Source organism: Caloenas nicobarica, chromosome 5 (assembly GCF_036013445.1).
Source record: "Caloenas nicobarica isolate bCalNic1 chromosome 5, bCalNic1.hap1, whole genome shotgun sequence".
NCBI lineage: Eukaryota > Metazoa > Chordata > Aves > Columbiformes > Columbidae > Caloenas > Caloenas nicobarica.
Genome location: NC_088249.1, coordinates 5,410,647 through 5,473,164, shown reverse-complemented (window position 1 = coordinate 5,473,164; position 62,518 = coordinate 5,410,647). Strand labels below are relative to the sequence as shown.

At 42.4% G+C, this 62,518-nt stretch overlaps 2 protein-coding genes across 4 annotated transcripts; one reads left to right on the top strand and one right to left on the bottom strand.

Moving 5' to 3' along the window:
* The first annotated feature begins 18,177 nt into the window (after positions 1-18,177).
* Positions 18,178-38,003, top strand: DHRS7 (dehydrogenase/reductase 7). Its single transcript, XM_065636600.1, has 7 exons — positions 18,178-18,528; positions 23,372-23,524; positions 29,853-29,959; positions 30,911-31,150; positions 35,307-35,429; positions 36,868-37,083; positions 37,787-38,003. Exons 1-7 carry the CDS (start codon positions 18,402-18,404, stop codon positions 37,820-37,822), a joined length of 1,002 nt encoding a protein of 333 aa, XP_065492672.1. The 5' UTR covers positions 18,178-18,401; the 3' UTR covers positions 37,823-38,003.
* A 2,541-nt stretch (positions 38,004-40,544) lies between these two features.
* Positions 40,545-57,366, bottom strand: PCNX4 (pecanex 4). Of its 3 annotated transcripts, none has more exons than XM_065636611.1 (12): positions 57,139-57,366; positions 54,237-54,286; positions 52,825-53,551; positions 51,025-51,204; positions 50,419-50,933; positions 49,482-49,582; positions 49,211-49,333; positions 48,590-48,953; positions 45,297-45,400; positions 43,800-44,836; positions 43,053-43,239; positions 40,545-42,673 (listed from the first exon to the last, which is right to left on the bottom strand). In XM_065636611.1, the coding sequence occupies exons 3-12, from the start codon at positions 53,511-53,513 to the stop codon at positions 42,422-42,424; spliced, it is 3,552 nt and encodes a 1,183-aa protein (XP_065492683.1). In that variant the 5' UTR covers positions 53,514-53,551; positions 54,237-54,286; positions 57,139-57,366; the 3' UTR covers positions 40,545-42,421. The 3 variants fall into 3 exon arrangements, with proteins under 3 accessions (XP_065492683.1, XP_065492684.1, XP_065492685.1); XM_065636612.1 differs by lacking the exon at positions 57,139-57,366 and adding an exon at positions 56,455-56,491; XM_065636613.1 differs by lacking the exon at positions 54,237-54,286.
* Between the last annotated feature and the right edge of the window lie 5,152 nt (positions 57,367-62,518).

Below are 62,518 nucleotides of genomic sequence, written 5' to 3'. Positions count from 1 at the left end.
AAAAAAGCACAACACAGAACGGCGCTTTTTAGGACAAAAACCCGCCTCTGGCGTAACGGGCAAGGTACCCGGATGCTGGGGTGGGAGAGCTGTAAAGGCGGGAGGGGGGAGGCCCGGCGCGAGGCCGTTACAGGTATTACATCATCCTCCGTCCTGCCGTCACCCCCCCCCCCCCCCCTTTGCCGGGCCGCACTGAGCATGCGCTGAGCGCGTGGGAGAGGCACGAGCTCGGGCACGGAGCGAAGACGTCATCGGCCCCGCCCCGTCCGCTGAGGGGAGAAGCGGGGGCGGGCGCTGGGAGCTGTCCCCTCACAGGGGGATCAGCCACGGTGGCCAGTCCCGTGTCCCTGCGGAGGCGACCGCTGCGGGGACAGGCTGACGAGGAGCCGCCCCGCTCGCGGCCCGTCCCCAAAGCGGCGGGCAGGGCCCGAGGGACGCGCTGGGATTTCCTCCGCCCCGCCTCAGCCAGAGCCCCGCGGGCTTCCCTGCTGAAAGCACAACTGCTGGCAAAATCCGCCGCGGGTTGCCAGCAATGAGCGCATAATAGGGTCAGTAATCCCGTGATTTTTCAGCTGCCCTTTGATGAAGGCTGGTCTGTCGACAAAAGGGATGGGAGTGACACACCCCCCCCCCCAAGTCTTCAGGGAACAAATTTAGGGGACAAGCTCTATTTGCCCAGAGAGGTGGTGGATGAACCATCCCTGGAGACATCCCAGGCCAGGCTGGCCGGGGCTCTGAGCAACCTGAGCTGGTGCAGATGTCCCTGCTCATGGCAGGGGGGGCACTGGATGAGCTTTGGAGGTCCCTTCCAACCCAAACTGTCCTGTGATTCTAACAAGATGCTGCAGGAGGCTGTGGTGGGAGCGGGGCCTGGCTGGGAGAAGGTGACTTGGGGCTGGGAGGGTGGACGCACCGTGCGGCTGATTCCAGCAAACCAGGGTTAAATCAGTGGGGCTTGGGGATTTTTGAAGATGGAGTGGATGCAATAAGGAGTGCTTTTAGAGAGAGGCTTGGCATGCATAGTAGTTGAGAGCCTGTGAAGACGGAATTCATAGAACCATAGAATGCCCTGAGTTGGAAGGGACCCATAAGGATCATCGAGTCCAACTCCTGTCCCTGCACAGGACAACCCCACAGCTCACACCATGTGTCTGAGGGCCTTGTCCAGTCTCTTCTTGAACACTGTCAGGCTTGGGGCTGTGACACCTCCCTGGGGGGCCTGTTCCAGTGTCCAGCACCCTCTGGGTGAAGAATTGACCACGGAGGGCTGGGGAAAGGTGGAGTGGGTACTTAGCTAAAGAATTGGGAAGGTTGCCGACTTTAGACAGTTTCCATCTTGAACAGCAATCACAGCAAGCAGCCATATATTAAGGTTTCCCTAAAGTGAATGTTCATGAAGCCCTCAAATTGCTGCTTGTGTTCACCCAGCCATTGCAGATAACAATCCCAGCCCCAACCCGAGGGTGCCAACGACCCAGGGCACTTAACTGAGGGCTCTTGCACAGATAAGACCTACAAAACCAGCAAAGCCCTACCCGGAGATAGCTAAAAAAGCTGTAACAAATATAACAAACCCCTTGTTGTCGGGCTTTCCCGTGATAGATAAACTCACTGTGTTTCACTGTGATTACAAAATCTCCAGTTTCAGTCGCTGACTGTGTTTGAATGGTATGTTTGGAGCCGATCTCACTGTGTTCACCCTAATCGTGTTTGTTAGCATGACACTGAACACCATCAGTGGTGCTGGGTGTTGTGTTAACTGTTTCAGGCCTTTGAACTGTACTTAGATGCAGCCAAATCTGTTAGTGGAAATAAACCTTTAGGGGATTTAAATGCAAAATGTTCAGAAAATATGTTGTGGGGCGGGGAGGGGAGCAGAATATATGATTTGACTTGATGATCTAGAGGGTCTCTTCCAACCAAAATGATTCTATATGCAATGTGTTCCACAATGTAAGGGAGGTTTTGGAAGGTCATGGAGTAATTCCCATAATCTTCCTCAATACAATTTTGAATTTCCTCTTGGTATCCAAAGACAATTAGTTCCAATTTTAATGCAGTTCAGATTTTTAAAACTGCATTTTTTTTTCCTCCAAAAGAGTTTCTACAATGTACAGGCAAGGTAGAGATTACACAGAATTGTTCCTGCATGTGCCGTGCTGCTATAACCTCTACACTTACACATAAATTTAATTTTTCACCCTCCTTTTCCACTTCAATAAATCTCTCCCTAATACATACATATACAATATATACAATTGTAGATTTCATTTAGATTCTATGTCACCTACAGCTGTAGTTTTGTGTGTGTTTTGTTTTTAATAAATGTGAATGAAAACATGGCCCAGCTTTTTTTTTTTTTTTTTTTTTTCTGTGATGCCCTAGTTTTAAGCTGCGGGAATGTAATGACAGCAGAGAGTTTGCTGCTGTCATTTTCTATTTATATGTTTTTCTTGGGAGATTGGATGGAGTCAAATTACCACAGTGTTTTCTTAAAGTGTAACTTTTAGTTAGTTTGCTAGTTTTGCCTGGCCTGTTGTGCTGACAATGGTGATAAATATTTATAAGAAATTCAAACATCACATTTAATTAGGATGAAACAGCTGTGTGGAACATATGTCTCTGCTATGCATATTTGTAGCTGATGAGACTACATCTCCCGGCATACAACTCTTTGTTTTTCCTTTAGCTGTAGATCAACATGGGGTATAGTTGATGGGGACAGTCAAGGAGGCACAAACAAGAACCATTGCAAAACTCTTTCAACACTGCGTCATAAACCATAACTGAATTATTGAGAAGAATCATCTTTCACTGTTTGGAACAAAAAATTCCTATTAGCATAATAAAGCATATTTAGAATGATGTGCTGTTCTACAGGATATTTTTAGAGAATATTATTTTTAGGGGATTTTTTTTTCTGCTTCCTGTTACGGCTTTTTTAAAAATAAGTCTTTAGATAGATGGTATTTGCCAAGAGTATTTATAAAAAAATCTATGTATCTAAATAGATATTTACCACCTATGCATGCTTGGTTATTGCAGGCAGGAGGATGATTTTGTCCAATGTATTCATTGAAACTGTCAATTTAGAAAATTCCACACTTTGTCCAATGTTCCAAATGACATAATTTCCCATAAAAAGAGTTGCTACAGGGATCACATGGCAATTTAACTGTACTTTGGAAGCAGTTTCCATTGTAAGTGCCATATTCTGTGTGAATCTGCTATAATCTCTGTGTGTTCTTATTGCCTGATGCTCCTTTTAACTCTTTCCATTTTAAGACCAGGTGGTTAAACTTCTTTTATTACCAGGCATATCATGAAGCAAGGGAATTTTGTTTGTGTATTCTTTAAAGAGACAAATATCAACTGTTGTGTTGCATGATTTGGATTTCTTGATCCTCAAGTGAAAAAGCCATCCTGCTTTAAGTGTCTCCCATGTGGTTTATTCAAAAGGTCAGGAAAAGCAGATCCTTTTGTTTTCAGCTTCCCTTACTTACCGTCCCCGTTTCTCTTACTGTCTACCACAAATATTTGATCTCGGTGGGAAATAACGTATTGGGAGTTTCTCTGCAGCCTAAAAAGCTGGCAGACTATGAGGTTTTGTTTTGTTTGGAATAGGATTTGTATCACCTGATAATACTCATTTAAATGTTTGATGTATAATCGAGCTCTGTCCAGGCTGTCTCAGTTCAGTGGAGAGGGACCGGCACCTTCAGATGATGGTTACTCCCATGCTCACGTTGGTGTCCCAAGCAGGTTGGGTGACATGCCATCTGAAGGTGACGTCTTCCCTCCTGTAGTTTCTGTGGCTATAGAAGAAGCCCAGATGACCACCTAGACTAGACCCTTAATTTTAGCATGGCTAAAATTAATTAATTTCCTGTGGTGCTTAGAGGTTACCTAGTAGAAATCTTCAGATTAGTCACACTTGTGGCTTGTAATAGTGTGATCTTGAACTTGCCAAGGGCTTTATCTGTAGCTTGTGAAGTGCTGATGCCCTGCCCTGTCTCCCCCAGTGGGCTGTGCCTATTTTTGGAATCTAAAAGCTAGCTGGATGAGTATGCTGCAGGCTTCACGTCTTCTTGGTCCTATTCCTGCAACACCCCGGTGCGATGACGTCTGTGGGGATCTGCTCAGGCAGCTGTGCCATCGGGAACTCCACAAAATGCCAGGACTGTAGCTGTGATTAATAATCACATGATGTTTAAATCATCGAAAGCGCACACCTAGGGTGGATCCTGTCTCCAAACCGAATTTATCTGAAAGATGTCACAAAGACTCTGGACTTTTGAAGAACATGTTATGCCAATGTCCCTTATTCTGGAAATGCAGCAGCTCTGATAATATTTGCTTTCTGCTCGAGTCTTGAAAAGCACTACGCAAACTGCCACAGTTTGGCTCCTCTGAGATGAGATTTATTCTCTCCTGATAGCTTTTTAAAACAACATTCAAACAGTTAGGACATTTATTAAAAACAAATGCTAGTAATTTTCAATCTACAAAATTATTAGGGCATCACAATGTGGTTTTCTTATTATAGCTGTAAGAAACAGCAACGTTCAGTCGCGAGTTTTATTTTTCCTGTGAGAATTTGCTGATGGAAGAAAACTGCAATTCAGGAAAATCAACAAAAGCAAAGTACAATAAAGACCTAAATATCAATAGAGGGAAACATCATTTTTATACTGGAAATCAATATAAAGCTTTATTCTAGAATATTGTTATTTTTGTCCTGCCATTTTATTTTACTTTTTTGCATGTGAAAGATGGGAAAAGCACGGCACCTCCCAATTTCTCCAAAAGTCCAAAGCTTACACAAAAGATGGCCAAAATTCAGGTGGCTGGGGAAGATAAATGCAATTTGTCAAGGTTTTCAGAGCTCACCTGCAAATCACCTTTATTTCACATGGTTCCTTCTATCTGTAGCAAAATGTCACCGAAGACCTGGTGGCCAGAAAAATTTGCTTTTTATGTGAGATGGGGACATTGAAAAATAATGTCAATACAGTCTTTAAGCATTTTAAAGAAAATTAACAGTGAGGAAAAAAAAAAGAGAACTATTTTACTATTGTTCTTCTATTTTTTCTCTTCTCTCTTTAGAATCTCAGCTGCCTCAGTGGTTGAAATGGAAAAGTCTTGCTAGAAAGACAGTGAGTCCTGAACCCGTTATATAAAAAGGGACAAACCAGCCATTTTTGGTGTCTGACGAAGTGCTGGCATGGCATGCCGGGATCTGCCAATTCTCTTCGGCCCCTGTGCTGTCCACCAGGTTCATGATGGTACCATGTAAATGGTCTCACTGGGACCACCTGCATTACTCTTCAGCACAGAAACCATGAAACAGCTTAAAGCACCATTAGTAGAAAAGGTAATTTGATTTGAAATATTCCAATGGCTGGGTTGAATTCACACAGGACAGGGCTGCAGCACCTTTCTATGGTTCTTTCCAACCCAAAGCAGATACACTTAATTATTGACTCTTTCTCTGTCAGTGGTGAATGCTTACAAAGTCTTTGTGTTCCATTGCTGAAAGTTTAATTTTCTTGACCAGATCTTTTGCTATAAGACAAGTCATGAAGTAGAAAACAACCAGAATATTTTATCAGCGAGGCTTTAGCCTATTCCGTTCATTAGATGGTTCTTGTGTTTTAAAAACGTGAGGGTATACGTAAGTTGCTTTTTCACTTGCTATTAATAGTCCATGCATGAGGGCCTGTATCTTCACTGCAGTCAGTGACAAAGCTTCCATTGACCTCAGCATTGCAGGATCAAACCCTTTGTCTTTAGCACGGTGTAAAAACAGCTGTTATCCCAGCCAGTTTTAATGGGTCTGCCTACAGTTGTCAGTTGTTTAACCTAAAAATTAGCTTAGCAATCACAGCTGAAATTACATGTCAGACTGTTGATGCATAAGAATACTTAATACTGAGTCATCAAGAGTCTTGTGATGCTCTTAGAATTTTATAATTATTAACATTCAAGCAAGAGATTCTGAAATTCAAGAAAGATTGGAATCTCCAGATGTGAAGGAGATTAGTTCTGCTGAGAGGATAAGAGTTGTATTCTGTAAACTTCGTTTTTTTGTGATCCTAGTCCTTTTCTTCTTTAAATAGCCATATCTAGTTGCCTTCTTTGTACAATCAAACACAATTTACTTTTTGCTACATTCATTCACAGAAATCTGTTCAATCAGTTGGCTCTTTTAACAAGCCTGTTGGCTGGGACACAGCTGAGGAGATAATTTTTTGTGTGTCTGTGGTGGGTTGACCCAGGATGGACACCAGGTGCCCACCAAGCCACTCTATCCCTCCCCTCCTCAGCTGGACAGGGGAGAGAAAATATTATGAAAGTCTCGTGGGTCGAGATAAGGACAGGGAGAGATCAATCAGCAATTACCATCACAGGCAAACCAGACTTGACTTGGGGAAATTAGTTTAATTTATTACCAGTCATAACAGAGTAGGGTAATGAGAAGTAAAAACTAAATGTTAAAACACCTTCCCCCCACCTCTCCCTTCTTCCCGGCTTAACTTTACTCTGGAATTCTCTAACTCCTCCCCCCTGAGTGGTGCAGGGGAATGGGGAATGGGGGTTGTGGTCAGTTCATCACATGTTGTCTCTGCTGCTCCTTCCTCCTCACAGGGAAGACTCCTCACCCTCTTCCTCTGCTTCAGCATGGGGTCCCTTCCACACGACACAGTCCTCCATGAACTTCTCCAATGTGTGTCCTTCCCACAGGCTGCAGTTCTTCATGAATGCTCCAACATGGGTCCCTTCCATGGGGTGCAGTCCTTCAGGAGCAGACTACTCCAGCTTGGGTCCCCACAAGATCACAAGTTCTGCCAGCAAACCTCTCTCCACGGAGCCACAGGTCCTGCCAGGAGCCTGTTCCAGCGTGGGCTTCCCACGGGGTCACAATCTCCTTCAGGCATCCACCTTCTCCAGCATGGGGTCTGCCCTGGGCTGCAAGTGGATCTCTGCTCCACCACAGACCTATATGGGCACAAGGGGATCTCTGCTCCACTATGGACCTCCGTGGGCACAAGGGGATCTCTGCTCCACCATGGACCTCCATGGGCACAAGGGGATCTCTGCTCCATCGTGAACCTCCCTGGGCAGCAGGTGGATCTCTGCTCCACCATGGACCTCCATGGGTGCAGGGGCACAGCTGGCTTCACCATGGGCTGCACCATGGGCTGCAGGGGAACCTCTGCTCCGGCACCTGGAACACCTCCTCTCCCTCCTTCTTCACTGGCCATGGCGTCTGCAGAGTTGTTTCTCTCACATATTCTCATTCCTCTTTTTGGCTGCAGTTGCACAGGTTTTTTTCCCCTCCCTAACTGTGCTATCGCAGAGGTGCTACCACCATCGCTGATGGGCTCATCCTTGGCCAGCGGTCTTGGAGCTGGTGGCATTGGCTCTATCAGACATATGGGAAGCTTCTAGTAGCTTCTCATAAAAGCCACCCCTGTACCCCCTCTGCCTCCAAAACCTTGCCACGCAAGCCCAAAATAGTGTCAATTAAATAGTTAAATTAAACTAAAAGCAAGATGTCACAATCGAATAGCCAAGGTGAGGAGATGTTTGAAATCTGAACATTGCTTATTATTTTGCAAAATAGGTTTTACACAGTACCAAGGATTCTGCAGAGTCCAGTCGATTTTGCCACTTACACCTTTTTTTTAGTTGACAACATAACTGAAGTTTAAATTTAGTTTCATTACATAGGTGCTGATGTGGTATGACTGTAAGAAGTAAAGACATTGCTTCATGTTTGCTGGTGCAAGGAGCATGATAAAAACAGGTATGAGATCACAAGCTATATGTGATCGTTTTCTTAGGAAAGCAAAACAAGTAGTAATTTAGGTTTTTAACATTTTCATGACAACCATTGCCCCTCCACAACAGTGCTGTGTTTCTTTGGGGGTGGTGCAGAACAAAATATGAGCAAAGCAATAATGGCCATTATGAACATAAACTGCTCGTTGTGCAGTCTAAGCTTGGAGTTTCAGGAGAAGGAACCAATCAGGGAAAGAAAATCTCACATTGCAGGTCACATTAGCATAAGATCTTTTGTAGAACATTTAAGTTAAAGTGGTGCAGCTGCATATCAGAGTATTACTCAAAATATGGATGCTGCTTGGAGACAATCTGAATCTCCACCCTAAACAGAAAGGTATTCTTCCTTCTCAGGAAATTTCAGTTAATCCAGCGGATTAAGAGTTCAACTACTTCTTGAGAGATTTGGGAATGTGATTTCTTTAAGGATTTGAAACCTGTTTTCTTGCTTGTTTTCATTCATTGTACTGTACCACTCATATTTATTAAGATAAATCTATGTTTTCTATTATATTTGTGTGTTTAATGGCATACATTATATTTTTACAAACACACTTTTTTTTTTACTTTTTAACCTTTATGGGAATAATTAAAATAATTCACTAGTTCTTGACATTTATAGTGTCGTATTCTTATTACTTCCTTGTGTTGTTTTGCCATGTTTTATGTTCAAAATAAATAATATAATCTCTTGTAAGAGACAAGATAAGGAAACTTGTCTTACAAAGATGAGAAAAACGATGAGGTGAAAAAGGGAAAGCATTGGCGATGCTAATTCACAGCAGCCTGCTGAAAACGGGATGGGAATCATTAGCTCTCTGTACAGAGGTCACAAGATTGCCATTCTATGACATAAATTTCAATTAATATAGACAGTGTCTCAACATCAAAGTAGCAGTTGACCTGAGCTGAACCCAAGTTAGAGGAGAGGCTCATTACCAGACACAGCAAATGGGAATTTTCCTGCAAGTGCAAAGTGAAAAGCAAAGTTCCATACCTTCCGAGCACTGAGCAAACACTTCATTCTGCTGCTGACTTTCTAGGTAGAACTTGTGAGTACTCAAAGATAGCAGTTGTGGAATTCTTCATTCTCATCTCGCTGCAAAAGCAACCTACTGGGAAACACACAGGAAAAACCACCACCACCTTGATGCAATTTCTAGTGCTGTTGACAAAAATGAAGTTTAGGGTCTTTTCTGAACAAGAATCCTAAAAGTGTTGAAGTTGACCTAATGCCTTTCAAATTCAACTCAAGTTTCCCACTGGGTTTAAATTGCTTATTTGCTTGGGGAAGCATTAGTACTGTCAAAATGACTTTCATCAGTTTAAGATGGATTAATGATACAGTAGTCATTTATCATAAAATCATAGAATAATTTTGGTTGGAAGGGACTTCTGGAGGCCATCTCGTTCAACCCTTGGCTCAAAGCAGGTCCAACAAGATGGGGTTGCTCAGGTCTTAGTCCACATGAGTTTTGAACATCCTTGAGGATGGAAATTTCACCTCTCTGGTCACCCATTTCAGTGTTTCCAATCAGAATTTCTTGTGTTGCGATTTGTGTCCCTCGTCTTATCAGTACATATCTCTGAAAAGAGTCTGCAGTTGAAGACAGCAATAAAATCTCCCCTTATCCTTCTCTTCTTCCAGCTTAGCGAAGATGGTTCTCTAAGCCTGTCTTCACCTTGGTGGCCCTCCACTGCACTTTCTCCAGTACGCAGAAGAATTTACACACCCAGGAAAGGAAATAAGAGGCTGCTTACAAGCTTTTAATTTAAATACCTATAGCTAGTATCTTGCTGGTTGCTGTGACACATAAAATGCTTTTTAACATCATTTAAAAACTCAGCTATGCAAATAAAATATTGCTATCTTTTGTGAGTCTCCTGAACCTCTCTGGGTTGACACCTGTGCTACCGTACACAGAAAACTGATGGATCCTCAACAAAGCACCCGGTCGTTTGCACTGACGTGTAATGTCAAGTAAAATTTGACTTCAGAAAGTGGAATAGGTGAAATTCTCACCAGATCACAGACACATCTTGGATTTGTGTTCTGGTAGATTTTAAACACAACTTCTTGCAGCATAGCATCCTGTACACTTCAGAAGAGGGAACAGGGCCAGCCTCCCGGACCCACAGCTGCCCAACACTGGGCAGCGAAGGGAACTTTTTTTAGATGTTGGTAGTAGTGAGAGCACTCTTAGAACCACTTTTTCTTGGTTTTGGTTACCAGAAAGGGACTGTTGAAGTACCAGGTGCACCAAACTTGCCCTCTCCCAACACCAGCATGTCCTGTCCTGCAGGTGACTAAGAAGGCGCTATGCTCTAATGTATTTCCCTGACATCCAGAGGGTTTTCCAGATGAATAAGGAGATCAGTTCTCTGTTGTGTTGCTGGAACAGAAGCTAATGTCTAGTCACTGTATCTCCCTATCGCTTTTTACCTCCTTAAAATATGTACTGTCTATGCAGAATGACTGCCTGTGACTTTTGTTAACCAAGATACACAGAAAAAAAAGCCCCTGTAGCGTATGCTTCTAGAGCTCCTTACATAACATCTTCATTAAAATGCCAATCACAGGGTTCTGCTAAGAGCCAGGTCAGATCGTGATCAGCTTTTTAGGCTGTGTTCACTTTTGGACTTTTTGCTTGAGAAATTCCACAGGTTCATATGCTTGATTATGCAATTATCTTCTTGGATTCATTAAAAAACTCCCCCCGTGCCCAGTTTACAGCCCCAAAGCTGATCTGCCTTGTAATTTATATTCTGATAATAAAAAGTTTAGCAACAGAATTCTGAATTTTTCCCTTAAAAATGTTAGTTGGTAATGAAAATTCTCTGATATTTTGTGTTTTGCTTTGTGAAGACCAGCAGAGGGTGCCTGAGAGTGCGAGAGCAAACCCCATCCCAGGCTTGAGCTGGAATTGCCAACAATATGAGTGTAAAAAAAAAAGAAGTATATTTTAATTTAGTTCTCTGTTAAAACCAAAAAGGAATACGTTAATGAAAATGAAGAACTAACTGCCTTAGCAAAACTGCACTATTAAGAGGATGTCAAAAAAGTAATACTAATAATTAAGAAAAAAATACAGTAATTTGGGGATTAGGAAAGGAGTTTTGGTTGTTTGATTCTGTCATTGGCTAACAGCTGCTAAAGTACTGGCTCCTCGAAGTATCTTTTCATGGGTTTTGGGAGCCATTCCCTCCATAAACTACTCCATAAACTACCTCTGTGTAAGGAGACGGAGGAAGAGAAAATCAGTGCAGGATTCAGAGCAGGTTCCTAATTTATGTTCCCTGGCCAACCCCACAATGAAGTTTGTTTCTGCTCAGTAGAGCGGGTGCTCAGGGAGATGAAGCTCTGCAGAATCAGCCTCTTGGACACCACCTTCTTTTCCACCTCCTGTCCCTCACTTAATGTTAAATGATGCAGGAGAGAAAATTTCCACCAGTTCCCTGTATCAGTAGTTTTTTCGGTACTAGTGCAATGAGAGAGCCCATGCAGAAAGAAATCTTTCTAGATTCATCACAACAGATTTAAATTGGATAAATACTGGTTTATATGTATCTATATATGTATTTGGAAAATTGCAAATGTGGAAAGGGAGCACAAATCTTTCCATTGACTTCGGTGACCTTGAAACCCAGCCCAGAATGATAGATGCGAAACAGGGATCTAAGAATAAGGATGTAAATATCAATGATGTCTTCCTCCTCTTTGCCATCAGAAGAGGTTTGTTCTATATCAAGAATGCAAGAAAGCTTTTTTTTAAAAAGAGAAATATTAAATACTTGCTTTCCCTCTCTTATCCAGATGTGATATAATCATATACCATGGTATATTCAGATATGTTCTAGACTTTCCTATGACTATTCCTCTGAGGAAAAGTCCTTCATATATTTGTATCTTGACTTCTTCTAATATTTAATTCGAATAATAATGAAGAATTGCATAGTACTAATGTCACACAAGCAAAATAGCATTATCATCAAATAGAGTTTTGTTCAATTCACCTGAACATGTTCTGTATTTCTGTTATTTCTGTAAACACAGGTGATTTAGTCACACCCCTTAATGTAAACTAAAGAAAGTATGTTATGAAAAGGAAATGGATAATACAACTTAAGGTCTCTGGGTTCCATCACTGTCCCATCATACTAAACAAATCTTATCTTCATATAAATGGCCCGTCTCCTGCAGAAAAAGTTGGAGTTTTTCTGGATTTCTCTTTTTATTATTTCACTGAGTAAAAGTGGTTTTAATGTCAATAAACAGGAAGATAAGTCAAAGCAGTGTGGTCTAGAGGAACAAGCAGAGCTCAGGCAGGCAGTCCTGAATAAAATTCACCCTTGTGTGAAGGACACGTCTGAAACACTTAAGTCACATTCAAATATCCAGTTAGGTCAGTGAGGGAGACCTGATGTGCAGGGGCTCTTTGTCTGGAGACAAACATTGTCCTTTAAAAAGTAACATGCCCCTTTTAAACAGATACGGTTCATGCAGGTGTCAGTAAAAGCACGGCAAGCACTTCACAAAAAAAAAGCAAAGCCAAGCAGTTTATAATCTAATTGAAAAGTCATGGATGTGAGGTTTGGAAGAAGAGCAGGGCCCGGTGTAGCTGCAGGTGGCTGGGATCACTGCAGGGTTTTATAGCTTTAAACACAAGCGTGACACAGGGTGGAGTGTAGAAAACGGCTCTTGCTTTTTATATTGAGCAATCCTTTTCCAGGGGACACCACAAAAAGTCATAGACCAACAACCAGGAGTCACCTACTTGTGTGTCTGAAGATGCTTCCTCTATGTGTCCTGGTTGAGTAAGGATTGTCTTGCCACTGCGTCCTTTCATATTGCTATTTTCTATTTTTCTGTGATGCTCTGTTGCTGTCATCTATTTTTCTATATATTTATTTCTGAGAGAGGAAACAGTGAGGTGTAGGGAGAAGAGAGGAGGAAAGAATTATTTACTTGCAGTTACAGCACTTTAACTTAGGGTTTGCTTAACTAAACCGTTGCCAAGACTTGAGTAACCACCTTTGCTATGTCTTTACTAGTAAGTAAAACAAACTGTGGACTTTCTAGTCCTAAGACCAATTAAAAAATATGGATGGTCACGTGCCAGTATATGACTCCATGCCTTGGCCCTGTTTGACATACTGGTATAGAAGTAGCTTACTCTGGCAAAAAAAAAGCTATTTCTCTGGTTTACCTTCTATTGCTTGGGAACAGGTTGTACTGATCCGTAATGCAGTGGCCAGGAAGGCAGTACCAAGAGTTTCATTTACTGTTTTAAAAATGGATAGAAGATACACTACTTCAACTTGTCCTAATTAGAACTAGACTCCCAAGTTTCAAAATGATGGGAGCTCACACAAAAACCTTAACTAAACAGACTGAAATGAAATGGATGCAAGAAGTAAGTACAATTAAGGAGAGAATTGACGGAAGAAAAGATGGAAGTTATTTCCTTTGAGGTTGTCTTCAAGTGACCTGCATTAGGAGGCAGACGGAAGGGGCTGTGCGTGAAAAAAACATGAAGATTGGACAACATGCTAAAAGCTGAAATGACAGGAGATTAGGGTAGCTAGGAATGCAGAGGCTTAAGTGCACAAAAACTCAGAGACTTGAAGTCAAGAAGGAAATTCTGATGCAGAATGCTTGTGCTCTTTGTAAGCAACAGGAAAAATTTCAGTGACATAGTGACAGCAGAACTGTACCTCAAATCAACATCTCATCAAAATGATTTAAGAGGCTCAAATGGATGCCCCTTACCTAGGGTGAATTTTTAACATTTCAGTAAATTTTATTATGAGAGAACATATTCTTAAATAATAATTTGCAGTTAAACCAGATATAAAATAAAAACTATAGAAAGAATGTATATACCCACTGTCTGATCAGACAGATTTAGGTAAGAAGTATTTTTGGCACTCAGTTACACTTACGTGGGACTGTCCTTGCCTGGATGTGTTTGTCTCCTCTTCTAGCAACCAACACTAAACCATGTGGCACAGGTAATATTCTGAAGCAAATATCTTGGAGTCAAAACTGGCCTTACTTCACTTGCACTAATTTTATGATGGATTCTCCTCAAAATTTTGTTTTCCTAAACAAAGCAAAGAGCTTTTATCCTCAGAAGCTGTTCTGCTTTGCTTACACTGGAAGAGGAAATACAGGAAAGGGGATATAGTGCTGCTCCTCTTATTGCTATTCATTTTAATGTCGTTGTACCTGCATAAATAATTTAGCGAAGTTACAGCATTTTTCAAATCTGTGTTTCACACAGACACTGAAATAGATATTTGCACTGGAGCTTTCTTTATCATGGTTCAAAGAAATTGCGTCACAGTACTGCGGAAAATATTCACACCCATGCTCTTGCAATGTTCCTACCAGGGCTGCCATCAAGTCATCTGAGGCCCCCTTGTGAACATTCGAAGAGGAAGTACTTCATCCATAAATCTGTGAAAATTTACTTATTTTACAGAACCATGGAATCACAGAATAGTTTGGGTTGGAAGGGATCTTCAAAGCTCACCCAGTGCCCCCCCTGCCATGAGCAGGGACATCTGCACCAGCTCAGGTTGCTCAGAGCCCCGTCCAGCCTGGCCTGGGATGTCTCCGGGGATGGGGCATCCCCAGCTTCTCCGGGCAGCCTGTTCCAATGCCTCACCACCCTCAGTGTAAAGAATTTCTTCTTCACACCCAAACTAAATCTACTCACTTTCAGTTTAAAACTGTTGCCCCTTGTCCTGTCACTACAGGCCCTGGTAGAAATCTGTCTCCATCTTTCTTATCGGCCCCTTTTAAGTACAGAAGTGCTGCACTAAGGTCTCCCTGGAGCCTTCTCCAGGCTGAACACCCCAACTCTCCCCGCCTGTCCTCACAGCAGAGCCCTTCCAGCCCTCTGATGATTTTTGTGGCCTCCTCTGGACTCTCTCCAACAGGTCTATGTCCTTCTTATGTTGGGGTCCCCAGAGCTGGACACAGCGCTGCAGGTGGGGTCTCACTTCCCTCGACCTGCTGGTCACACTTCTGTTGGTGCAGCCCAGGACACAGTTGGCTTTCTGGGCTGTGAGTGCATGTTGCTGGCTCATGTTGAGCTTCTCATCAACCACCACCCCCAAGTCCTTCTCCTCAGGGCTGCTCTCAGTCCATTCATCCCCGAGTTCCATTCTGCCATTGCACTTTTGCACAAGGTCTTCTCAATACTGCACAACTGCAGAATAAAAATAAATATCTAGAAACAGCATTCTAATAAAACATTTATTTCTCTTTTATTGCTTTTGAGACAGAAGGTAGCTTATCTTGTTTTTATTTACATTAAGTGTGTCGATATAATTTGTGTAACTCTTAAGAATAAGACATGTTATCATGTTATGTGCCCAGTTTAACTTATCTGTTATCTGCTGCCACAGAGTCAACACGGGGAACCTCAGCAAGGTTCACAGCAGGATGTGGAGCAAGACTGTGACCTCTCACACTGATAACTATTTCTCATGTTGCTTTCAGAGCCTGTACGTCAGCTTTACATTGGCTCTTGCACTTCGCAGCCGCAGTTAAGTGCTTTCATAGATATCAGAATATGTTTACTGAACTCCAAAGTGCCGTCTGCATCCATCACAGCACAAAGTTCAACGGAACTGTCATTCGTTCTGTTGATGTTTGGGTTGACTTTGGTTGACTTTCAAAAACTGTTAACAGTAGCAGCCCCTTCAGAAAGTGAAAATTATCTTCTTAGGTAGAAGCTAAGTTCAGGCATTAGAAGGAGAAATATTTTTGTTTTTTCTTGGGAATTCAGATTTTGGTCAAATCCAAGGGCTTTGTTATGATGTGATCTTTTAAGAGAGGTTTCGCTTTGATTGAGTACTTTGTGAAACATCTAAGTAGTTGCTGGCTCTGAAGCAAGAAAAAGACAATGCTTGAAGTCGTACTTCCAGCAAGCAAAGCCAGAACACTACTGGCCATCGAGGTGAGATTGGAAGCTGGCAACCCTGAACTTGCATCCATCTTTTCCAGTTGCTTTGGGGTTGAGAAGACTGAGGGGAGACCTCACCGTGGTTACAGCTTCCTCACAAGGGCAGGAGAGGGGACAGGTGCCGATTTCATCTCTTTAGCGACCAACGACAGAACCTGAGGGAACAGCAGGAAGATGTGCCAGGGAGGGTTCAGGTTGGATGTGAGGAAAAGGTTCTTCACCCAGAGGGTGCTGGACACTGGAACAGGCTCCCCAGGGAGGTATCACGGCCCTAAGACTGACAGTGTTCCAGAAGAGACTGGACAACGTCCTTAGACACACGGTGTGAGCTGTGGGGTTGTCCTGTGCAGGGACAGGAGTTGGACTCGATGATCCTTGTGGGTCCCTTCCAACTCAGGACATTCTGTGAAATTTCAGAGTCTGGCATGATTTGGGTGGTTTATGGAAACTATATGTAATAGCTGCAGCCTGTGGTAGCCTTACTGCTTTTTAGCTGGTGTGGATCTCAAAATAAATATTTTTAAGACACTCAGGTGTGTATAACTAAGATAATTCCTTAAGTATATTTATCTATCATTAAGAGAATACTAATGAGATGAGCATATTTACTTTTTATAAGTTGGAAAACAGCAAGAATGGACATCACTGTGCAGGTGCAGTGTCTGTTCCCTTCCAGCTTTATACTGCCTGTTCTGGTGTGTTATGGTGCAAAGCTCCACAATTGTTTGTGCACCATCAGCACTGAGCACAAGAGAAAACAGAGAAATACAAAGAATATCTGTAACCGTGATGTGTAACTGTGAACAGTCATAGTTCTTGTGATGGTCTTCCTTCAAAACCTCCAAAGGCCTGTTTTTATTCTGAAACACAATCACCGTTTAATTAATGATCGGTTTGGACACAGTTGAGGATAACTGCTATTTACAGAGAGTACTTTGGCAATGTGTTTTTATTTTTCTGTGACCTTTCCCTTGTATGGATTAGGTTCTGATTGATTTGCTGAAAAATCAGTCAGAACCTAGAGGTTTAAAGGTAGACCATGGCTGTGTTTTGTCTCAGAAAACTGCAATGCAAATTTTGTGGCAATTCCGGTGTTGATTCCTGAATCCTTTGGTCATCGGTGGAGCTGGGACAGACTGGGTAGGTGCGTGCAGCGAACACCGCCATCCCATGCGATGTTTTCAGATAGATCAAGGGCTTCAGCCCATGAGATTTTGGGATCAGGTTCTGTGTGCCTGCAGCCTGTCCTACATAAGCTCTGTGTGCATTTGTGTCCCCTGGCATGGAGGCAGGAATTATGATGGGTTCCTCTTTTGTACGTGCACCTCCTGTTGTTAAAGACTTTGAAACAAAAGGGTAGTAAGAACAGAATTTTGCACCTCTGCACAAATCTATGGTGAAGAGCTGTAGATAAGAGTGATTTGATGTCCAGAAATGCTGCAGTCTCTGCATTTTTGGTACCTGTGGGTATTCAGCACCACCGATTTCCGAGCTGAGAGTTTAAGCCCAAGGTCTGAAACGTTGGCCAGAGTGGGTCTAAGCAAGAACTGGGTTCATGTTGGCAGCAAGTGCAGTGGGAGGCATAGCCAAGGGTAGGATTGTCACGAGGATGGAGCCAGGCTCTTCTTGGTGACAACCAACAGTAAGACAAGGGGTAATGGGTTCAAGCTGGAACACAGGAGGTTCCACTTAAATTTGAGAAGAAACTTCTTCTCAGTGAGGGTGCCAGAGCCTGGCCCAGGCTGCCCAGGGAGGTTGTGGAGTCTTCTCTGCAGACATTCCAACCCGCCTGGACACCTTCCTGCGTAACCTCATCTGGGTGTTCCTGCTCCGGTGGGGGGATTGGGCTGGATGAGCTTTCGAGGTCCCTTCTAATCCTGACATTCTGTGATTCTGTGCTGCAGAAATACAGGTGGGGAAGGTGTCTGGGAAGCAAAAGGGATGCAGGATGCGCTGTGACAAGGTGACTGCAGCTGGGCTGGGGGCTGCCGGGCAGCTCTGGCGGGGGACAGGCATTGCCGGTGTCCCCAGGGGACAGCCGTGAGGTCCTTCTCAGGAAGGGGAGACCCGTTTTTGATCTGCAAACATCGAAGCCAAACTTCCCTGGACACTCGCCCAACGCCAAGCAGCAGCCAGCGTTGTTTATCAGGAACAGGCCGGGCAGCACTCCTCTCCTCTCCTCTCCCTCTCCTCTTTCTCTCCTCTCCTCTTCCTCTCCTCGCCCTCTTCCTCTCCTCGCCGTCTTCCTCTCCCTCTCCTCTCCTCTCCTCTCGGGGCGGGGAATAAAAGAGGTGCCCGCTGCCAGAAACCGACCTTGACCCCATGTCACAAGCGCGGCCTCTCCCCTACAAACCCAGCGCTTACCGCCGCGGTTCCCCCCAGCCCCGGCCGCCTCCGGGGGAGCGGCGCTGAGCGGCGCTGCCCGCCCCTGCCCGCCGGGGAGCAGGGGCGAAGGGGAGGCGGGACGAGGCCTGCGCCGCGCTGCCGTGAGGCCGGCGCTGGCTTCGGGCAGCGGGGGCGGCTCCCGCCGCGTCGCTGCCCCGATAAAGCGGCGGCGGGAGCGGCGGCCGGCGGGCGGCCATGGCGTGGGGCTGCGCGCTGTGGCTGGCGCTGGCGGCCGGCGCCCTCCTGTTCCTGCTGCGCCGCTGGCTGCGGGCCGAGGGCGACCTCACGGTGCTGTGCGCCGAGTGGCGGGGGAAGAAGCCAGGTAAAGCCGCCCCGTGTGGCTCGGGAGGGTTTTGGGGCGCTGGGTGAGGGGAAGGGGCTTGGCGGCGTGTGAGGGGAGAGGGGGCCCCAGGGCCGGCGCTGAAGTCGCCTCAGCGCGGCGGACCCAGCCCTTGGCACCTCCCCCGCGGGTTGTGCGATCATCCAAAATAACCCCAAAAGCCTAATTCTCCAGCCCTTAACCAGCAAGACATTTGGTGCCCCGTCACACCAGTGAAACACGCCTAAAAGCAGTTTTGCAGCGACAGCTCCAGCACGCCTGCGGGGAGGGTTTTTTTGGCCCCCAGCCAGTTGTTTTGCAGCGCGCTTGGGCAGATGTCCAGTTCTGGGACTGGCGTGCGGGGGAGTCGGGGCTGCTGGGGTGTGCGAGGGTCGGGCGGCGTCCCAGGAAAGTCAGTGAGAAAACAGGATCCTTGGTGCGTGTGGCGTGTTCGTGTTCTGCTCAGTGTCTGTTTCACTTTGTTCTGACAGCTCCAGGCAGATTTCACCGTAGTGCCGAAAGTGTTTACGGTGTAGTAAACATGAGTATTATTGTTTGGCTTAAATAGGTTTCCTCTTCCAGGAATTGTGCATAAGGGCACAAGGGAACGGCACCACCCGACTGGCTTTGCACTTTTCTGTAAGGTGCTGCTTCTGGCACTTGCGGGTAGGGTACGAAACTTCAATGAAGTGCCTTCAGATGTGGATTTTAAACTCTTGCTTGTGTTGGTCTTTCCAATCTGACTGTCATTCTGCCTACTTCTGGCCAAAGATCTTTTAAAATCATAGTTTTTATTTGCTTGTTAGAGGTTTTTTATCAGAAAATCCACAAATTTCTGAATATCCCCCCTCAGCGTAGCCAGAAGTGTGGATTTTGGGCTGCTGTGCCGGGTGCGGGTGGTTGGGTGACAGCGGGAGCTGGTGCCATCAGTGACCACCCAACAGCCTCTTCTGTCCATTTGACCCGTCGGGGGAAGAAGCTGATCTGAAAGAAAATGGGACAAGGGACGCTATAAACTGTCCCATGTGGGAGATGAAACTGGACGTTGGGTTGAGACAGGGAGGTAGGATTGTGTGGAATGAATGCGTGCCTGGGGGGAACAGTGGGGTAAGGGTTTGCGTATGAGACCACGGTTTGGTAGGGGATGATGGTGCAGGTGAAGATCAACATTAGGAAGGGCTTGAAAGAAGAGTAGGACAAACTTATTGAGACATCTTTGTCTTCTGCTTTCAGCAGAAGCTTGCTGCAAAAATGCTAGTCCGTATAATGGAGAACAGAAAAACATCCACAAGTAATAAAGCTGTAAGAAATACTAATTTAAACTCTGTGTGAGCAATCTTCTGTAGCTCTTTGGATGTGCAGCACAAAGTTTTATAGTACCTCCATCAGGTAGTTCCCTTACTATAAGAAAACTACAAAAAAGCTTTGTGTGTGGACTTCGCAAAGATCACAGAGAGACTCAGGGCAGAGAAACAAGATAAACCTTGACTAATGCAAGCAGAGTTGAAAGTTTGTCCTGGGGGATTTACATGCAACGTACATCGAGATGTAGGAGCTCCCAGGTAGACATGGTGTTATTTGAGTGTCGCCTTCAGTCTTATTGGAAGCCAGGAAACCTTTTGACTAGCCTCTCCAAGTTTCCATCTAAAGAACGCTTGTAATTTTCTGATGGAGTTGTTTCAATGTGTTAGAAGAATCAGGCAGAACTTTGTCAACATGAGCTCCTTGGCTCTGCAAAGAGGTGAGCTGGGTTCTGTTCCCTCCCTGTCTCCCGGCCTCAGTGCTTGTAATTAACTAAAATATGTAGCTGAAAAGGTAGCATTTAAGTGGCATTTTGCAGGTAGCTCAGTGATATACAGGTGGGGTGATGGTGCCACAGTGCTGATCCTAAGTTTTCAGGTAGGAAAACAGAAGGAACTTTAAAGATGTTCCCCTTTTCTTTTCCCCATATTGTGCACTTAATGTAAGGTGTGTAGGTGAGTAATGTGTGGATCCCATGGAAAAAACCCTTGATTTTTATTTAAAGCTTTTATTAGAGCTGTCACTCTTGCAGTCATTACGTTGTGTTATTGCTTCTGCAACAATATTATGGATGTCGAAGTTTTTGGAGATAAAAATACCAGAAAGCAGACTGATCTCATATGTTTCTTTCTCTTGTGCTGCAAACTATGATTATGAAGAAAGGCCTTAGTGTGAGACTGATTCCATTTCAACGATTCATTTCTATAGGGAGAACTAATTTCTGGATTTTGTCATTGGCAGGTGCTGGATTGCTTCCCATCTTCTAAACATTTGTGTGGTTGGGAAACAAAGGTTACTGGGTGCAGGATGAGTTTCCTTACGCATTGCGTTTCATGAGCTGAACAACAGTCATTCTAAACGGTGTACTTTTCACAGGTGGTATAGTATTATCACATGTGAAAGCTTATGTATCTGAAAACCCCCTCTTAAAACTGAGAAAAATGTGTGATTCTTAAGGGGAGTGGGAAGGATGTTCTGGTTTAAGCCTCCCCACCCCAAATATTTTTCACAAATGAAATGACATGGCAACCTTGTGCTATAGGAGCTATGAAATGTTGGGAAAAAACATAAACAGAGCTACAAAAGCACTTCTTGGATTACTTGCAGTACTATGTTCAACCTCTCATTTGTTATGCCTTGTCACACAGTAGTTAATGGTTAGTAATAGCATAATCTACTCTTGTTTTTTAATTTGTCATGGTTAATTTTTAAACTTATTTCCAGTAAGAACAGGACATTTATTCTAGAGCAAGCTGGTGGTTTGATACTTGTTCTGCAGCAGCATTCAAACTTGTTTTTCCACTATGTTAACTCGCAGTAGCTCAGTGCTGGGTAACTATAAGCGCTGAGGAATTAGTGGAAAACTTTCCTTATCTCAACTACTTATTCTCTCCACAGAACAAGATCCCGAGTAACGGCAGTGAAGCTGCCCAAGACAGGTTGGGAAAAGGGAAACTAGGTGGTAGGAGGAAGAGGATTTGTTTTCAGTAGCAAGAGGAGATGAGTGTGGTAAGCAGGGTTGAAAGTATGCCCATGTTTTTTTTTTGGTTCATGTAGTGTTTGTCTACACAGGTTTTCTTAAAACAAATGTAATAGGAGAGGTGAACCCGCATGTTTTTTTTGTGGTTAATTCAATGAATTGGTAACATTGGAATAAAACTGTAGGAAAATAGCGTGAATAAGCTTTACAGTCAGCAGCCATTCAGTATAATGATCAGTATAGTGGTTGTTCCTACAGCTTCAGCAACACCTCTTTCCACCTCCCAAGTTCATAACCTTAGAATACCTCTCTGCTTTGGAAAGTGTCTGTTGTTGCTGTTGTTGTTTTTGTTTTTAAAAGCAAACCAAAAAACCCAAACAACCCCAAACCACCAAAGCTTGGGTTTAGGAGGGATTTTTCTTTGACTAAAATACAGTCAGCTTAAAAAAAGACAAATAATACTCACTGCCAGTCCCTCAGACTCAAGCTGAGCTCTGATAGTCAGTCCTGAGTGCTCTCTGCTCTTCTCAGAAGGGTGGAGGGTTTTGCTGCTGAGCTTTCCATGGGATTTATGTCATTACGGCTCTGAAAGTAGAAATTTGAAACAAAATGTAGTCTGGAGAGAACCAGGAACTGAAGTAAGCAGGAACTAAAAGTAGTCATGACCACTAGCTTTAGTTAAAAAGAAGTATTTTTGCTAAACTAAATGAGTAGGTAAATTTCAGTGAGCTGAAAAATGCTATGCTGGCCTTTTTCAGAATAGAACTGGCTTTAAGTCTCAGGAACTGCACTTGGCTCTGCTATTTGAATTATACCGTGAAATCTTTCTTGGTTGGCTGGACATTGTTGGAATACTCTTCTGTACAAACTTGATAAACAAGAGTTGCTGTCAGCAGCGCTTTGGGTACTCGAATCAGACGCCTTCAAACACGAGTATTCACCGAGACTGATCTTGAAGTATTAGGCAATAATATGTTCCGGAAAGTGCTCTGATATTAGTGATCATTCATCCTTAAGTCATGTTCTAGCATTAAATGGGTAATTTTTTACCCATCTGTTGTATTTGGTGATTTTGGGTGTATGTCTGGAAAACTGAACCTCTTTCCTAGTACCCAAGTGTATCATGGAGTGGGGATGACTGCAAATAAAGGTGACAGACGTGTAAGTAGAGGAGTAAAAGGAATAAGATGCTATCATTTTTACTACAGGTTAAAAAATCATGCCTGGGCAGGAACTATGAGTAAATGAGAAATTTGGTTGTGAGCTTACACCTTGTGAATTCTTTGTACTGTACTCTGGCCAACGCAGGAATTAATCTGCATCAGATACAAACTAAAGTGGGTGAATACCAGTTTGGTTTGTTATGATGAGCTGTCTTTGCTTGGAGAATTTTCTTCTGTCTGCAATTACTCGGGAATATTTTTGAGATAGAACATTATTGGGAAAAGTTTGTGCAGGCTTTTGTTTGGGTTTGCAAAACAGTAACTGATTCCTGTCATTTCCAGTAATTCTTTTCTCCCTTTTCCTCTGAAGTTCTTTCTGATGAGGTTAGTGGAAATGCCGTGTGTGGATGGCTTGCAGAAATGCAATCAAATTTCTTCCATCAGGTAGATAATCCATGTTTATTCAGATTAGCCTTGGAACAAAGTTCAAGTGATAACAGAACAGCTATGAACGATTTCACAACTGCACGTGACCAAAAAATAAAGAACTTGGGATTTTGTAATAGCCCCCCCCAAATGATCATATTTCTTAAAACCAGTATCAAAAATTACCCCTGCAGTGACTTAGATGTTGATGCATGCATTGGCAAGGTGTGAACTGCTGTCTTGATTCTTTTGGTAGAAGATGAACTGCGTGGCAAGGTTGTCTGGGTGACAGGAGCTTCGAGTGGAATCGGAGAAGAATTGGCTTACCAGCTATCGAAGATAGGAGCCTTGCTCGCCATCTCAGCAAGAAGAGAGGATGAGCTGGAAAGAGTGAAAAAGAAATGCCTTCGTAAGTACAGTTTGCTCCTTCATGAAAACAGTTGCACTCTTGCTGTGATGGAGTTGCCACAGAAATACCAACCCGCATATCACAGGAATAAATTTCATGATGAAAGTAAACATAGCTTCACTGTACACTTGAAGCTGTTATTTTCTTTTTGTGAGTGAGAAGCCTTTGTAAAGACTTGCACTATGAGTTCCTTCATAAGCCAGTGTTACTTAAAAAAAAATCTCATTATCAATTGCAAGTTGTCTTCCAAGATACTAGATTAAGAAAAAGAATAAATACTGTGGGGAAGGGAGGAAACAGTCTGAAGGGTGTCATCCTGTTAAGAACCAAACCACGTAGCTGCGTGCTGCTGAGAAATCATCTTCCTTCAGGTTTGAGCATGTTACAGGCAGACTGACCACTGACTTTCCTCTCTCAAAAGGGAATTAATAGAAATGTTCAGAAAAAGTTGTTCTGAGCAAGTGCAAGAAAGAGGATCTCCTGGAGACCAAGAGGAACGAATGCGAAGTGGGATGTTTAACTATCCCAGTTGTCTTTCATGTGCCTTCAGAGTCAGTAGTAGCTTCATTCCTCCCGTTTCTCTTTTTCCCTCCTGTTTTCTGGTTTGCCAGCAAGAGGGATAGGCAGTTAATTCATGCTGATAAATAGAGGTTTTGAACATGATTAACGTTATGCCTCTTTCAGACTATCCTCCATAGCTCAGTACACAGTGTTTTATACTGAGTATATTATCACACTGACAGTTCATTCCTAGTAATGTTGATGGAATAGGCACAGTCTATTTAGAATGTGTGCTAGTGAATAATTAAATATTTGTCTTGGGTTAGCACCTAAACATGTCTAGAAATCTAAATGTTGCAGCAGCTACTCTGAAAATCTATCAAGGAGGTTCCAAAAATGCACAACTCTTTATTGCTCTTTTCTGGTACTTCAAAAAAGCAGCCACTTAAATAGATAACTTCAAAAAGAAGCAAGGGACATACGATGACAGTGTGCTTAAGTGGTAATCGTGACAGAATTCCAGTGCTACATGATGCAATGTTTAGCAGTCAGTAGAAGTTTGCAACCACATTTGCGTCTGTGGCCGTTTGTCGTCATTGCAAAACTGATAACACTAGATACACTGGCTGGAGCTGTAATCCTGGATATCCGTTTTCAGACAACACCTGTATGAGAGCGCAACGTGCTAAGGAATATTCAGAAATATTGTTTCAATTGATGTGAACCAAGAGTACAGGTTTATGTAGCATGATTTCTGCCTCTGACAACTTTAAGTGACCCTGTGAATGTCTTATCTGTGGTATATGCCAGCTTTAAAGTCTTACGTAGCCATGCGTTCTGCAAATACCTGCTACTGAACTTTATTTTAACTATCGGTTAGATTAGTAGGAGTGTTGAAAACCCTTCAGTGACATAGTTTTTCATATTTTCTATAGCCAACCTTTTAAGCAGTGAAAGAGAGTAATTAGGCCCACTTCTCTTATCCTTCTCAAGGCATTGTAAACCCAGCTTTCCACCCCTTTCCTTGGTGATTATGTGCGCTAGCCCCAATAACTGTCCCTATGCTATACTCTCTACCATTTATCATTATTTGTCTTGAACTAGGGGTCCAAAATTGAACACACTACTCCAGATGCAGTTTTTAGGTGCAGGCACTAAAAAAAAAATCACTTCCCTCAGTCTGCTCTTGCAGGTGCAGCCCACTAGCATTTGTAACTACTAGAGATCATTGCTGACCTAAGTTCAACTTGCTGTTGTCCTTCCATCAGGACCTCGGGTCTTGTTTGGAGAGCTGGTACCTGGCCGTTTGCATGTTGGCCTGCTGTATGGCCTAGCGTAATTCTGGCCCAGGTGTGAAATTTTGCCTTTGGCTTTGTTGAGCTTAATGAGGTTTGTCAGACCATTCCCACACCTTGTTAAGATGCCTCTGAACGGCAGTCCTACCCTCCAGCATAGCAACTGCTCCTTTAAACTTGATTTTTAACTGAAAATTTGCTGAAAACCTGTGTTTCATCCAATGATGTGGGTCATCAAGGAAGATATTAAAAGATATTGATCATGGATGGATACCAATTATAACTGGTCACCAGTTACCCTTTGAATGGTTGGTTGCTACTTGTCAGGGCTGATGATCCAGCCTGTTTTTCACTTGCATTGTAATCCACTCATCTAGACCTCTCATATTTCCCCACTATAGCTTCAAGGATGCTATGGAAAACAACATGGAAAGCTACATGGTCAAGCTGAACAACATCCACTGCTCTCCCCATGTCCCCACAGCCAGTCATCACAAAAAGCAGTTGAGTTGGTCAGGCAGTGTATGTCCATGCTGAATCTATGCTGGCTTTTCCCAGTCACCTTCTTGCCCTTCATATACTTGGAATTTGCTTCCGGGGGGAATTGCCGCATTGTTTTCCCAAGGACTGAGGTTAGGCTGTGTGACATTTGGTTTTCTGTTGTCACGGGAGTTAATCCACTTACCAAGTACCGTTCAAAGAGGAGTGATACTGGTCAGCTTTTGTAGGTCCTGGATGTATATATTGCCCCATTTTATGTGCAGTTTGTCCTTACCTTGGTCTTTCTCTGACGTTGGTAGTATTTCTTTCCACCAGAGCCTAGCCTCAGGAGTGTGGGAGACCTGAGAGATCTTGCCAGTGAAGACTTAAGGCAAAGAAGGCAATGAGTACCTCATGTTTTTCTGTGCTCTTCATCCCTCATCTCCATCTCTGTTCAGCAGTGAGCTCACTCTGGCTTTGGTCTTTTGTTTGTTGGTGCTGTACCTGTGAAGCCCTTGTTGCCTTTTACATTCCTCACCAGTTTCAACTTCATCTGAGCTTTGATCATCCTGATTCCATCTCTGCATGCTTGGGCAGTGGGTCCGTTTGCTTCTTAGGTGGCTTGTCTGTGCTCCCACCTCCTGCATGTTTTGTTTTTGCAATTGAGCTCAAGAGTATTCTGCAAGGTTTGAGTAGCATGGGATGGATTAAGGTTGAGCTGCAACATGTAACATCAACTTGAATTTGTCTGAATTATGTGGCATAATTGGAGCAATTAGGCTTTAACGTGCCAGCTGTAGATGCCATACACAGCAGCAACTTGACTACATAACTTTCTTATTAATGTCAGAAGCAAGCACATTTATCTTGTTCAAAACTCAGAGAGACACCACCCTGTAATGCATGATTATGCATTCTACACCACTTAAAAGCTGAAGGAGAGAGAGAAGGGAAGTAAAAAACCATAAAAGCTGTGGTAATGCCTGTCGAGTCCTGCATATGCCAGCTCAACACTTCTCTGCAGGAGGGAGAGAAAACAACTTGCATAACTTACATGGTTCCTGCAAATGGCTTCTGTGTTTCCCCCAACCTGTCTCTGCAATATGAGTTGAATTTTGCCAGTAGTTCTGGAGGCTGTTTTCTCTCAAAAGCCCTGAAAAAACAAAAACCAAGCCAAACAAAACCAACCAACCAAAGAAACCAAGTAGATCGTGGGTGTGTTTCTTGGTTTGACAAAGCTCAAATATGATTTAAATATAGGTAGGTCAAATGAATGACAGATAATCTATAAATTATAGAATTATACAGTAATTGAGGTTGGAGTGGACCTCAGGAGATCATGTTGTCCAGCCTCTACTGAAAGCTCATGTTCTGTTGAAGGGCATTATACCAGATAGAAATAAAAGATAGAGGAGGTGCTGAAGAGCTGGGAAATAAAGGGTCTATGCTGAGTAATAGCATTTATTGTATTACAGGGAACTGCTATCTTGGATTAAGATGTATTGAAAACAGTTGTTGATCTGAAATCCTCTAGAGGATCCCAGGGGAAGGCGGTTACTTAATGTCCTAACAAAATATTATTTTAAGTGAGCATTACTTATGCAGCTATCTTTCACAAAATAATTTGGCTTTGGGTGATCGTAACCATGTTTTAGTTAAAAAGTAACTGGAACTTAATGAACCATCAAAGAGGAGGAGGCAGCCCGGGATTGTTTGATAAGAAAGATGTCAGTCAGAAGACCTGCTGCTTGGTGGTTGGGCGGTTTGATCCCATGTTTTGTAAAGCCGCTATGTCTGGAGACTTTAAGAGACCTCGATAAAACATGCACAGCTGTGTGACGTGGCCTTTGTTCCTGGTAGGCTGAGCTTTGAGCGCTCAGTTCCAGATACGTTGCATCCGAAAGCTGGTGGCCAAGTGCAATTCACTTTGCAGCTGGAGACACTTTGCCAAAGGATGTTAACTAATATATGTTTGCGTTTGTGTAAGACAATGACCTCTAAGGTCTGCCACTTGGGAGCAAGTATTTTTCTGGGTTATCATAATTGTTCCCTTAAAAACATGGTTGGTAGCAGGCAAAAAAGGCAGTGGAGTATTAGGGGTTGTTGGCAAGAGGAATGGAGAACATGATTCTGACAGTGTATAAATTGGGACATGTACATGTTTTCAACACTGTGCACTGGTCATCTGCCAGAAGAACAAGGGGATGAGTGGACAGTAGAAGAAGTTTAGAAAAAGAGTCACAAGAATACTTGAAAGCTTGTAAAAGCTGTCTGGGTGACTAGACCAGTAAGACAAGGGGTAATGGGTTCAAGCTGGAACACAAGAGGTTCCACTTAAATGTGAGAAGAAACTTCTTCTCAGTGAGGGTGCCAGAACACTGGAACAGGCTGCCCAGGGGGGTTGTGGATTCTCCTTCTCTGGAGACATTCAAAACCCGCCTGGACGCCTTCCTGTGTAACCTCACCTAGGTGTTCCTGCTCTGGCAGGGGGATTGGACTAGATGATCTTTCGAGGTCCCTTCCAATCCCTAACATTCTGTGATTCCTCACCCTCAAAAAGAGGTAAGGAAGCTGATGGAGGTGTATGGTCTGAGTGCTTTGGGGAGTGGAAGTCAGACTGGCCTAGATTGCTCCACAAGAAAACTAGGCTTCTGGTTTGATAGTTCCTGAAGTCAAAAGTTTCTTAGTTTATCATGAAAAAGAGCACTTCCTTCCTTATCAGCAGCCTGTGTCTCTTCCTCTGCTTTTGTCTTTCCCGCCTGTGCAGCTTTCTTGGCTGGGTTGTCCATGCGGTCTTGTTAATCCACAGCAGAAACATCCTCATCCCATCAGGCTTCACCTGTGCAAATCTGCGTGAGGGAGCATGACTCAGAGGTGTGCCTCTGAGAGGGTCGTTTAAACTCCATGGGTTTTACTGCTGTGTTTCTGGAAGAAACGGGGAGGAAAATGCACATGGAGGGGATGGAGGGAGCAATAAATGGAAATACTGGTAGCCTTAAACCAGGTAAATGGGTTTATTACAACCAGTAGCCTAAATACTATTGACCTTTGAACAGTGGCAACTTAAGGATTTCAGGAACGTCTTTATTTGTACATCATTGCAAAGTTCAGTCTTACCTGTATATGCAAGAAGTAGTAATTAAAAAAATCAGAGCCTCTCTAAAGAGTGCAGCTTGTTAAAGGGAAACAGGTATACTTAGTTGTGGCTAGGAATCAGTTTAGAAACAAAAATAGCACTATCAATCAAAAATAAAGTTGAAAAATCACGTTATATGTAGTTAAAAAACCCCTGAAAATATTGACATTGAAGGTTTTATTTTTGTGAGTCATCTGCCCCGAAACCCCAGGGTAACAAATCACTGCTCAAGAAATACTTTCTATGGAAAAGGTCAGCTGCTCTGAAGAGACAGCGGTGGAAACACTCAACATGAAGGCTTGAACTTGATGACAGGTGACTTTTGTTTCAGGAGATGGATATTTTAAAAGCTGTCAGTTAAACAGAAACCTCCTTCTACCTCCTCCAATAACCCTCCCATAATTTAGCTTCTCTGAACTAGGCCTGATAGCTACTCATGGATATATGTTGTGCTTTGGGTCTAAATTGTCCTAGTCCTGTTGCCAGGAATAAACATGCTTGACCAGTTAACACACGAGCAAAGTGTCAAGGCTGCCAACAGGCTGTGCTGCTGAATGGCTCCGTGAAAAATTCCAGTATCAGACAATCCTGTTGCATGTTACTCCCAACTATGGCAATTTATCTGGGGAATTCAAATTGTCTATATTGGTGCTACACAAGCCTGTTTAATGAAGTCAAGCTTTTTACAAGCAGAAACATAATGACAAGAAAAGAAAGACTTGGTAGAGGCAGACTAAAAGTGGATTCTGTGTGGAGTTCAACATGGAAAAAAAAGCAAGCATTTTATTTCCAACTTAATGTTGTGGCTTCTTGGTGTCTTTTTAGTGAAAATGTCGTGTCTAAAAGCATATTAATTTCCCACAGTTGTTATGTTAGCAATCTAATTGGTTCCCATTCACTTTATGGTTGTTTTTAGAGATAAGCAGCTTGAGTGAAAAAGATATCCTTGTTCTGCGTCTTGACTTGACTGATAGAAGCTCCCATGAAGCTGCAACCAACAGTGTTCTTAAGCATTTTGGCAAGGTAAGGTGTGCTTCTGGCATTAAACTTTTTTCTTCTCTATCTCCTATACTGCATTTATGTTTGTATTTCACTTCTATTGTATGGTAAATTCACCAGTGTCTGCATTTTTCTTAAGTTCCAGTATTAAACTTGCCAAAAGGTACCTGAATTTTCATCCCTTTTGAGGCTTTGCGGAGATGCAGCAATGAACAAATAGCCACTGTTTATTACCAAGAACTGAAAAATCACTTGCTTGATGTCACTGAATTTCCCGACCAACTGGAGCGATCCTCAGCTGTATATTTAGGGCTTTAAATTGTATGTGAAAGTCAGAACCTTTTTGTAGTTTCGGCAATGTGTGTAGTTTGGGTTCAGAACCATGTGGAACAAAAGTGGACATGGGGCACAATTGTTTCTCGTTTGGTGCATGATTTTCTTGATTGTGAGTCCAGAGCATGGAGTTAAGACAATAGTAGTCAGATCTAATCAATATTAAGCACGACATGCAAAACTTCTAGCTAGGCCTTTAGTCCATTGATATTTTGATTTCCTGGTGAAATTATTGGTACCAGATCTGTTTTCTTCTGTTCTTTACTTTAGTTGGCTTCTGGTCTTGCACAAAATTTATTTCTCAGAGGTCACCTTGCAGGACCAGCGTGTGCAATTTGCTACAGTGCAGCAGGGTTAAAAAAATGTTGTGTGGAAAACTTTCCAGCTGCCAATATTCCTGTACTAGGAGTTAACCTTGTTTGACATCAAACTGTGTTCCTGTTTTGTTGACTCAGCTCAAAATTAGGAAAGGGAGCGTCTAGTTGGGGAGAGCAACTGCTGGAACTTTGTCAGCAGCTGATACGTCTCACTGGTGTATGGCAGAGAAGACACTGGAGAGAATAGTCACTTAACAATTGCCCAAGGAAGCACAAGTATTGAAGGAAATGTGTTATATTAATATATTGTTGTCTCTTTCCTGAGATTGATGTTTTGATCAACAATGGTGGACGCTCCCAACGCTCCTTGTTTGTGGATACGAACCTGGATGTCTACAGCGCCATCATAGAACTCAACTACCTGGGGACAATCTCGTTAACAAAACATGTCCTGAATCACATGATCCAAAGGAAAAAAGGAAAGATCGTCACTGTGAGCAGTGTCATGGGGATCATGGGAGCTCCTCTTGCCACTGGGTACTGTGCCAGCAAGCATGCTCTGCAGGTACGTTAAATTTCTGAAATTAATTAAGTCTCGTTGTGTAGGAGACCAGCATCAGTGCTGCACCAGAGGACTTCAGTCTGTGCAGAAAAACTCAAGTCACACCTGAATTGCACACAGCGTGTGTAATGTCCTCAGGTGTTCAAAGTCCTTTAGAATTAATTTGCTCGGAAATGTGAAACATGTGACAACCAATGATAAGACAAGGGGCAGGGGGCTCCAACTGGAACACAAGAGGTTTCACTTAAATTTGAGAAGAAACTTCTTCACGGTGAGGGTGCCAGAGCCTGGAACGGGCTGCCCAGGGAGGTTGTGGAGTCTCCTTCTCTGCAGACATTCCAACCCGCCTGGACACCTTCCTGTGTAACCTCATCTGGGTGTTCCTGCTCCGACGGGGGGATTGGACTGGATGAGCTTCTGAGGTCCCTTCTAATCCCTGACATTCTGTGATTCTGTGATCTCAGCTCCCAGTGTAGATTTTTCTTCCTGACTAAAATTCAAATGGCATCTTAGTTCGGCCTAACCACTGCGTAGTTAAACTGCAATGTGAAGCACAAGACTTTCAGATGGAATACCTAAATCAGAGGATTATTGTGTTTCATATAGAAGTCCCAATGTTCTCATCTTAATTCAATTAGGGAGGAGAAGTCACTGGTGAGAGTTTCAAGTCTCTTTAGGACAGTAAAGTGAGAACAGCGAGGAGTAAATCAGATTCCTCAGAGAAATGAGAATTCCTGATCCGGCTGGGAATGTCTGAACGAATCTTCCCAATGGTTCTGAATCTCGCGGTGGTGTGACAAACCTGCAGCTCATAGTGTCTTAAGAAGTTGTCTTTTGCACAGCACTTTAATTTTGTTTGGAAAGAGTTCTTGTAAGTAGTCTCGCTTGTGTAGAAAAACATAAAAGAAGAGCTTAGAAAAGTATCCGGGGAACAAAGACTGGCTGTGTCATTGAGGAATCGTTTAACTAGTAAATTTGTTTAGACATATTTGCCTTTCAGCACTGTTTGACTTCCTGCTAATGTACATTTTGATCTCAGCAAAATAAACTTCAGCTGTGCTCAGTGATGGTTTAAAAAACTGGCACCTGCTTACTCCCTGCTGGATTCAAGCACATAAACAGGGTAAATAACTTTGCTTAAGCTATTGGATCAATATCTTTTTGCCAATTTGATTAACAATAACAAAAATATAACAAGTGGCCGACACTGCAAAGCCACTAGACACTTGAAAGACTGAAGATGTAGAAGGCAGCGGCAGGTCTCTGATAATGAAAAGTTTTCAATTAGTGACAGGGAGAGATCTGCTGCTCCTCATCTGAGTGGCAGCGATGAAATTGCCCATTAAAGACCAGCTTTTGCTTTAAGTCTAGGAGGTTTAAATTGGAAGAATGCAATGAGCAGAAGCATGAACTCCCTTTATGCTGCTTTATTTATTAAGTTTTTGTTCAGTTGAATTATCTTTAGGTGTGGTGTGGTTGGCTTAAGTATGGCTAATTAGCTGCAGAGCACAAGGAATTCAGGTGTTGCTTTAAAAATTCGCAGAACTCTGAATCTCATGTTGAGAACGTGGAAAAAGCTTCAAAGAGATAGTTTACAAAAATTTCCGGATTAATTAAAAATCAGCTAATTGAACTGCTTATGTCTTTGTTGGCTTCTATTTCTGCTCAATAACCAGGCCGGACTCCAAACCTCCCTTCTTGTTTCTTTCACAGTAATTCTGCAGATACAAATCGCGGCTGTTAAAACATGGGATTTGCAATATAGATTTTGAAAAGACTCGGCCTGAGAGTCTCTTGTCAGTCTCGAGTTACGGCTAGATGTGGCGTGAAACCCCCCAAAAACCAGAAAAGCTATTATTTTTTTGAAATATCTACCTTCCCCAGTACAGCTGAGGTAAAGGAGCTTTGCAGGAACGGGAGGCTTTGCCAGGTAGCCCAGTAGCCCAGCTCTGACTGTGAACAAGAAGAAATGGCCAGAGAAGAGGGTAGGGGAGAAATCAGACAAAGCGCAAGGTGATGCTGTTCCCGTTGTGTCTTCCCAGCATGTATCAACTTGTATTCTAAGATCTTGAAATGAAGATTGCATTTCGGCCATCAGTTATTAAATATGCGAGCCTATCTGACACGAATTCATCTATTATGTTTTGGTTGTGTGTGGTGTTTGGTGGATTTCTTTGTTCGGGTTTTTTTGTTGTTTTTGTTTTTGTAAATTCGTGCCTTTGCATCTACCACAGCTGAGAAAAAGTCCCTTTTTTTTTTTTTTAAATGGCAGTTGGCAGAGGAAGGAAGGAATTCTGCTAAGAATTAAAATTTGTTCTTGAGACAATCACGCTTTGATTCATGCCAACTGGAATTCTTCATACCAACGCTCTACGGATGAAATTACCCTTTATTTCAGTTCTGGGAGTGCTGTAAGAGCATGAGTCAAGTCCAGGGGCATCTGCATCTGGCTGCAGTTTCTTTCCGAGTGTGATGATGCTCATGGAGATCATGTGCCATTCATCTAGTTGTAACTCATGTAATTGGTGTCATGTGGAGTGGATCAGAACTGGTGGCCTTCAACATGTTCCTGAACCAGGAACATGTCTCACAAGCACTTGGACTGTGCTGAGCAGCAACTGTTACTCTCTTTGTTCGGTCTCTGGTCATTAGGGGAATTTTGAAATGTTTCTGTCATAGTAGAAGTCAGTTAAGCTTTACCTTCTTCAGCATCTTATAGGATTCGGTCACTAAGTTGGCCCAGACGTGGCTTAAAGCTGTTCCTGTTCCACACACCCTGTGTCCCTATGTTGGAACTGGCATTAGTCTGGGCTTGGTGGAAACACTCAGGGCAGGAGGTGATCTAAGGGAGGGCCTGGGCTTTTAATCCCAAACAACTGGGTGGCTGGCAGGTCTGAGCTGCTTTCTGATGTGTCCCAAAGCAAACTTTGGGCACAGAAGTGTCTCTAATGTTAGAACTTAGTCCTCTAGAAGTTACACATCTCCAGGCTTTGATAACATGCTGTGAAGATCTGATACGAGATACGGGGGCCTGCAGGTACTTGTAACTTGAAATACATGGTCGGGGTTTCTACAGAACTTGGCTGCGAAGCCCGTGTGCAATCTGTAAACTGGAATTAGTCACCAGCAACTGGGAAATTAGAGCCGCACCGGTGTGCAGCTCATTGCCCAGCACATCGGGCTGATTTTAGCCCTGTGTTGCAATGTGGTTCTGAGCCCTGGGTCAGCCAGCCCTCTGCCCGAGCTGGACAGGAGTACAAATCACACATTTTTACTACTGTGGGAGAAGCTTTATCGCCTTGCGCTTGCTCTGTCGTGACAGAAAATTATGTGTTAGAATAAATACAGGGAACTTATTAACCAGGTCAAAGATAAGACACGATGTGGTGTTTGCTAAATCATAGTTCCGTAGTGCTTGGCCAGCAACTTCGGTAGGAAGACCTTCCTGAATTGGTCATGTTGCCCATAATAGTTGCTGTCTAAATGTGAATTGCCAGAGAGATTAAGAAAACTTGTATCCTGTTAGCTTAAAGAAATACTTGCAGCTTTTGTAATTATAGTTTGACTTAGATGAGCTGGTAGCATATTCCTAAACTGAAATGAGGTTTATGTCTATGTGGATGCAAATTTCAAACTCTGCAGTGAATTCAGTGGTGCAGAATTACCCCCTGAAATATCAGGGTGCACCTTTGACTTGATAGGCTGAAAAGTTTTCCTCCCTCTCTTAAATATAACCAGTGCCACTTACTGAATAGTAACAATTTGAAATCTTTAATCTCACCACAAAGAGCAATTCACCTGCAAAAGGTAATTTCCACGATATTACAGTTGCAATTGATGGCACTTCCACCACCAAAGCAATAAGGCTTGTCCTCAGTACAGGGACAGCAGGATCTGGCTGTGGTTTAGTGACATTATTGTGTATTTGAGGAGTCAAGGATAGGTGCCTCCCTGGTTTATATGTCAACGTCTGTAATTGCAGATAAAATTTTAAATTAACCATTGAATGTGAAAAGTCACAGGAAGTAGTAGGAATCGCTCTTAGTGGAATACAGTTACCTTTACAGCGTAGAATTAGTGTGAAAATAGGCAGTCAGCTAAACCTTGCTACATGCAGAAACATGGTGAAGGAAGATTACATTATAATCTTTTCTTCCAGGGTTTTTTTAACTCCCTTCGGACTGAGCTGACCGACTACCCTGAGATAAGTATTATCAACATATGCCCAGGGCCTGTGCAGTCTAATATTATACAAAATGTCTTCACGGAGAATCTCTCAAAGGTAAGGACTCAGTTCTGGTGTGATAAATCCAACTGTTGCTGCACACTCAGTGATCCTCTTGTGGATTTCTTTTATTTTTCCCCTCCTAGCAAACACCAACCTCATCTTCTTACTAAGAAGTGCTTTGATTGGTGCAGAACTACTTAGAGTCTTGCAATTTGTTGTGGTAACAAGTCTGTACCAAGTGAAAAAGAAGTTTGAGAGTTGCTGGTGACTTCTCTCTTCCAACACATCCAATCCAAGTCTAGTAAAATTTACCGTACAGCTGCAGTTTTAGGGGAAAGGCTGGGATTTTCTGGAGGCAGCTCTGCGTGCAGAGTCCCGTCCTTTCTGCACAGGTACCTTTTTGTTTGCCCCAGTCACGATGTCCCGTTGGGTTGACGCTGCTGCTGGCAAAACCACTGCCGTCAGCTGATGCGAGGCGCACATTCTTTTCCTGTTAGTGATTGTTCGAGGAGAAACAGCAAAACCTTCCAACTGCACAATTGCTCTTAATAAAGGCTGTCTAACAAAGCTGTTGGCAGAGATTGCCGCAACGATACATCAAAATGTAATCTGTCCTAAATTCAATCAGTTTGAAGCTCAGGACAACCCACCATTCTGGGGGGGAGGGATGTATCCTGCATTGTTGAATCGAGTTCTAAAGGGATTTTTGGCTTGCAAAACTTCATACTTCCGTGAAAGATGTACTTTCTGAGCAATCCGGAAAGCTTGCAAAACAAATTCCTCAGATTTCAGCATGGCAAAAGACCCAGGAGGATGACTGAACCTAGAGCAGAATTGCTTTTGCTGTGGGAAAGAGGAGATGGATAGAGCAGTCTGTTCTTGCTGGAGTGAAATGCAGGTGAATTCCCAGGGCTCTGGCCTTTGTTCACCAACCGATATGTGTGGACAGGATGTCAAATGAGACACCCCCACCCCTGATGAAGCCCGTTGCTCTTGTTTCCGATGGCTGCCCGCAGAGCAGAGCTGGCAGGAATATTGAAATTAATGGGGAATGTGGCCTCACCTACTAACTTGGTTACTGAGTAACTTGTAGCTTATAATGGAGTAGGCACCTGGGAGCAGGAAAGTGCCCATTTCTCAGAGCCCTCAGAAGGAGTGACTTGTTCTGATAGATCGAGTTCATGATAGAGGCCATGATGCAGCAGGACAGAATTTGGAGATCCATTTAAAAAAAAAATCTTTGACCTGTCAATCAAGGTATTAATTAAAAGTGTGCTTTACTTAAGCATGGGTGCTAAAGGAAGGTCCTAAGTGCTCCCACACTGCAAAGCAGGATTAGCACAGCGAGGGATGGGTTCCCCAGCCCCGATCTCTGGTGTCCTGGCTGGTTATTCCCCGTGTGCGCGGTGGAGAAGCTGGGAGGAGCTGGGCCCTTTCTCTCCCACAAAGACAAGTCCAGTTCTAATCCCACCTCACTCTCCCTCCCCTCCAGTCCATAGAGAACACAGGTGACCAGTCCCACAAGATGCCGACCGACCGCTGTGTCCGGCTCACCCTGGTGAGCACAGCCAATGACCTGAAGGAGGCCTGGGTCAGCGACCAGCCCTACCTGGCCGTGTGCTACCTCTGGCAGTACGCACCCACCTGGGCTTGGTGGCTGATGAACAGAATGGGCAAGAAGAGGATACAGAACTTCAAGAGTGGGGTGGTAAGGTTATTAGGTTATTCCTCTCTCTGCGTCCTTTTTTTTCCGCTCTGCTGACAGGCTCTTTAGCCATGGGAATGGTAGGATTGCATGTTGGATCCGGTTCCTTTTTCCCTCCTCGTGTCCCTGGCAGCTGATGCATGGCCAGACTCGGTCTCTGCGTACCTGGCAGTCTAGAATTACTGCCAAAGGTCTTGCTCTGATCTTTGTCACCCGGGCTTCAACTTCAGGACTCAGCAATAACGCAGAGCTGAGCTCAAAGTCACTAGTGTAAATTATTCAATGCAGCTCGGAATTAAGACTGTTGTTAAAACATCTCCCTTCGTTGTGTCTAGTTTTTATATCAGGCAGGTAATCCGAGCACCTCCCAGAAGTACTGAAGCAGCACTGCTGTCTGTCAGGGCTCTTACTCGCATTCACATCCCTGAAGACAGTATGCAGAGTGCTGTTCTTCCACTTCTGCTCGGTAAATGGTATTTATTCTTACCGAGTTTTTGTTGAACTTTGTACAAAAAGTGTTAAAGTACTCCAAAAGCAGGAAACACAAAAATAAGGGTGGCACATGCAGCTTAAAAACTTCCTATGTCCATGCTGTAACACTCCGCTGGCACAAGCTGTTTCAAGCAGCATAACACTGTGGGTGATGGACTTAAATACGGTAGAAAGCAGGGTGGGGAAATACTGATTTTATGTACTCTCACTCCAGGATGCTGATGTCTCTTATTCAAGAAAGAAGAAGTAAGGACGAGCATGTACAAAGCCCTGCTGTTCTTGTGCTAAGGCTGAGAAACTTTTTTCACATTGCGCAGCTGCAAACAAAAGCTTTTTTTTTTTAATCTGTTGTACGTTTGTCATCATGTAACTTGACCAATCTATCAAGCTGTATACACACTTGGCTAAATAAAAATCTCTTTCTACATGTACCTGTTTCATGTCAAACTCCATAGGCTGAATTTTTACACTTACAAGAATAGACAGAAGGGGCCAAGCAGCATTATTTTGTTTTTCTGCTGCTATGACATGGGCAAATACTTGGTGAGGAGGCTAAAAATTATTTACCCACAGCATCATGTTTCCCTCACTTTCATTCCTAAAGGACCTTAAGCAAAATAAACCCACAAATAGAAGCTTGTGATATAAAGGGTAAGGATGTATAGTCTGTGTGTGAAGTGTTCCTTTGGGAAAAGGAGATTATATTTCATCTTTGCTGCACAGGTGGACTGAGAGGAAAATGTGTATCATCATCAGGTGTCTTTAGGGCTAAATCCCTGACTTTCTGGCACAATAGAAGGTAGTAGCATTGTAACCCCTGCGCTGCTCAGCCTTGCTCTGACCCTGGCATGCGTTAAATCTATAGAGCATCAGGGAGAGAGAAGCAGGGGAGGTTCCTGGAGCAGAACAGCCTGGAGCTACAGGAGGGCACAGCGATAAGGAGCGATCCCTTTCACAGCAGATTGCTTACAGCCCAGACCCCAGCGCTCGCCTCAGAGCTGAGTTAGGGCAGACGGCATGTTACAGGCAATTTAGGCATGAAATAGATGCTGAGAGCTTGGTCAGAACCAGGCATTTCCACACAAAGCCAATCTCAACAGTATTGGTGCTCATGGACAGTAACAGCCCTGAGGAACCAAGAATTGTGTTTAAAACATTTACCATCCTATTGACACCCAATTCAACCGTTAGTTGAAAAAGTACCTCTGCAGTGGTAACATGTCTGTACTTAGGCACTTGGTGACCTTCTTGCTGTTGACAAAGTCCTCAGTAATGTTTGGATATACCTCAGGCCACATGCTATCCAGGTAAGAAAAATTCTTGCTTCTTATATCTTAGAGTGATAATAAAAGAGTAAAAACCCATTTAATATTATTGAAACTTTCCAACCATAGCAAAGAATAACTCAAGAGTGGCGTTTTTAACGTAACATTTAACAAAGTGAAAAACTACTGTCTGGCAAAAAGACTGATGAAGTGACAAGTGTCATCTCATGCTGTTCTGGAAGAAGAAGGTTCGTTTTGCTCCCTAACACACCAGTTCCTGTCCTGCGGTTTGTGATGTGCTAAAGAGGCAGCAGTGAGGCTGCGTGACAAAAATGCAGCAACGCTTAATACTACACACATGCAGCTGGTGTTCACAGGATGCTTGAGCTTCCACCCTGTCAGCCCCAGAGGATGTGGCAATATTGCACACAGCAGAAAGCTTCCTCTTAATTTACATACAGGTTCCTCTGCTTTTACTCTACCAGAACAGCACAAGGCCTTGTGCTCAGAGACAGGCGCTTCTGCTTGAGCTAAGGACAGTTGCTGCGGGACACAGACCCACCTCCACGGACTGTGCTACTGCCACCGCCAGCAGAACATGGAAGGAGCAGCAGTAGAGGTGACGGTGACCAGGTGGTGCACAAGTTCCCTCTTTCAGAGAGGAAGCCGGTGTTCAAGGAAAATGCAGGAGTCAGACTCTTTCCAAAAGGGACAAAGCATTTGCCATTTGAAAACTTAGCTGACACTTCATTCCATTAAACTGATTCCTGTTGCTCTACAGTACATGAGTGGGGCAGACAGAGGCTGCAGGACTTTTTGTTAATGCTCAAAAGGGGTGAAAATCCTCTAGGAAGCACTGAATATTTGTTAGAAAAATACTTTTGAACTGTTCTCATTGAATAAAGGTTCTCCACAACCATACTGAAGGTGTCTTACACTTACCTTTGTGTAACAAACGTCAGTCTGTGAAGCAAACAGGTGTTGATTAGAACTACAGGACAGCTGATGCACACAGCGGGTTAGAAAACAGAACAGTTAGCAGTGGTCACACAGGAAAACATCGGGGGACCCGTTGTCAGCTCAGTCCTAGATATTCAGTCCAGTACTAGCATTGAACCAAACAGCAACACGCGTTTACAATTATGTTTACAAGAGCTGCAGACAAGACCAGGCTCAAAGGTGCTCTAAATTCTTTATAAATCAAAGAAATGGTCCCAAAGAAACAGGACCCAAGTTCAAGAGCGCACAAACAAAACACCACACTTCACTGGGGCACTCAGCTGCACAAATTTGTGATATGGAACAAGGGGCTGCAACTTGTGGTTCTGCCAAGAAACAAATCTAAAGAGGGTTGCAGAAAAATCATAATGTGAAAGGGGGGTCATACTGTTGCAAAACATACCGGAATGTGCGAACCAACTGAGTATATTAATAACGGGCTGTAGGACTCGCTGCCTGCGATAGCAGGGGACAGGATGTTCCAGCTCCGCATTCCTGAGCACAAACAGGAATTCTGCCCATCACTGATTCTGCTCCTCCATCTGGTACCAACGCGGATCTCTGCTGAACACCTGGGCCGGTTCACAGCAGGCTGGGTACCACACGGAGGGAACCAGGGGAAAGCAGGAGAAAAGGATCACAGCTTTCTTCTTTTTTTTTTTTCCTCAACTAGTTTATTCAGTTTACAGAAGACAGAACGAGGGCAGAAATTACAGCCATCTTCAAATAAAAGACTGTTGCGGGAAAAAAATAAAAGGTAAATTTTCTGTGACCATACAGAAGACAAGTAGTAAGAGGCTTACAATGAGGCAGGGAGGTTTAATTAGATTTAAGAAAAAACCCCAAACTTTCCAGCTGCTGCAAGGACAGCAAAGAACTGGAGTGAACTACTCGATGAATTGGTGATACTCCTAGTAATTAAAGTTTTACATCAGAATAAACATTTGCCAGGAGTAGTCCCTTTTGAGAGGGACACAGGTGTTCTCTAAAAGCCCCGTCCAGATCAGTTTCCACAATTCTGTATTTCCAGCTACAGTTCACAGCCAAAGTGACTTTAGGTTATAAGCACTTTGTTATTTACGCTCCCGTGCAGCAACCAACCACCATCTAAAAGCTGCTTCCATTAATGTCCCGTGTGAATTTCATCCTGTATGTTGCAGTGTTATACCATGGAGTTTGACAGGTGTTTCCTTACCACTTCTGAATTCCACTACACAGTTTGTGTATTTTTTTAAAAATTATTCATGGTCATCAAACAAACAAACAAACAAACAAAACTAACAGCCAAGTACACAGTCCTGGGACAAATTTTATCTGATACAAAAAGGTCTTAAATGTGAGGAATAAAAGTAATAAACATATTCCAAATTACACAACTCTGCGTGTTCTAAACCAGTGCAGATTCAGTTATGGAGCAGATCTGATTTAAACTGATTCTACAGGTTAAAGAAGGACAATTTCCTACACCCTGCTCAGTGTCTGCAGCAGTAACAACACTGTCACTACTGCTCTACAGAGAAAATGCATTTATGTGCTAATGACTGGTGGTAATGAACAGGATAAACAAGCCACTAGAGCAATGACCCAGCCCTGTTTTCAAGGAGACCTGTAATATTACAAACCAATTGCCAAATTCTGTTCTAAGCCTTCGTAAGGTTAAAAAAAATAAATTAATTCTAGCACAGACAGCTGGATTTCTGCTCCTGCCCCCAGTCATCAAGCTCTCACTATATTTGTGGAAGACTGGTTAGTGATGTGGACGTAGGTTGCAAATGACAACGTGTGTGTGTGTGTGTATATATATATATTAAAATATATGGATATTGGAAGAAGGGACTAAAATTAGTCCATTTGGACTTAAATTCCTTTTCTCCACTAATTACACATGTTCACTTTCATCCGTGGGTCACACAGGTTATTAATGTGTCAGAACGCACAACTTTTTGTAGAAATTCTCTTTGCCCTCAAAACAAGTACTTTGGTAAAAATTGTCCCTTACAGCTTTGTTAAAGCGTAGCTGGTAACTCACTACAATGAAGGAAGATCAGCTAAAGTCATATATTATCACAAATGCTAAAACTGAACTTGGTCCAATATAAAATGGCCAGAATTAAAAAACCAATCATATAAATAGTCATCTGTACACTTTGGTTACCAACTTTGCGGTTGACGGTACTACAGTGAGCTGTAACCTGTCAGTGCAAGTCACTTGTCCAACTATTAACAAGAAAAAAAATCATATACATAAAAAAATGAGAATGCACCAAAAATAGTTAATGATCAGAATTATGCTGCTCTTCTCTAAACTGGAGAAGAGAATTTCAGCATCTCCTGGCTCGTCAGCCACACAGGCAATGGTGTCTCACGTGTTCCAGCAGCAAGAAAACAGTTTGGAACTTCCTGCCCGCTGAAGGTTCTGGCTTAGCACCATTTCCGTGCAAACTGTGGCCGCTGGCTCAGCACTGCCGTCCAACGCCACTTCGGGAGAAAATCTTATTTGTAGTGTAGAAACGTAGCATGAGCTTTTGATTCCCAACTTGCAGATGGAAAATATGAAATAATTTTAAAAACGCGCTACCCACATTCTAGAACAAAGGCAGATGAAGGAGGTCAGATGAATAAATGGGGTAGCCAAGAGGCGGATCCGCAGCTTGCACCGTCAGGTTTCGCAGCAGGACGGGGTGTGCCTGGATGCTGTAGCGTTCTTCGTCGTCGTTTGTGGCGTACAGCAGCTCCCAGGACAGATTTGCCCACTGCCCTCGGACAGCTTCGTCGTTGAGTTTTCCCACTTGTACTAACAATTCCTGAAGCGTGAGGACTCGCCCGGTGTAAATTCCCTTTAAGGACAAACATATCAAAACGTGTATCTGCTCACAGAATGTACTGAACAAGCGCTTTAGTTACAAAGCACTAACTGAAGCTTTGGGACTACATACTATAAATATCATTCCATTTCAAATGGCAATTAGTCTCCTCAGTTCAATTCTTCCATGTGTGAGGATAATCAAGAAATATTGCTGCATCTGAAGAACAATGTGGTGTGACTTTTGGCAACAGTGGTGTCAGCTCCTGTCTAGTACAAACAAACTTTGGTTGCACAGCTTTCATGTTTTGGAAAACAAATAAAAAGCAGGAAAAAAAAAAAGAAAAAAAGGCAGTGGAAAGTTAAAAACAAAAGAAAGTCCGATCTTGCTCACTAGTAATTTTTCTACTTACCATGTTTGGGTCATGCCCCAGTGCAAAAAGGTAGGGCTTTTCCTGAAGAACCGCTTGCCGCCACTCCAGATCAGATACCAGCCCAATGTACCAATCGTTCTCATATTCTTCCAGATAGTTCACCAGCTCTTTGAAGTTCTCAACTGGGCCCAGGCTTGCTTTGTCAACCATAAGTTTAAAAGTGTATCTGAAAGGTACAAAAGCTGTACAGTAAGTAGTGCAGCACAAGACGGGAGGAAAAAAGCCTCTGCAGGCTACACAAGGCAGGAAGGGACCATCAAACGTTTTCAAGCAGCAGAAACTTTGTCAGTTTTTGCTGGTCAGCTGAGTCACTGCAGTCAGTCCAGGGATGCTTTTAGCTCAGCCAGATGTAAAACACATCAGCTTAAACATCTTTATTCACCTCAAACACTGTTCCCGTTGCCTGATAATAGAAAGTGTCAAATGTCTAACTCCATCGCAATTCACTTAGATTATGGAGACAATGAAAATGGGTCTTTTTCTCCCCTCACGTAACACAGATGGCCAGTGTTGGAGGCAGCTGCTGCAGGGAAGGGAAAAGGAAGGAAGGAATCTCCATCTCTTCACTGCCTGGGGTTACAGGCAATATTTCAATAGGAAGAAGCTCCAAATCTATTTAAATGATAGGATTTTAGTATCAACTACTCTTAGTGAAGCGATACTTCCTTTCAAAGCACAGGACTCTTTTTATCATTTTTATAATCTGAGGGAATATTTTTCTTTTACCTGAACGCTTTCAGTGCAAGTTGGAACAGCTCCGGTTTGCTGGTCAGCCAGTCCAAACCAACAGACCACGGAACCCCACCGGTGTACGCTCTGAACACGTGGCTCGCGACGGGCACCGCGTTATCCAGTCCAAACAGGCCAAAACAACACGACAACACTCCGTGGATGTACAAGTCTTTCAAAGCTCTGTCTTTCAGAAGGTCTTCAAGTAAATTGGAAGGCTTTTCTTTCAGATGAAAGAAGTCCAGCTGACTCAAAACGAAGCGGTACCATTCTTCTGGAAACCTCTGCCGCATCTCGTTGACTTTGGACACAGGCACCGGGGCTGTTCTCCATTCTTCAGGGATGCTCAATAGCTCTGAGTAAGAGCAACTAAATGCAACCCGAGGTAAAACTTCTTGCTGTTTCCCTTTGTCTACAGCAGGAAGCCCAAGCGCAACAGCTCTGTATAATTTATCTTCTGGTGATGTTTCTTGTGGGATGTCTTGGCTCTGTGCTTCTACAAATCCTGGAATAGACAGGTATACTTTTGGTGTAGTTCCCAACTGCCCGGGTTCTTTTCTGTCTTTCATTCTGCCACTGGGTTCAAGATCAGAAACGTCACTGTCGTCAGTCCAGTCCTCAATTGTATCGACACTAAAGCTATCTTCTTCCCTCAGAGGACTGGCTCTTTCTATGGCACCGCTATGCTGATTTTCTGGAAATGATCCTTTTTTGCTCTTGTCAGCATTGCCCGGGCTTTCCCATGTTTTTGATTTTTTATAACAATACTGGACTAGCATCCATACAAGCACTTTAATGAAATCATCTTTCAGATGCTTTAAATTCTCATTAGAGTCAATTATTCCAGATAACACATTTCTGGCATCGGAATATAGCCGCACAGGTAAAACCGTACAAGGAGTCAAAATGTGCCCAAAATGGCGATTAGGAGAGAGAATCTTTGTGTGCTCCTGATGTTCGAAGGCCATTTCGAAAATTTCATCAACTCTGTGAGCTTCAGCAGCATGACAAGATGTTTCCTGCAATTCCAGCCCCTAGGGCGTGAATGAAAACAATTTGGTTTTATTCTTCACCAGTACATATCCTTAAACACTAGCAAGCTGTTTTCTTGCAATATTTTTTTCTGAACAAATAAAGACATGCTCCACTGTCAATATTTCTACAACTGAACCTACAAATCTAACTTGAGATAACAGTAATAGCAGAGCACTCACTATGATATTAGACACAGATCAATGTCTTAAAATAATAAAGATTTGCCTCATACAGATGATCTTATTAGCTAGTTTATTAAAGATGTATCACAAGATAGATGATAAACATTTCACATCTGCTAAGCATATCAGTTGCAAGACTAGTTAATACAGCAGTAACACTCATCTTCAAAAATTGACTGTAAGGTCAGGTAAATGAGTTACATTGTTGAAATGTTACACAGCAAAATATCAGCAAGATTTCCAAACATTACGATGTCAGTCCTCTGCATGCAGTTACCTTAATGTTAACGCCACAGTAAGTGAAGCCTTTTTCTAGCACCAATATCCACATCAGTCTGTCCTGAAAACGGCACAAGTAATGTGAGCCAGGGAGAAAGAGACCTAGAAAACAAAAAATGAACAAACAAACAACAAAAACTATGGTATTACTGCGGTGTTATACCGATGAAAATATTTTCTACAAGCCAACTGAGGAGTTCAAGTTTGGAGTTGAAAAATATTTCTGCATCAACACCAAAATCAGTTAAAATTGGCAAACTAGTACCCCATAATCTTAAAGGAACTCCCTGCAAAGCTAGATCTTGAAATCATACCGCTATCTTTGAAAAAGCTGTAGCAAACTGGGAAACCCTCACAGAACTGCAGGACTACAACATTCATAGGAGACCAGGGTTGAGCAACCTCACGTTCAGTTCCTTGGTAGACCTGACTTTCATGATTAAAGATAATTTTTGGGTGAATTTCCAAGTGCACAGTTACCCCTAATGTCGCCTGCATATCTAAAATTCTTATGACTGCTAAATACTCATGTACTAGATATAGATTCTTTAATGTATCTTAATAGCCCTATTTGCTGGGGAATATGAAGTTTATTTTTTACAGGAGAAATAAAAAAATCGAACTCAATAGGATTTGTTACCTGAACTACCAGTTCCTGAATGGACTTGTCCGTATTCTAGAATGATTAGAAAATATTCCTTAGGATGCAAAATCCAGAGTGTAAATGATTCTGATCAAGTGTGATAATATCACATCCATTTTATAGATACATAAATAAAGGCAGAGAGATTAAAATCTACATTTTCAAGAGCACCTCCTCATCTTTAAAGATTTGTGAATTAGTGTCGTACACATTGAACACTAACAGCAGATGCAGTAGAAATCACCTGTAGTCTTCCGAAAGTGTGCATGTGTAAGGAATCTGATGCCTTAAGTTTGATATCATCAAAAATTCAGCCACACAAATTAAACTGGAATTTGAAAATCAAGTCCTGAACATCTTCAGGTCACACATCAAATTCATTAGTACTCAAAAATCCCACAATCTGGCTCTCACTGTAAAAATTATATGACAGTCTTGTCCAAAAAAAAAAAAAGAAAAGGTACTTTTTCTCTCTTCTACCGTTTTCAATAAAAAGTGCAATGCCAAAGTTCCTATCGACCGGTGGTTATACTGTATTTCTTTTAAGTTACAGCCTACTGTCAACTTCTCCAGTACAATGGTGCTGCTCTTACGCACGTTTGCTGCCAGTTTGTGACCTGCTTCTGCTCCCACTCACATCCAAGTCATCACTCACTTGCACAGAGAATTCTAGTTTTAGAATGTTGTACAATGAAATCAGTGAAACCAACCATTAAGCTGTAGTTAAAATTTAAGTAACCTTTTCTATCCCGCTGAGCTAATGAAGTGCATTTTCTTGCTAACATTTTGCAAAGATTTTAATTCTTTTATTGCTGGCTGTTAAAGCTACTAAAACTCCTTTACATTGAAAAAAAGTATGGTTTTAAATTAAAATAGAGACACACAAAGTGGTACCTCTTCATTTTGAACTCGTCTGAGAACACCACATTTTTTCTTGCTTGAAGACATTAATTCACAGATATTCCCATTAAAGAAGAGTCTTTTTTCCCCCTCAAGACCAGTGTTTTAAATTATTTAATCTGAGGCATACATGCCATCGCAGTCATGATGGCAACGTGGAAATGTAATATGTATGGATAGATATAACAGATATATATCAGATAAATATATATTATGTAATATATCTATAATATATATAAAAAACATACACAGGCAGTAGACAAACTGAAGTGTCTCTCTTACTTAAAAAAATAAAAATAGGAAGCTTTTTTCCTCTAATACCTCTCTCTATACCAGTACTAAAAGTGCAGCAAACATTTCCTAGTAAAGCCCCGGCATACAGTCTTCGGAAGAGTGTGATTAAGGTTACCTTCCACTGTCTTTAAATATTAGCGCTTTTTTCTCTAGTCACAAGCCATTTTCCAAGAGGCTTATGTAAATATTTGCCTCTCGTCTAAAGGCAATGATGTTTTGATTATTTAAGTTACACAAAGACTATTTCTCAGGAAAACGAGCTTGCAATTTTAACAGTTAAATCTGTCTCCAGCTGGGAAAAAGACTCTTCACCTCTGTTTATTTAATTCTGTGAAATACCCTTCACGATGTTTTTCACACACTTTATGACCACAAGCACGGGTACAACCCTACCCTAATATGACATTAAGTCGGTTCTGTTCTCAACTGTTTACTCCTAGTTAGGCTACACCATGTATTATATTTTACAAACATCCAGTCCATGTTCACTGTACCTAATTAACACAGCCAAATTAGCCAAGTCACCTTCTGGACCCCAAGTAACGTGACCGATGCAGAGACAGACACAAACACACACAACTACAACGGGCAGTTTGATGCGTCTCCTTTTTGCACCGACTGTGCAGAGAACGCCTCAATTTATTGCCTCCAATTGGGTGGGATGAATGCACACCATCCTTTTTGTGTAAAGTATTGTCATCACTTAATGAATCCTGTCTGCAATTGCTAACCTAAAGATAATGTAAATCCTTTCAGTTTTAGGTCAGTCTGCTCATGTAACAGTAAGAGCGACTTGCAAAACACTTAATCACAAATTACCAACCCTACAGACCTTGCAGCTTCAGATCTTTTGAAGCTGCACAATTAGTTGAGTCGTGCTTTAGCAGATATCTTGGGACTGTTGGATGAAGTGTCCCTTAGCTGAACGTTGCTCATTATACGCTAAAAGGATTATGTAATGGAATATGCAAATGTGTAAGCAATTGGCTCTTTAGGGTGTGAATGTAGTGATAAGATTTTGTATATAATGCCTTTTACTTTTCTTGCTGGCTTTATTCCAGCATCCAGGCTTGCGCGACTCTGTCATAAACGCTATCTCATCTCTGTGTGCTAAATTTGGCTCATTTGTATACACACCAGGTAAAGAACCCTGGTTTTGGGACAACAGTATTAAAGTAGAAAAATATTAGGATTTATACTGTTTCATCGCTAGTTTCTCCTTAAAGACAACAAAGCAGAATTATTTTCTTACAAGAATGTAACAAGTAGAGACGTCTGAGAAGGATAAAAGTAATCACTTTTTCCTCAATTGAACAATCTCTGAATTTTCAGATTTAACCGACAACCATGACATGTGGCTTACATCAGATGCTACGATTCTCCTATCCTCCAGCAGACTCACATTCTCTAAAATATTTAGCTACGTTCCCTCACCGTGTCACCAGGATACCTACCTAGGCTACCGGCTGCGAGTGCAGACTGCAGAGCACCAGCCAGGCTGAGAACCATCTGCTGGTAGTATACCGTGTCAGAGCAAACACACGCTGTAGCACCCACAGGTCCCGGCCAGCTTCTCACAGGCCTAGGAAACCCAATCAAAAAGACCGGTAGCGTGAAGAGCGGCAGCAAAGGAGAAGAAAGGAGCGCGGAGACGGCAATGAAGGTCAGCAGGATCGGGAAGAAAACGACATTGAGTGTGATTAAGGTGGCGGTAGATTTACGACGTTGTTTTTTCTCTGTCCAAGATGTCAACAGAATAGCTATGGCAAACTGCAGCTTTGAGACAAACTGAAGCAGCCGATCCCGGAGGAGACCAATCTGTGAAATACATAGAACAAGCACGTTTATTTTTATACTCTATAGTATCATATTCAGCACTTCCAAAGCTGCCTTATCTACAACAATTTTAAGAAGTGTGATTATCATTGACTGGTATTGGAGCGTATATATTAGTACACAGCTTTTCATCCTCTATTTGCTGGGTCCTGAACTCTGAAATTCTCTAATAGGGGAGGGCAAGGAAACAAAGACTTTCAGTGACAACTATCAGCTTAAATATACATTATGACAATTACCAGCAAGAGTCTGATTCCTGTGTCGAGGCTCCTGTTCCACCAGAGGTCTGGATTAGACACCAACATTTGTGCTATTGACACAACCACTATGTCCAGTAGAGCATTTTCTGTATTCTGCCAGACCTAAAATAGAGATATGTTAGACATACATTTAAAAACATGTTTATCTATATCTGCTGTCGTGACCTGGAATATTTCTTCCAAGTCACCTTTACACTTAAATCATGTAGAAGATGATTTCTTAGGCTAACATATTAAAAATTCAAATTACCATCCTAAATATTCTTGTGAATCCAATGCAAACAGACACAGAATGAAGATTTTGTAGCGAACCGTCTAGTGACAGGAATGCTATCATAGCAAATGGAGACACTGTAATTGAAATAAAAGAATCATTGATTTCCTTTAAAAAACATAATTAAAGTCTACAGAGGTAAGCAGTCTCATTGCAGAACGGAAATCACAGCGTAAAAAGACAACTTTTCCCTTCATTATTACAAACTTCTCTTTGTATTACACCTCCAGGATATCAAACAGCGTATTTGCACTAACAGCCCAAGAGGGCAAACATTTATGGTGATGCTTTGTTGTTACTTGCTATTACTTTTCTGTTGTTCCCCCAAGAGAGTGGGAATACTCAAATAAGTAAAAATAAACATGTGAATAGCACTCATCAATCCACTTCCCCAAACTGATGCTTATTTATGAAACGAAATAATTTAGATCAAACTTTGCTTCTCCCTAAGTAGGTACATTTGTCCATAACTTACCAGAAAGGAGTTTGTTCCCTTTACCAGCAAGTTGCAAGAACCAAATATTTGGACAGCTTGATGACTTTCAACTCACTTCTGGTTCTGAGTTTCTTTTAAAAAAAAAAAAATCTACAAGAGCCATTTTTTTTTGAAAGTGAGTACTGATGTTATAACTAAAGTCCTTTAAAAGGCCTTGCTTTCTGACCTGGATTTTTAAAAAAGCGCAACTTTTTATGCTTACCCCTAAAAAGGAAATAAAATCACTAATCACTTTCAAATATTCTGAACCAGTAATTTTGACCTCAATGCGCAATTTAGCAAAACATTAATAAATATTTCCAGCTACTTGGCCTTTCTTAGTTCATTGATAGAATCTTGCACATACAGTAACTCTCACGTTCTTTCAATCTTCCTACAAGCATCATCTAACAAACAACAGACAGTGTGTATTCCTACCTAGTGTTAGTAAAATCCTCCTGACAACACCAACTTTGATCAGCCTTCTTTGCTTCTCCATGAACACAGTCACAGTCCTGACATCCTTTGGATAAAAGGGGTTTCGGAAGACTCCAAACAAGTACACTCTCTGAATCTCTCTAAGAATCCACATAATTATAAGCAATACGATCAGAATGTAACTCGCTAGAGCCTGAGGACCGGCTTTGGAAAATGACGAAAAGCCTGCAAAATGATGCAGCAGGCCGGCTTCTATGAGTGCGAATGTCACCACAGTCAAATAAAAAATAAATTCCCTCCACCCAAATTGCGTTCTAAGACCTCTGCACATATTTTTAGATTTGCTGGAGGCTAAATGGCTGATCATGGTGTGTTTGAAGGCAAAACCAATCTCGCTTAGATTAAGACTCAGTATGAACCCAAATCCAGTCATGAAGAGGATCACACCAAGAGTGCTGCGAATGAAATACGATGCTATTGCTGTTCCAGCAGAAATGAGAAACATTACTAATAACCTGTGAAGGAGAAAATAAAAAAGATTTGCTTGAAAAGAAAAAGGTTATAAGCAATCTTGATATATTTCACAATTATATAAACAACAATTACTTTGTGTTACTTGACATAGGTGAACCTCCTAGTCCAAACTCCAACAGTTGTTCCATTCCCCACAGAAAAAGTGCATCAAGCGGGGGCAGAATTCCCATTGCCCATAAAAACGGCAGAAAAAGAAACACGATGTGCAAAATCTGGTTTGTCTGTTCTAGAATAGGTGCGTTGACAGCAAACCTGGATAAAAGAAGAAATGTATTTGACTTATGTGAAGGAAAAGATAACTGATGTGTGGGCAGAATTTTTGCTTAACTACTATGGCAAATCCAGACATACAAACATTTCATATTAATCTACAAAACCTCAACTAGCATCTTTTAAAAGTAAAAATAAGGACATACATTTATGCTTGGGGCAGTAAGACAGTAATTAGAAGCACAGAACACCGGCTAATTTTTCATTCAAAGGATTTGAAGCCTTCAGATTACGCAGATGAGTCAAGTGATGTAAATATCCTAATTGTTTTGATATTGTTGTGATAATACACTCAATAAATACTTGTGCAAAAAGAAAGGTCCACAAGCTCCAGGACCTCGACCATCTGACCAAAAAATGCTAAGTACTTTTTTTCAGAATTAGAAGAGTGAAACTTTATGCAAGTCCAAGACACAAGATGTGTTAGCACTGAAAGAACTGGCATGTTGCCTGTACATGAAGATATTAACTCTCTTTATGAATATATTATTTTCTACATAAAAGTACTAAAATCTTCCTGTAAAAATGCAGAGATCAGTATTAGAAATCTGCATAAATTCTAAGTCATAGGTTGTTCACCAGCTAGCTAAGAACTCAAAGGTGGACTGCTAAGATATTTGGGTTTCTCTCTATTTCTTACTAAATAAATAAGCCTCAAAGGAATTTTGTCAGGAATTTAACGAACATCTACATTGTCTCCTCAGGAAATTAGAAGAATTTGGGATCCAAGACCATGCATATAATTGTTATTTCATAATTGAAGAGGCAACTAGGGCAAATTATTATTAATTAAAAATTAATTACTATCATTAACAAAGACATCTCTAAGTGCAAAACCAGTAAAACCAAATATGCTTTTTTAAAATTCATTTGTAGTACCCTAACCATAAAATATGTACATGTGACAAAGTGATATAAATATCACCCAACAGGGAGAAAGAATGCATAAAGTAAATTTAAAGGAATCTTGCTATAAGAGCTTCTACAAATACTTCAGCTAATACATGCATCTCAACAGTGGAAATATAAAAGTCTGTTTGTAGACCAACATAGTTCTTTTGTATTACGAAACCATTTAAAAATCCAAGTTCAAAATCTATATAATAAAGACATACCAACGTTCACATTTGCTTATCCATTAATTAAAACTAAATTCAAGGTCCTTTTTGCCTGTAATGTAAAACCCTCTGCAATCATTTTGCAGAGATTAAATCAGAAAATATTCCAGGATGAAATCTGGATATAAATCCAGTGCTCCTGAACTTTACAGTGTTTTGATCTATGATTCCAGGTCAGGAACATGTTTTTTGAAATTGCATAAAAGGATGCTGATGCAAATGCTCTACACAGTAGAAGATAATTTTAGCTGTCCCTTACTTAGAAACCGCTCTAACTGCTCTCCCTAATTTATGTGGAATGCTTTTATACACAGCATTGAGACTCAATTTTTATCATATACTCTTCTAGCTTGCTTCTTTGGAGTTCCTACTGTTGATTAAAATATCGAAATAAATTTTCCTCTGAAGAATAATTTAATCTGTCTCATTAAAAATATACAGAATAACCATTACTGTAATTGGCTAAATGCTGTATTATGTTTACCTGTGTGCAAGATCCACTGCAATAAAGACAAAAATGTAGAAAGGTCTCATCAGAGCAGTGATTTCATAAGTGTCCAGTGCTTGGAAAGTAGCTGTTTCCGTAGCTGTATTTATGATTAATGAATACTCTCCTATACATATCGTCACCCATCCAAACACAAAGATCACAACAGTTCCTCCAATATTGCTATATAGCAAGGTTATTCTGTTTGGCAGCAAATACCAAGTTCCCAACCCACACAATACCCCTGCCAGAAGGGAATGAAATACAGTGTTGATTATATACTTCTTGCCAGGAATAATGAATTTTACAGTCTCTGAACCTACGCAGCTGGAAAATTCAAACTCATCTTCATCTGTTAGGGTATTCTGAATTTGCATTCTTTCTACTGTCACTGTTTTCTGTTTGGCATATAGATTTGTCATCTGAAGAATAAGTGCAGTCACAAACATCAGTCCTCCTGAAAGTGCTGCGGTATAGTAGTCCTTCATAATGCCTAATTGGTACAGAAGTGTTCCTACTCCTCCCCAAACCCATGGTGTCAAGAAAAGAATAATCTGATTCACATATACATAAGGAGGGGCACAATAGCCTAACTTAAGCCGGGGACCTCCCAGCACGGTCTGTGGAAAGCGCTTCAAGAAGAACTCCTGTTTGTAATCGTTCAGCAGAGGTACATCTGGACCCATTCTTATGACTCAGGAATGCTGGATGAATATCATTTTTCCTGTAAGAGAACAGAAAGAAAAAGAAGGAAACATTACTGAATCTGGAACTCAGAAATGAACCAGGGAATTATTTTGTCCTACTTTCATTTTCCAAGTTACAGTGGAATTCTGACATGTTAGCATTAGTATACATCATCCTAAAGTGCCCACAGAATCTGCCAGAATACAACTACCAAGCAAACACCTAAAATGGAAAAAGACTATTTTAAAATAAAGAATATGTTCATGATCTGAAGCTTTAGGGAACACATAAAACATATAATCTATCCTTGGGAGATGATAAAACCAACTCATCTCCACACCACCACACCTTCCTAAAACTGTTTTTTTTTTTTTTTCATCTGCTCTGATTCCAGTCACATCTTGCCACAGCCCTCTAATTCCAATTAATCCTGTTAAGGATCTCCATATACAAACAGAAGAGATAGTGATTACAGTGAATGGCCAACTAGGTGCAAGGACACAGTCACCCAAGGTCCCTGTAAAAATCAAAGCCTTATGAAATTAACTGTAAAAAAAAAAAAAAAATAGTAAAAGCATTAAAAACTATTTTCCACATGAGCATTTTTACCATCCTCCCTACACAGCCTAGTTACAGAACTGGATATCACTGTACAAAGCACTAGACAAGACATAAAGAGTTCACTTCCTAAAACATATAAAATAAAAAAATAAACGCAATACTTGTGAGTTGTAGCAGAATCAGCATATATGCTGTATGTCAATGGAGAAACCTAAAAAAAAAGGAAAAAAGATACCTGTAAACATTTACAATGAATCAAATAGAATTCAGATATGAATACTCATTTAGAGAGGATCAGGCAATGTAGAAAACCTGAATGTAAGATGGTAACTATTATATTCAAATATATTTGTATGCTACAGTCAATGAAATCAAGAATTCATGAATGACAACGGCAATACTCAAACTAAGAAAGAGGGTGAAAAAACAGCACAAAACTGCAGTGCTAGCACACTTCATTAATAATAATTCTAAAAAATATGTTGGTGTGCATTAAGAGATGTGCAAGTACTGAAATTCTGACTTTCTTCTACTGCACCTGTATAATCTGCTGAATACCTATTAGCCATCACTGCTGATATATTAAAAACGAAACACTCTGCTGCAAAGGAGTTTCCAAACTACCGTGATCCCTTCCTTCTACAACATCAAAAGCTTTTAGGCCCTTCTGAGAACAATTTACTCCTTACATTTGAACAGATATTAATCACTTGACTGTAGGTAGATCCTGGTCATCACAGGACTAAGTTAGAAACAGTGCAAAGGAGATTAAAGACCATTCACATGCATTATCACAACTGGAAATTTGCATTCAGGGTCCACTAAGTCAATGAAAAGCAGGACCCTACAGGCTCTGTAACTACTCTCCATATAGGCTGTAGAATTATTATTATATACATATTTTAAGTAAAAATTCCAAATTGCAATCTCAAATTGGAATTTTTATACATAGAATACTGAACACGGAATACCGAAAACAAAAAGGGGTTTTTTTATCATACTATTTTAAGCCACTTAAAGTTTCTTAATGGATGGAGAAGGCAGCAGTCAGTCCTAATGGAAAAGAAACATGCTGACAATGGAGAGGGGAATTCATCGCGGTCAGCTCAGGAATCTGAAAATGTAACAGGGACACACCCAACTAAAACCAAATTTCAAATGTAATTAAAAAAATAAATCACAATTCAGCCAACCTTGTTTAGAAAAAGAAACACTGCTTAGAGAGCTGCATAGGCATGAAACTAATTTGCTGTAAAAGTTATAATACATGCAGATTTATATGCCCGTAAATTATAGAAGCAGAGTTTTAAAAGAAGCGTAGAACCAAGAGGTGCATAGTTTTCCCTGAAAAGCAGTTTTCTGGCAGCTGCTCTAAGAAGGCCTATTTCTGTTTCAAGTTCTAGTCTGCATTTGTGTTTGTCAGTTTATATTGCTAACAAAATGTTAACAAAACATTCCTCTTACAGTTTCTGGGTAAACAATAGACCTCTTTGTGTGAGAAACAAAAATCTATGCACAGAAACAATATAGTCCTACTTGGCTATACTCCAAAACGAGCCATAAAAAAGATGTGAATTTATTTATAAATGAAAATCCCAAGTCTGAAGCTCAACAACTATGGAAACAATACCCTCGACTATCCTCCTGGCTTCCAAATAAGTCAGGTAGAGCTTCAAAGATGCACTCGCGCGTGTCTCCTCGTTCCTGTGCAAAGCCCTAGCAACAAGACTCCACACAGCAGCCAGTGTTTACAGGACCTGGCCGCAATATACATTCCTCACATACAGGCCTGGCCTGACTTTGACAACTTGCCTGGTTACCCAAACAACCCGCACCACAACAGTCTATCATCACCGGCAGGAGCCGCGCGTCTCAGATACTCTCGTAACGAGGATGGTAAAAGGACCTTAACACCATAAAGTCATTTAACAGGCTGTCCCCACAATATAGAATCATAAAATTGCTTTGGTTGGAAAGGACCTTTAAGATCCATTAACCTACCACTGTCGAGTCCATGATGTCCCTAAGAACCTCAACTACATGAAACATTTCATCTGTTAATCCCATGTTTGAAAATAATATTCTTCACAGCAGTCAAGAGAAAATACTTGGAAATACAACAAATACAAAAAGACAACTTAGTAATTTCCTCTCTGTGCCCTTATTACAAAAGGCAACAAAGCAAACCTTGCTCAAATCCAGGCAGAAATTCACAGGAGGGCACAAATTTTTGTCTAAACGAACATCATCCTTCACGTCCACTGATGGCGGATCTGCTCAGCGTGGTTTGGGTTTATTTCAAGCAGATTACGGCAGAACACGTGTACGGCTCTCACCCATCTAAGCCTCTTGAAGCACACAAAGCTTAAAAACACTCACCTCAGTGGTCTTCGAGGCCTTCTCACACGAGACTAGGGGAAGTTATAAACTACCTGCTATTAGAGGAGGGACAAAGGCGCGGGGGGAGCTGCCTGTCCAGGCAAACCCTGGTGCACCCCATGCCCAGGCACCTGCACCCCTACGCTATGGCTGAAGGTCCAGTTGTGCTCCCAACCCCGGAGCCAGGCGAGCAGGCCGGGGGCCTCTCCTCAGCAGAATCATTGCCATTCCCCGTCCCCCGGGGACATGGCGTTTGAGGCCAACATGCTCCATCCAGCTACGGGATGAGCATCCCAGGGCCACCTTTGGGGAGGGCTGCAGGTCACCTCCTTCCCCACACCCCTCTGCACCTGACCAGAGCAACTACACTTCCCACCCAGCCACTCCGCCTCACGTCTTCTGCCAAAGGCAGAAGTAAAATAACCAACCAAGCGACCAAAAATAAACCCCCTGCTGTTTTCAGCTCCGGAGGGGAAGGGAAGCCAGGCAGCCAGCGGGCCCGCCGAGGAACGGCCGGGGGGCAAAGCCAGGGAGGGCAACGCCGGGACGAGCCGCTTCCCCCGCCGGCCCCCGCCTCCCCGCTCCGGGCGGCCCCGGCCGCACGGCCCGCTCCAGGGCCGGGCCCTGCGGCTCCCCGGGGGGAGGCAGCCGCGGTCAAAAAGCCTCTGCGGGGCGGGCACCTACCTCTGGCCCGGGCTCGGAGCAGGTCAGGGGCTTTGCGGGGCGGGGGGAGAAGGGGAACGGGGCTGTGCCTGCGGCGGGAGGAGGAGCGAGGATGGCGGAGCGCTGCCGCCCCCCGCCGCAGGGCTGTCCTGAGGGAGAGCGAACGGCGCAGGCCGCGGCCGGGCGCTCCTCCCTGCCCCGCCGCCGCTGCTGCTGCTGAGGACGGCGGGGAGGCGGCCGGTGGAAGCTGCGGCTAACGGCGGTGGCGGGGCCCGGCCTCACCGCGGCGGCTCCCTCCCCTCCCCGCCCCCTCTTCCCTCCCCTCGGCCGCCGCCGCCATTTTGCCCGCCTGAGGCAGCCGCCGGCGGTGAGATGCTGCGGGGGGTCCGCGGGAAATGGCCCCGGCAGGTTTCTCTGGGTGTCTTCTTGGTGGAGTCGGCTCAAGAGCTGCGAGCGAAGGCGAGGGACTGGTCGGCTTCCCCCAACGGCAGGATGGTGCCCCGAGCCCGCCCAGCCCTGCCCGCCCTCCCCTCAGCACTGCGGCTTCGTGCAGCTCTGCTTTCCACACATAACTACCGTCCTTCTCGTGTAGAATCAGGCCTGAGGCCTCTCTCTAGCTGCGGCCTGCCGGGAGCTTCCCGAAATGAAATAAAAAACGAGTAGGGTGAAGAAAATTCCTCTCAGAAGAGCCGTGGCAAGGCGGGCAGGGGCCGCTTGCAGCCGCCAGCGCTTGTTCCTCCACATGGGCCCCTGTCCCCCTTCCACCTGCGCAGCTTCTCGAGGCTGGTCCCTCGCAGCTGATGAATTTGTCACCCAGATGGCTTTGGTTGCCTCAAGTTTCTTTCCATCCCCCTTGAGAGTTGGCACGGATGTGTCAGAGGCTGGTTTTTTGTCACTTTTTTTGGTAGTTTTCCATAATCTTCCCGCATTAATGAACGTGCAAAATCACCCAAGTTAGTTTCTTTAATCATTACAACATTTAATGTTAACATTCAATACACAACAATCTAGTGTTATATTAAAACATTTAGCACAAACATTCAATCCAGAGTGTTCATACATGATACAAAAAAGTTTCCTCAAGCTTGAATATTAATGTTTTTTCTTTATATATACCTAATTCTAGATGAGAACACTGGTTCTAGCCTCAGGTAGAGGAAAATTGCATTCTCTGTTTTTTTCTAGGTTAAATAAACTTGAGCATTCACTGGCAAATGGAAATGTAAATCTAAGCACGGCAATACTACTTACCACTTCAAATTGCACCCATTAAACATTGACAATATTTAATACAGTGAGCATGCTTAATGTAATTTATATCTAATCATGCCAAAACATATAACTCAGTATATTCATTAGAGCACCAGGGCATGCATACGTTTATCTTAATATCTATGTTATAACAATCACTGTATAAATTCTTACGAACAGTTATATCCATTTTGATCTGAATCTCTAATAAAATTTAACACACAGGCATATGCTTAGAATTTTAGATAGACTAAAAGGATTACTATAATCAGTTTGTATCAGAAGCATCAGAACATTTTTGTAGGTCTGTTAATCTTTATTCTTCAGATAATAAAAAGGCAGTTAGATGGGGGTATCCAGTGTAAAACCTGGAGAATGCTGCCAAAGAAAAACGTTCATTTACATTTACTGAGTTTCTTTTGAATGAAGTTCAATGGCACAAATGATACTAGAGCCCAGACAAACACAAGTATCTCAAACAAACTGGGTTTTGTTTTGTTTTTATTGTTGGGGTTTTTTTTGTTCATTTGTTTGGGTTTTTTTCCAGGATCCTTGACTTAAGCTTTACTCACCCTGTCCTTCAAATAGATCTTTTGCATTCCTATTAAAATTAAGTATTTATATGTCCCATAGATATTCCACGTAAATAGCATCTCTGTACAATTCACTAAAGGTCACTAGCAGGTATTTACTTCTTCATTGACAAGTTTGATCCTGTCCTCATTTACCAGTTCAGTTACAGGTGATTCTCCTCTGGAATATGTGAATCCTAAATAGCAATTGCAGGAGGGAGGCAGACATTAGATTTATTTCTTTGCAAGCTCTGCCACTTGTGTTTCAAAATTCAGAGAAGGCTTCTTGCCTGTCCTCAGCCTCTACGATTTCACTCTCACCCAAAGGAATAAACCAGAATTTCAGCCAGCGCAAACTCCAAGCTATTTACTGGAGAAGGGAGCACACTGATTTTTTTTTTTATCTTACGAGTTCTAAGAATGTTCTTGGTTGTATAAAATAAAACCTGCTGACAGACTAAACTCTGAATTCTGCCAACCTCCTTGTGGATTATTGCAGAATGTGTAACTGCAAGCATGTGAACTATCCCACTGAAATTAATAGGGCTCCTCATCTGCTTGAAATTATGATACACATCAACTATTTGCAGTCTTGGGGCTTGGCTTTTGTTTTGCTTCTTTTTAATTTGTGAAAGGACTATTAGTCTCAACTCCCCAGATAATAGTGCATATTTCCATATTTTTAATGTTTTCTTTGTTTAGAATGGTGCATGGAGGAGCAAATATTTTCCTTACTGACCTTTCTTCTCTTTAAAGATAAACCGAAAAAATGATTTTTTGTTTAGAATACGTCTTTACATACAGCAAGAGTAGGAGAAGGAGATTCTTTATTGCATTCACTGACTATTGAGGAAGACAGAGCTTGTAGGACATTATTCTTTTAAAGAGAATTAGAGCTAGATAAAAAAATGATTGCTTTTAAATCAAATCACAGAAGGTATTTATTCTTTTTTCCTGATGCCCGAAGTTAATTATTGGCATATTGAGATCCGTAAGATGGCATTCCCAAACAGAAGATGTCAGAGCAAAACCTGCCTCCTTGTTTTACTCAGGCTTTTTGTTCTGCATCCCGTAGCAGATCTGTCTTGTGTTAATCTGTGTCTTTCAGGAAAGCCGCGTGTGCTGATGTATGTTATCCACGACTGCTTTTCTGTGGCACCCTGGGAGGTAATGCCTTTCAACAACATGGCCTTAGGCTGGCAGAAAAACATGACGTACTGGGGAGCTTCCTTCTTTCTGGGTGACTTTATCCCTTTAAAATAAATTTTACAAAAAAATACTGCACTCCTACATGTGAAAGATACCTATGCTTTCCTGAAGGCAAAGGCTTTTGGTGACAGTTCTGAGCGACCATTGAGAGTTCAGGGGTAACAATCATCCGTGTAATGAGTTTTATCAGCTGAAGTGTTGATTCCCATTCAGCTGCCCTTCCTGTGTGGCAGCTGAGCACATGCTCCAAGTCATCTCAGAGTTGATACCTGGCTGTTTATTATCACATTAAAGCACTATAAAAGTATTTCTTATCAATTTAGTTTTGGGTATAATATGGTTTGAATTTTATGAGAACTGTGTTCTTCCAGTATTGCTGCCAGTGAAGGATAAAACAGTCTGAGTTTGCAGATTTCCTTTTAGTTTGTGTAGGATATTCTTTAAATTAGGAGCTGGCAGCTGAATTCTTTTTGTTGTTTAGCAAAGGAAGGTTTTCCCTTTTTAATTTTTTTTTTCCTGCTTGCTTTTAATGCTGAAAATGTCTTGATTATGGAAGCAATCTATTTTAATATTTTATATTTTAAGAAAGACTCACTTGCCTTGGAAGTCTCTTTCAGTTGCCATGTTTTGAGAATCTATCACTGATCTGAGGAGAAAGGGACAGAGAAAGAATTACAAATTGCAAATTTGTCTACTACTAGAATCATAAGTGACAACCCGGGATTGACTATGGGATATTCTGCATCTTCAGTTTGACAGGGTGTAACAGTCCTGTGGCCATGTGGACTTCACAGTTGTCATTTATCCCGTAGTGCGTGGCCGTGCAGATGTTGTGGTTATAAATGGAGACAGATTGTGTGCGAGACACTCCACTCCAGCGACACACAACCCTTTACTGCTAGAGCTTAAGGACAACTTGTATTACAGCTGCCGTAGCAATATCGAAGTTTGTATCATCTACGTGCTTCCTGTGTCCCTGAGCATTTCACCCAATTAAGAACAGTCATATTCACGTGTGCCTGTTATTGAAGACGAGGTTCAAATCGCCGCCGTCAGGTGTCCGACTTTGCAAGGACTTGAAAAAATATTATTGACCCCAGAAATTAATTCGGCGATCTAAGTGAGACACCTGGGCTTTGTGCAAGGTTGGGAACAGAGTGAGTTGGTGTCTCTGGAGGATAGTTCGGTGCTCCCTGAATGGAGAGCAGCTGACGTTAGCCATCAGGAGACATCACCCCAGGAGCAAGTCTGAGCTGCTGTCACCATGTGTTTGGTTCCTGGTGGTGCATAAAGTGCCTCGAACCGGTACCTGCCGAAGAAGGACTGAAAGGTGCCAGGAGCTGCCTTTTGCAGAGCAACCAAGAGGAAGGAGACCAAGGGCCTTCTTAGCCTGAAAGTCCAACTCACTGTGCCACTCTCTAAAAGATGTCCTAACCGTGAGGCTACAGACAAGACTGTGGAATCGCGGAATCACAGAATCACAGAATGGTTGGGGTTGGAAGGGACCTCTGGAGGTCATCTAGTCCAACCCATCTGCTAAAGCAGGTTCACCTGGGGTAGACTGCACAGGAATGAGTCTGGGTGGGTTTGGAATGTCCCTAGAGAAGGAGACTCCACAACCTCCCTGGGCAGCCTGTTCCAGGGCTCTGGCACCCTCCAAGTAAAGAAGTTTCTCCACATATTGAGATGGAACCTCCTGTGCTTCCAGATATGCCTCCAGATAATCGAAGAACCATTATCTGCTGTTCTAGTAAAATCGAACTAGAGAGAGCGCCTGATCTTGTCACCCAAAAATGAGCATTTCCCTTGTGTGCCTGACAAAGTGTTAATTAGTCCTTACCTGTTGCTTCTAATTATGTCTTCAGAAAAACAGAGCAGTGAGAGAAGATCTCAACGTGAAGATTCTCCCGTGAAATTTCCACAATATTGAGGAGTTCAGCCTTGGGATACACCAGAACCATCACTTGCTCGTACAGCGTTACAGTCCATTAGATCTGCTGATCAGTCTCCCACACAGAGAAGAGATTCACTGCCAGCCAGCAAAGTGCTTCCCAGGAGCAGAGCTGGACCTTCAGAGCTCTGCTGGGTGGCGATAATCAATAGTTTCCTTAGACGGTAGAGGAACTGGGTAAACTGGTTGCTCGAGAAGAACTTGTGAACGTGTCTCTGTTTAAACCTGTCCAGGTCTGTCCTAAGTAGTAAACCAGTATATATATAGACAAATGGTGAAGTAATGTTCTGTGCTGGTTCTTAGCACACTGCAGTACTGTTAATTAAGCTTTGTTAGTTTGATGTCCGTTTTTTCTGACATTGGTTTTGATCTAATCTTGGAGAATTTTAAAACTCAGCCTTTTTTCCTTTGTATGTGC

Bases quoted from the DNA above. Each gene is read 5' to 3' on its own strand.
- DHRS7 (XM_065636600.1), top strand. From the start codon at position 18,402: ATGGCGTGGGGCTGCGCGCTGTGGCTGGCGCTGGCGGCCGGCGCCCTC. The intron at 23,525-29,852 runs GTAAGTACAGTT...GGTTGTTTTTAG, and splicing joins AGTGAAAAAGAAATGCCTTC to AGATAAGCAGCTTGAGTGAA. The intron at 29,960-30,910 runs GTAAGGTGTGCT...CTCTTTCCTGAG, and splicing joins TTCTTAAGCATTTTGGCAAG to ATTGATGTTTTGATCAACAA.
- PCNX4 (XM_065636611.1), bottom strand. From the start codon at position 53,513: ATGGGTCCAGATGTACCTCTGCTGAACGATTACAAACAGGAGTTCTTC. The intron at 50,934-51,024 runs GTAATTGTTGTT...TCTCCTTCACAG, and splicing joins CCTATGTCAAGTAACACAAA to GTTATTAGTAATGTTTCTCA. The intron at 44,837-45,296 runs GTAACTGCATGC...TTCACGCCCTAG, and splicing joins ACTGTGGCGTTAACATTAAG to GGGCTGGAATTGCAGGAAAC.